We start from the raw sequence: 72089 nt of genomic DNA, 5'->3' as shown, positions 1-72089 counted from the left end.
CCCATTAGAGCTAAATTTAAGTTCCTAGATTCTGTTAGAGTAATAAAATGCATCCACGGTACCCATACTTGACACCTAAAATCGATATGGTCACCAACCTTCCGAATACGCAACATACGATACCTAAATACGGCGTAGTATTTATTTATGTCACTGGGATATGGTACATCTCTGTTTTCGCTGACGTGGCGGGTATTGACCGGTCCAAACTGTGTGATTTTTTTTTGTATAAAAGCACCTTGATAAAAAAAAATGCGGCGGCGCGTTGACCAGTTTCTGCAATGTGGTTTTTGCAAAAACGCCCCGTGGGTCCACTTGACAGTTGACACTGTCACCCACTCCCTTTCTTTCTTTCTTTCTTCCCCTTTCTCTGGCCCTGCCCCACCCGACTCCACCGCGTGCCTCCCCAGGTTGGCGGCCCCTGCCTTCGGCGCCGCCCCATCTTCCCCTGCTCCGGCGCCTCCCTGTCTTACCCTGCTTCGGCCCTCCTCTCCTTCGTCGTTCCCTCCTTCCGCCGCCGGCTCCAAACGAGCCCGACCCACCCGCACTGCGATCGACGCCGGAGGCCAAGACTCGCCGAAGGGAGGGACGACGCAGCTCAGACCATGGCGACGTTGTCGACTGGCTCGCTGGCGCCCACGTGCATCTATGTGCGCGGCACCATTGAGCTGGCCAAACCGGGTGGCACAGCGTTACCGAGGGCGTTGGGTTAGGCTCCACGCCGGCGAGTTGGCTCCGGCTACCAGGACACGCTGCTTCAGCGACGCGGGGGCACGGAGCACCGTCCACGACGTGAAGCGAGGAGCCAGTGGAGGAGGTACCGCCATTGTTTGGTGGTCTCCACCTGGCAGACGATTCCGTCGCCGCTCCTCACTGGAATCCTCCGTCCCTGAAGTTCCCAACAGCCTGCATCTTTGCAAGATGCTTTGCCGCGCATGATTTGCGGAGGCCGGGTGCAGGAGGTGTCCCCGTCGTCTAGTAGTTCGGCCCCAAGCACCATCGGTCCACCGCATCCAAAGGTCACGCAAGCTGGCCCCTGCTTCCCCGGTGCCCTCCTCCTGCCTCGTTAACGTCGCCCTGCCGCAACGAGCTGTGGAGCGAGGAGGATGGGAATGGTGGCGGCGTGCTGGGCAGGACGGCGGTGGCGTGCGGGTGGACTCGGTGGGGAAGAGAGGGAGAGAGAGGAGAGTGGGTGGGTGAGGTTGACCTGTGAGCCCCACTGCTGAGTTTCTAGGCTTTGAAAACGAAATTAGGATTTTGAGGGGCCTTTTTGCAAAAAAATCACACAGTTTGGACCGGTCAACACTCCGAAAGGATCGTATGCCGCCCCTGGGGTGGGGGTGAATATGTGCTACTAAATTTTAATACCTTTTCAATTTAGGCTTGACACGAAGTTAAATTCTCTAGATATGCAACTAAGTGAATTTACATAGATGACAAGCTACACAATTAAGGTGAGGGCAATGTACGTGAGATACGACCAACTGAGAGACAACACATAGTATGCGTTGCTAAATAAGAAGTAAACCATCATATTTAAGAACTTAGAGCATCTCCAGTCGCGTCCCCCAAACCGTCCCCCAAAGCGATTTGGGGCGCGCCGGACAAAAAAAGCGTTCCAGCCGCGTCCCCCAAAGCCCATTTTTGTCCGGTGCGCCCCGATACGGTGTCCGGCGCCCCGAGCCCGTCCCCGTCCCACAGGGGACGCTCCGGGGACGCCGGACACAACGAAAAGCGAGGCGGGCTCCCACATGTCGGCGACTATTTGCATAAACCGTTGGTTCGCGCCTCTTTTCTCGTCGCTCCTTCCTTCCCGCGCCTCCCACCCCACCGCCACCGCTGGATTTCCTGGCCGTTTGGGCGTCTGATCTGTGCTGCGAGTCAGCACCGTTGTCGCGGCTGGGGCTCCCGCCGGTCGTGCCGCCGCCGCCGCGTCGCCGCCGCCTCCCGAACGCGCGCCGTCAAATCCGCCCCACCTCCGCGCACGTAAGGTGCTCGACGACTTGCCGGGTAGGCGCGATTGGTCGCTGTTTGTTGCGTCGTCCGCCTCGGCGCAATTTTAACCATTGATTTTGCTTTAGCCATGGACAGCGACGATGAGATGGTTGCCCTGTCTGCCGGAGGACGAGCAAGCGTTCGACGACGACCTGCGGGAGCATTTGCCGATCATCGCGTCCCTCCGGGACATGCTTGACGCCGAGGCGGAGAAGGGGAAGAGGCCGCGCCGCGGAGGATCAAGGCCGGGAAGAAGGAAGTCGAAGCCCCGGCAGAGGATGGAGGGGCATGCCATGCTGCACAACGACTACTTCGCCGACGGGGCAACACATGCCGACAATTTTCGGCGCCGGTACAGGATGAGCAAGGACCTATTCATGAATATCCTCCACGGCGTTCGAGAGTTCGACCCCTACTTCAAGCTCAAGCTCGACCCTGTAGGCGTTCTCGGGTTCTCATCCATTCAGAAGTGCACCGCCGCCATGAGGATGCTTGCATACGGAGCACCTGCCGATACACAGGACGACTACCTTCGCATGAGTGAGTCTACTGCCATTGAGTGCATGTACAAGTTTTGCCGAGCTGTGGTGGGAAAGTTTGGCAAATACTACTTGAGAGGGCCAACCGAGGAAGAGATCTGCAAGGATCATGGCACAAAATGCTGCCGGAGGATTTCCTGGAATGCTTGGAAGCATCGATTGCATGCACTCGGGCATGGAAGAACTGCCCGTTTGCTTGGCAAGGTATATACAAAGGGCGTCATGGATATTGCGAGTGTGGTGCTTGAAGGCTGTGGCAGATTATGACCTGTGGATTTGGCATTCTTTCTTTGGCATGGCGGGATCACACAATGACATCAACGTGTTGCAGCGGTCTCCGGTGTTCAACAGACTAGTGGAAGGGCATGCTCCACCATGCAACTATGAGATCAATGACAGCAATGTGCATGAGCAACTTCAAGCTGATCTCGTTGAGCATTTGTGGAGGATCAAAGGAAATACCGTGGCACCTTGATGTATCATCTAGCCCTTTTTATTATATTTGATTACTTGTTTTATTGTTTATTGTAATTTAATTTGAAAACAATCCTCGAAAACATTTTTTTCATATGCTACATTTGATATAAATGGTTTATGTGTTAAAAAAATTATTTTAAATGTTTGGGGGCGGCGTTTGGGGGACACGGCTGGGGAGCGACGTCCCCCAAACACGGCACGAACAAAACACGTCCCCCAAACGCTCAATCCGGCGCGGTTTGGGGGACGGTTTGGGGGACGCGACTGGAGATGCTCTTACAGGCTCGAAGCTTTTCTTCCCAACTGGATAGGTGGGGAAGGGGAACCCATCAGGATGATACAGGAAGCGGGCGTCAATTCTGTATTCTGGCAAGTCTACATGCATGGTTGTTTTAGTTACGTACCCAATGATATGTACGGAAGGAATAAGATATCAAAGGTGGGACTGTTAGGGCACGTACAATGGGGTGATGTCAGCCTTCCCTTAGAGACGCCACGTCAGATTTTTGCTTAGTTGGAGGGGAGAGAATGAAGAGAGAGAAGACTGTCTTCCCTTAGCTAAGGGATCATCTCTTACAAAATAAGAGAAGACTATTTTCTCCATTGTATCACATATGTCTTCCCTTAGCAACAAATTTGCTACCAAAATTTAATTATTAATATTAATTGATAGAGATGGCAGTAAGAGATAATGTGTTGTATGACTTATATCTAATGCCTTCTCTAGCTGATGTGGCGGGATAAGGGAAAGCATGCCTTCTCTACCATTGTACATGCCCTTAGGATGGGCGCGGAGTGTATTCTCCAGCGCAGCCTTCGCTTGCTTGGCCTGCCCAACCGCCACTCCTTTGCGATGCAAGCCGACACGGACATACGGAAGGGACGGCAGGTTACCCATGCTGCTTCCTCATTTGTGAGTTGTGACCCGCACACCGGTAAAGAGCACGATTCCACTCGACGACAGGAAATTCCACTCGAATGATGTCAGACAAGGGAACCCACCAGCGACGACAAGTAGCGGCCCGCTCTGGCCGAAGCTACCCAAGAAAAGACTACGAAGTCTCTCAAAAAAAAAAAAGACTACGAAGAGCCAGTAACTTGGAAAGTTTAGACAGATGCGAGGGATTCCTCCTTAGGGCATCTCCAACGCGGTGACCTAAACGGACGTGCTGGGCCGATTTGTTTTCGACCGTTCGGGTTGTCGCGCGGATACACGAACGGAGCCTCGCGTCCGCGTGTCCGTTTAGATCGCGCGCTGCGCCCAACGCGACAGATTCGTGGCGCCATATACTTGCTATTTGCCTCTAAATTCAGTATAAAAGTATAAGAAATCATTAAAAAATATAAATAAGTTTAAATGCTCAAGATTTATTACATAAGTTTATTATCAACGTATTCAATGACAAAGTATTATTCAAATAAAATATAAAAACGATACAAATGATCTAGGCTCGGGATTTCCTTCATCATTGTTGTTTGCAACAGTGTGGCCAACATGCTGCCACATGTTCTCGACCAAATCAGACTGGAGCTGGTTATGTACAGCTAGATGTCCACATGGAGGATATCCTGGAATGATGCCGGACCACCTTGAGAAGTAACCAACTCTCCCTGGCCATCCCACTCATTATCAGACAGTGAATCATCCCGCTCTACCTTAACAATCATGTTATGCACGATTACACAAGCGGTCATCACTTCTCACATAGTTTGCACACTCCATGCTCTGGCAGGGTGTCTGACGATAGCCCAACGAGTTTAGAGGATGCCAAACGCCCGCTCGACATCTTTCCGGGCTGCATCTTGCTCTTTGGCAAACCTTGCCTCCTGTTCTGAGTTGGGTTTTCAGATTGTCTTAACGAGTGTAGTCCAAGGTGGATAGATACCATCAGCAAGGTAGTACCTCTTGTTGTAGTGGTGGGCATTGATCTCAAAATCCACATCAGGGGACTGACCGTACGCTAGCCTATCAAACACCGGAGAGCGCTGCAGCACATTGATGTCATTGTGCGAGCCAGCCATTCCGAAGAATGAGTGTCAAATCCATGTGTCATGTGAAGCAACAGCTTCAAGAATCACTGTGCACCCCTCAGAATGGCCGTTGTACGCCCCTGCCAACCAAAGGGGCAGTTCTTCCACTCCTAGTGCATGCAGTCTATGCTGCCAAGCATCCCATGAACTCCTGGAAGCGTTGATTGACAACAGACGAGTTGTGTCCTCTGCATTAGGTTGCCGGAGATATTGTTCTCCGAACGAACCGATCACTGCTCTTCAGAACCTGTACATCGCTTCCAAGCAGGTCGACTCACTCATGCGCGTGTACTCATCTACGAAAACACCGGCAACACCATATGCGAGCATCCTAATCGCTGCCGTGCATTTCTGGTACGAAGAGAGGCCTACCTTGCCAATTGCGTCCACTTTCGCGCAGAAGTAGTCGTCGTAGACCTTAACGACATCCATTATCCGGCGGAACAACGGTCTGGACATCCGAAATCGACGGCGAAACATGGTCGGCGTGAACAATGCCTTGGGTTGGAAGTAGTCGGTGAAGAGCTGGTCGTGGCCGCGTTCTCTTTTGCGCTCCAAGGCGTCCGCGCGCCCCGGCAAGGACCCCGGTACACGGGGATCTGCGAGACATTGTGCTCGTGGATGATCAGCGCAGCCTCCGTGAAAAAGTCGTCGTCGGACTCCTCGTCTGACGACGTGTCGATGAAGTTCTTGAAGAAGTAGTCGTCGTCACTGTCCACCATGATCTACAGATGAAATGGGACAAATTTTAGATCGCCCATTTCATCGAACACCTCGCAGGCGGAGGCCATCCAATGCGTCCGTAGGGACCTGCAGGCAATGGCCGTCCTGACCGACTTGCGGTCTGGAACACTATGCACGAGAGCTCACCTCTGGCGGCAACGGCGAAGCTGCTGACGGTGGGAGGTCTCGCGACGGTGAGAGGAAAACAGCGTCGGCGACGGCGTCCTCCGACTCTGCTACGACGCCAGACCACCTTGAGGAGTAACCAACTCTCCCTGGCCATCCCACTCATTATCAAACAGTGAATCTTCCCGCTCTACCTCAACAATCATGTTATGCACGATTACACAAGCCGTCATCACTTCCCACATAGTTTGCACACTCCATGCTCTGGCAGGGTGTCTGACGATGGCCCAACGAGCTTAGAGGATGCCAAACGCCCGCTCGACATCTTACCGGGCTGCATCTTGCTCTTTGGCAAACCTTGCCTCCTGTTCTGAGTTGGGTTTTCGGATTGTCTTCACGAGTGTAGCCCAAGGTGGATAGATACCATCAGCAAAGTAGTACCTCTTGTTGTAGTGGTGGGCACTGATCTCAAAATCCACATCAGGGGACTGACCGTACGCTAGCCTATCAAACACCGGAGAGCGCTGCAGCACATTGATGTCATTGTGCGAGCCAGCCATTCCGAAGAATGAGTGTCAAATCCATGTGTCATGTGAAGCAACAGCTTCAAGAATCACTGTGCACCCCTCAGAATGGCCGCTGTACGCCCCTGCCAACCAAAGGGGCAGTTCTTCCACTCCTAGTGCATGCAGTCTATGCTGCCAAACATCCCATGAACCCCTGGAAGCGTTGATTGACAACAGACGAGTTGTGTCCTCTGCATTAGGTTGCCGGAGATATGGTTCTCCGAACGAACCGATCACTGCTCTGGCAGAACCTGTACATCGCTTCCAAGCAGGTCGAATCACTCATGCGCGTGTACTCATCTACGAAATCACCGGCAACACCATATGCGAGCATCCTAATCGCTGCCGTGCATTTCTGGTACGAAGAGAGCCCTACCTTGCCAATTGCATCCACTTTCGCGCAGAAGTAGTCGTCGTAGACCTTAACGCCATCCATTATCTGGCGGAACAACGGTCTGGACATCCGAAAACGACGGCGAAACATGGCCGGCGTGAACAATGCCTTGGGTTGAAAGTAGTCGGTGAAGAGCTGGTCGTGGCCGCGTTCTCTTCTGCGCTCCAAGGCGTCCGCGCACCCCGACAAGGACCCCCGGTACACGGGGATCTGCGAGACATTGTGCTCGTGGATGATCAGCGCAGCCTCCGTGAAAAAGTCGTCATCGGACTCCTCGTCTGACGACGTGTCGATGAAGTTCTTGAAGAAGTAGTCGTCGTCACTGTCCACCATGATCTACAGATGAAATGGGACAAATTTTAGATCGCCCATTTCATCGAACACCTCGCAGGCGGAGGCCATCCAATGCGTCCGTAGGGACCTGCAGGCAATGGCCGTCCCGACCGACTTGCGGTCTGGAACACTATGCACGAGAGCTCACCTCTGGCGGCAACGGCGAAGCTGCTGACGGCGGAGGTCTCGCGACGGTGAGAGGAAAACAGCGTCGGCGACAGCGCCGACTCGGGGCCGCGACCTATGCTTCCGCACCGCTTGCTTGCGTCTCGACGACGGTGGCTGGCGTCGACACCGCTCCCAAATCGCCGGTCCTTGGGTGGCGGCGGAGCGATGGGAGATGTGTGTGAGGGGGCTGTGTTTTGGAACGCAGACAGGCGGGCCAGGGGTGGACAAGGGGAGGACGCGAGCTGCCAGCGATCGGCGTCCGCGGCCACACAAACTCGGCCCAGATTTGGGCCGGCTTTGGGTCGTCCTGGACGCCGCGGCCATCCGTTTTTGGGATGGGTCCGCTGGGCCGCGTTTTTGTCCGGTTGGACCAATCTGGACTCGCGGGCGCGAGATGGGTCGCCGTATTGGAGATGCCCTTATCCACGCAGGCAGTGTAGAGAATTTCATTTTTATTGCGACAAATCCCCGGAGACTTCCAGGAGGCACCAAACTTTCCCCCAAAATATCTGCTGATTCCATGGGCCAAGCATCGCGAGAAATTCCTTAACTTTGGATGTTGGACAGTTTTCCTATTGACTCCACAAGAGCTTCCTCCAACTCCAAGCTCAAATTATCAAACCAGATTCTAAGCTTCCTCAGTCTTTTCATGTTGCCCAACTCTTTCACCGTGCTTATAGAATCACCAGTGATATCTCTCAACACTTCCATTGATGTCAGGTTTCCCATCCTATCTGGAAGCCTCTTGCAGCTATTTTCAATAAGTAGGCACATCAGTCTTCTCAGTTTAATCCCATCCCATCTGGAAGCCTCTTGCAGCTATTTTTAATAAGTAGGCACATCAGTCTTCTCAGTTTAATAACAGCTGATGTCAGCTCTTCTATACGACAATTTCCACTCAAATCAAGCACCTGCAGAAACTGCAACTTTCCAACCTCTTCTGGGAGCTTAGAAATTCCAGTTGGGGCTAGACCTAGGTACCTCAGGTGCAATAAACTCCCCAAATCCCCAAGGTTTAGATGATTATGCTCACTAATATAACACTCATTCGGATCCAACACACATAAAACAACAAAGCTCGAGAATGACGGCATTAGACCAATAACAGGTTCAAATGTGGCAATTGACCTCACTTGCAACGTACTCACAGATTCGAGAGGCGTGGCTTGACATTCTTCTTCTTTTCTAACATTTTGGAGGGACATCCTGCGGATGTTGCTCTGAGAATACATGCTATCACCAGTACCATTCAATACAGTAACAAAGTTGTCCTCCCTTGACAAGGATAAGATTAGATCTAGAACCATGTCGTGTAGTCCGCAAGCATATACAGTGCCATCACCATCATATATCGGCTGGATCATGTTTCTGTTCACGAGCTCATTGAAGTAAATTTCTCCGATCTCAAAGAGACTAGCCTCTGCTTTTTCACTTTGGACAAAACTTTCGGCAATCCACATCCATATCAACCGATCTTTTCCAATCTCGTAATCCTCCGGAAACATGCTTAGGTATAATAAACATTTCTTAAGATGAGAAGGGAGGCCATAATAGCTAAACGATAGTATGCTCAGCATCTCATCTACACTAGGGTCTTCTGTAATTTCATGACCAATAGACTCGAGCAAAACACGCCATTCCTCCTTTGGCTTTACCTGCTGATCACTAGCCAAAAGACTAGCTATAGTAATGATGGCTAATGGGACTCCACCATATTTCTTCAATATATCTATTGACACTTCTTCAAATTCACGGGACATCCACTCTCGTGAGAAAATATCCTCTTATAGAAGAGTCTTTGGGAATCTTCATCACTAAGAGGTTCCAACTGATAAATATCATTAGTAGAGGAGCAGCATAATTTAGACACACTAACTATACGAGTTGTCGTGATTAGCCTACTGCCGAAATTGTTGCTGCTAGAGAATGACCAGTTGATAACTTTCCACAGTTCTTCGTCCCATATATCATCAATAACGACGAGATACCTATATCAATTGTGAAATAATTAATAGATTGCATGTACCCATGGCAAAACTAAAAGGTGCGAGGGAATACCTCTTGATGCCAGGCCTCTTGACGCCTGAAGTGCACCTCCTGTGCATATAGCCTAGTTTAGCTCAGTTTTGCCCTTTTCTTCAGTCCTGTTTTTGTATTCGTTTAGTTTGCTTTCTTTTTTCTTTTCCCGTTGACCATTGTGGGCTGTACTTGCGCCATGTTGGTGCCTTCTTCTAAGGGCATCTCCAGCGGCGCGACCCAAACGTACGTTGAACGACCGTTTGCGTCCGCCGGGCCGAAAAATATGTCTAGTACCACCTCCAGCGGGGCGACGCAAATTGACCGGGCCGTCCGCGGCGACGTAAATCTGGCCCAAATATGCGCCTCGGATGCGTCTCCGCGGACGCGCAAAGTGTCCGCTCGCGTCTGGCGGACGTTTCGTCGGGACCGCCTGGCAGTGACCCTGCGTCGATGCGTCTTCTCAAACGCGCCAGCGACTGGCGCCGCTGCGTTGCTTCGGCAGTCTGCGCCACGTTAATGGCGATGCCTAGGCTGTCGAGCGGCCGCCGTCTACCTCCACCAACCAGTTAATGGCGACGCCACGCGTCCCGCGGCCATCGCCTGCCTCCGGCCTATATAAAAAGGGCGGCGTTCTTCTTCCTCATCCACTCCTCAAACAAACCCTAGCCGCCACAAGCTCCACCGTAGCGCCGCAGCTCTTCCTGCGACGCAGCCAGACCCGCGAGGAAGTCCATGGCGGGTCATGACCGCCGGCGAGGCCACGACCCTGGGCGCCCCCGGGGGCGGGGCAGGGGCCGCCGTGGTGGAGCAGCTACGGCCCCACGCTCGCCGTTGCCTGCGCCCTCTTTGTCTTCGCAGGACGACCACTGCTTCGAGTTCCTCCTCCGCATCGACATTTCTGGTTGTTCTTCCTCGGTAGAACCAACAAGGGCACCGTCCCAAGTTGGATTTTCCAGTTTGGGTGACTGTGTGTGCCCTCGAATGTTCTTTCTTGGCAGCGAACAAACGAAAATCAACACAACTGGTTTCTTTTTTTAAAATGTTTTTATTTGTGTCAACCATGGTTCAAACTATGTATTAGTTTGTGTAAACCATATTCCAAACTATGTATTAGTTTGTGTAAAATAATGTTCCAATATGTAATATTTCGAACTATGTTCAAATGAAAAAGAGAAAAAAAACAAGAAAAAAATGCATCGCCCCGCTGGAGCTACCCCCAGACGCAGACAGACGTGCTAACATAAACGGTCATTTCAGCGTCCACGGCGTGACGCAAACGAACGCGCGCGGACAATAAAATACGTCGCGCCGCTGGAGATGCCCTAATACAAATGTCACACGATTTGGTGCGTTCGAGAAAAAAGAGGGTTCCACTGGTGGAAAAAGGGGCTTTGGTCGCGGTTGGCAACTGCCATTAGTCGCGGTGGCGCAACCGCGACCAAATAGCGCGACTAAAGGCCCCCCCCCTTTAGTCGCGGTTCCTTACGAACCGCGACTAAAGGCCCGTCCACGTGGGCCGCAGGCGAGCGCCGAGGCGGAGGACCTTTAGTCGCGGTTCTTCCGGCCAACCGCGACTAAAGGCCTCCGCGAGGTTTAGGGTTTAGCCCCCTCCCCCTAAATCTGGTTTCTTTTTAATTTGTATTATTTTATTTCTTTTGGGTTTTAATTTTGAAGGAGTTTCACATATTCTACGGTACTTGTATACATACATGCATATGAATGTACAATTTCAAACAAATTTGAAATTAGAACCAAAAAGAATTCAAGAGGAATATACAATATATATTCAATATCGGATGACCATATACAATATATATTCGATATCGGATGACCATATACAATTTTGAACAAGTTAGTTACAAATTCTGGTGCATATAAAGTTCTACGTCATCGTAATAGTGTTCTCCTCTAGGATCGATGACCTCCCTCGCCAACCATCCAGCTAGTTCCTCTTGAAGTGGTCGGAAGCGAGCTTCTGGACTAAGCGTCTTCCGGAGGTTATTCCTCGGGATGTTGTTCTCACGATTCCGGTCCCGCTCATTGCATTATCTCCGGATCCTCTCACAAACATAGTATCCACATAGATTGGTCCCCGGTGGCTGAGTATCCCCGGTCGTCCGCACTTGCCATTTTAAAATGTAGCTCTTTTTTGAATTCACCGACCTTGGTATCTACGAACCGTCTCCAAACCCTACGAGGCAAAGAAAATTAAATAAACAAGAGAGTTATTAATTAGTTACTTGATATTAGGAAATGATGAACGAAATAGGCCGATCGATATAGAGCGCAAATGAATGAAAATAATTACTTTTGCATCATTTTTCTCATGTCGCCCCAAAGCGCCGGATCCATATTCGGAGAGTCGTGGACGAGAACCGAGGAGGTCTGAACTTTAATTACCATAAGAATCCAGTGGAACCTGCGGACACGATACATGCACGATCATGCATAACTCATCGATTAGCCACATACCATGCATGGAGTAAACAAAAGAGAATGTGTTCAAGACGAAACACTCACCCAAAATGGTAAGGAAATAGAATATCACTTTTACTGTTGCTGTTTTCTAATAAACCGCCACAGGTCTTCCTCCACGTCGGCGGGGTGGTGTTCTAACACATATGAATTAACGATGTGTGGGTCAATGAACCCAACATCATGGATGTTCCTTATTCGCATTTCCCGCTTCTTCATTCTGCATAATATATAGCGTACACAACAAGATAGTTAGGACAATATATATATATATAGTGCGGGCAATGAACGAGATGGGGTAGAAATTAATAAATCACTTACGAACGTAGCAACCGATGATAGATTTGTCGAGGTCGCGCAGATTGAACGAGCTGGAACAATTCACTCGGAGGAATTTGTACCCGGTAACGTTTGAAGTGATGCTCATATTTAACTTCCGCATAGATATAGTCTTTGGCGTCATTATGTTTTATGTAACCCTTGTACCAATTTAGCGGACCTTTCATTTGTCGAGGTAGATCCTCTTCCTCGCGCAGGCTCGATGAGAGGGCCATTCTTCACATATGTAAATACTACGTCCTTCATTGGCGCCTCATCAAGGCCTAACGGTGCACGAAGAGTGATACCTAAGTCGGCCGCTTGTTCTCTCGGCACTCGTTACGGTCAATCCATGTGCTGCCGCAGCTGCTATGATATCGGGGGCATCCGGACCGGCGGCTTGCACTATGAGCGGGGCGATCGATTGTTTACTTTGTTCCCCGAGCTGGGCAACTTCTTTCCCCCTTTCTAATTTTGTCTCGGCCTCGTCCTCCAAGGCTTTCTTCTCCGCCTCTTGGTTCCTCTTGAACGCGAGTGCTTGCCTACGAAGTTCACGTAAATAGTCGTCAGGCAGATTCTTCGCGGCTTGGGACGGTGTGTTCAAAAATGACTTAGCCCACTGCTTTTCCTTGTCAGAATATACTGGCTTGGGCTCGCCCTCTATTTTCTTCTTGACGCTCGCCTTCCATTTCTCTAAATCAGCAGCCGCGCCCGCCTCGACTTCCTCGGCACTACTTTCCCAAGGCCTCGTGGGGAGAGGCTTCAGTGATACCTCCGGTACCTTTGTTTTCTTAGGTACGTAAGGGTCCGGGTTAATAACTGTGATGACCCAGCGTACCACTGCATGGTGTAGTACACAAGTGTTGACATAACACAAGTGAAACACCGTTCCACCCATATTACATCTCTCAAAGTGGTACAACAGAAACATATGCGAGTCCAAGGTATGTCTATAGAAGTACACACGAACAGTTTACATAAGATCCACACACCCTCCTACTTTACAGTGAGGTAAAACTTCAAATAAAGCTCCAGAAGAACGACTCGTAATCTATCTTATTGCTAGCTTAAGTTCAAGAGCTACTTGTCTTGCTATAGAAATCTAGCTACTTAGGTGCTAGGAGTAGGGAAAGATTCCCTTCTATTGCTAGTCTAGGTTTCCATTATAACTGATGCAGGAGTTGACTCCATTGACTTCGTTGATTGGATTCTTCATCTTGTTGCGGTTGACTCCTTTGTCTTCGAGTTCCACGGTAGTTTCTCCTTCGGTGCATTGCTCTAAGAAGGGGGTTCAAACGAGATAGAATGAGTACGAGCGTACTCAGCAAGTTCATATTAGGAAATATGTGTATCATGCACTAGCTACAGCCATAGACCAGAAAGTCATAGGCCAATGCAAGTTTTTGTAAACATTTCTTCAAAAGGTTTATTTTATTCTGAAATCTATGCCCGTCAGTCTTCACAGGTTGACCAGAACTTCGTGGAGTTCCTTTCCTGCCGCGTTCGCAGTTCCCTTCCCGGAACAGGGAGTGACGATCACAATTCGGTATCCTCTGCGGAGGTGCGTTACTTTTCCCATAAGAGAACTTATCCTTGATACCAACCGGGTGTACTTTCCCGTCCACACTTCCTTGGTGTGGGGCCGGGTGTAAGATCCAAGCCAATCACTGCCTTCTCCGCGACCCTGCAAACCCACCCTTTTGTCCAACCGTACACCTCCGGTAGACTTCCCCCGATAATACGGCTTTACTCATGGTGTACTCCGGACAATCCCTCATAGATGGTAGAGATTAACATCACTAATGGATGGGGATTTAAAAGGATTTCCCAACCTATTGCGGCAGTGCCTCCAGCACCCCACCGTCTCTCCGATCCGTTGGCGTGCAGAAGGGAAAAGATACAGCTGACTTCCCCAGAGCCATTATAGATCTTATGGTCAACGCGATATGTACGGCGCTAGAATCACTGGACGGCATTGGTAATTAATCCTAAAGTGATATAACCCATTGCAATGGAACCTCCACCATATCAACACATACCATGGTTCCATTGCCCACCACATAGTCATATTCATAATTGGAAAATAATATTTTGCTTTTCGATGCATGAGTGATAAGTATAGTACTTTGCATATAGTTTGATAAAAATAATCAAATGACATGAGCAAGCGATGAACTTGCCTTTCTTGACTGCAAGATTATGCGGGCAAAAGCTTCGATACGTGAGAACTCCAAATGCTGAAATACCATCATCGTCCGGTAAGGACAATGTTTAAAGAAGCTGGCAAAGATGCTATAATGCATAGTATGAGATGCAATCGTCCCGAGCGTAACCTAACCTCGATGATTTAGGATCTATGAGTTGTAAAGATTTCTTTAGGGTTGGTTGCACTTTTAGAATGGTTCTCAAACAAGGTTCTTATTAGGGTTTGGTTATATTAGCATCATAACCAAGTGATATAAGGCATCATAACAATCATATACATAAAGAATAGTGGTGGAATAATATATAAAGAACAGTTGTCAATTTTAAGTTCTACAAAACATGGTTGATGATTACTTGTATTATACTTCAAAAGAATAACTTTTGAAGAACATGTTAATTAAGAAATAATGAGTATTTCAAAGAAGGATTAAACTTCTAAGGTTTGATTGACATTTGTACTTCAAAAGAATAACTTTTGAAGAACAGGTTAAATAAGAACAAGAACTACTATACATAGGAGCTATGGCTTTCTACGGTTTACTATGGAATTCATTTAGTTCTCTAACAAGAACTAGTTAGGTTCTTTAAGTATAATGGTTTTATATATGTAGCAAGTATTGGTAGGGTTATCACCATAGTTTTCCATATACATCATATCAAAGGATGGTTATTAAGATGGTTCCATAGGTTTGCTATTAGGTTTACTATGGCTTCACATTTGCTTTACCAAATAATCTTTAATAGTTTCTAAGCTAAGTGGTTTATCATTTCCTAAGTAAGGTTTAGTTGAATAGGAACATGTGATGTGATTTGCTACACAAAGTTGATACTAGGATTTATCATTATGGTTTAACTAGGGTTTAATGATTGAGGTTGATCTTAATGGTATGGTATATAGGAGTGGTGATCAATGGTACTAATTCAATTAACAAGTTAGGGTTTCTACCTAGGTGATATTAGTGGATCATATAGGTTTTAATTAAGAATAGGAACATGAAATGATAATCTCATGTGACTTGGTTTTATGCTAGTGGATCCTAAGCATGTATTCAATTGTTGCTAATTAGGGTTCTATATGTCAAGTAAATCTCCCATGATCCTATGTGACACATATCTAGGGTTTTAGAGTTGGTTCTAAGGTGGAATGATCACATGAAATAATGGGATCCAGGTCTTACTCAATTTGAAACTAGGGTTTCTAAATTATGGTACAACTCCTAAAATGATGATTGGGAATATAGGTGTGGTAACTAACTACTTTGAAGCATAATTAGTAATGGTTTGACATTTTATTAACTTCCACAAGAATTAATAATTAGGGTAACTCCTAATTAGGTTTAATTCAGAGATAAGGGTTTAACAATTAAAACAAGTACTAATTAGGGTTTAATTGGAAATCAGGGTTTCCTAATTATTATTAGGTTTTAAAATAATAATAACTTGTTAACTAAGAATGCTTAAGTAAATAAGTTTTGATTTACCAAAATAATATTGGCTTATAATATTTTCTTGAGGTTTTACTATTTAAAGAAAATGGTGAATGGTAATTTGCAATTTAGGGTTTATGAATTACCAATAATAATTAAGTAAATGTAAATATGATAAATAAAATTGATCTTAACATTTTACTTAGTTACTGAATAGTCAAAATTTAATTTTGAAACTTCACTAATTATTGAATTAAAATTGTATTGTAAATAAATGAAATGGCATAATTAATAAGGTTAAAAATAAATGGATTTTTATTTTGTCACACATTTTTGTTTTATATTTTATTTGAATAGAGTTTATTTTTGTGAGCATTTTGATATATTATTCATAATTTTCCGAGTTGAAATGGATTTTATACAATTTTGCAAAGTTTCAGTATTTTTCTGGAATTTGTAATAAGTAGAAAATACTAAATGTACCGGGCTAAACCTAGCTACTGCTACTGACTGGTGGGGTCTGGTCCAGGTCAGCTGCCTCGTTGGCAGTTGACTGGGTCAAACAGGTCATCGGCCCCACTGCCACGTCAACATCACCGGCGGCTTGACGCCGGCGAGTCAGAACGTGACGGCGACGCCGATTTCGGGCTCCCCGAGATGGTCTACTACATATTTCTGGACCTCCTCGACCTGCTGAGCACGATGGTGGTGACGATATACCGAAATACTCACCGGAGCATCGCCGGAGAAGACATCTGCGGCGGCGCTGCTCCGGCCAAACGGCTAACCCGAGCTAAGAATGATGTTAGGAAGCGAAAGTTGGCTCTATAGATGCGCAAGCTCACCGTGAAGTTGATGGTGTGGTCGAAGACGACGATTGCCGCCGGAGTTGAGCTCGATCTCATTGTTACCGGCGATGTACTGAGAAAGGGAATCACCAAATTCGTCCTGCACCTTGCTCCCCTTGACGATTGCTTGCACTCAGATGCTTCTCTCGACGTGGCACACCTCCTCGACCATGCGCCGGAGGCTGTGGTGGCCTATACCGCCGGATTCATCATCGACGCCGGCGACAGTGCGTGGAAGAACACGAGAGATAGAGGCTGATTGAGAGAGAATGGATGAGCGGCGAAGAACAAGGAGATCACGGTGATGATATCCACCTATTTATAGGCCAAGAGAACCTTCGAGGCCTCGACACGACGACGGCGACGGTCAAGAGGTGGCGGTCTCTGGATGATCTCGTCTGGCGAAGATCTTTTCTCCCGCGGATAAACTCGGACGCGAGAGAGATTGGGCGTGCTTCTGAGAGGTCTGGCGACGTCCGGGCAAGCTTATCGGCGAGGAGATCGTGGCCTACTGGCGTTGCAGCGCTGTCGTGCACGGAGACGAGGACGACGACGTGTTTTATTCTCGCACGATTTTTAAAGCTGGCGAAACGGTAAGTGGTTTTGGGCTGGGCTGGTGCTGGGCTTCAACGTGGGCTGCTTCGGCTGGTGCGGTGCTGGGCTGCGACGGTCCACCAGGGTAAGTCCTCCTCTCTTCTATTTTCTTTTCATTTTCTGTTTTTATTTTCTGTTTTGAATTTTGTTATTTGAATTCAAATCTGATTTCTATTTTGTTTTGCAGGTTCTAAAATATTTGATTGTCAATATAACTTGATGATAATGCCTACTGGCATAGTCTTGTTGTTTAAACAAATATTTAGTTAGGACTTAATTGATATCTTGTGAGGCTTGAGTAAAGTATTAATGGTTTAGTTATTTATTTCAATTCCCTTTTTAATTTAGGAACCAAATCCATTTAAATGGTTTGAAATTTAGAACATGTGAATGGTAAAAATATTATTAGGTTAAACTAGTGTGCTTAACAATATTGATTGTTCATATCTATTTTCATTATGGTTGAAGTTTCAATTAAATGGTGTTGTGAATAGAATGAGTTTATGATTTCATGTGGGTTCTTAGGGTTTAAGAAGATGGTTTGGATATTGGTTTCACTTTACTCATCAAATGGCATTTAGTTCTAAAGTATGTATGACTTGGCTTATACTTGTGATCTATGATACACAAGTTAGGACTTATGATTTTATGTGGAGTGGATCCCAAATGAAATGGTTTAGGGTTTTGCATGATGCTTCACTAAATTGAAGTATTAAATAGGCATGAGGCATGGCAGGGTTCTAATTATAATCCAAATTAATCCATGGGTTGGAATTCAAATGTAGTTTAGGATTTAAGTGGTGATCACCAATGTGATACACAACTAGGATTAGAATATGAGCATAAGCTTTGGTTATGTTTCACTAATGGTACATGGCTCTCATCTACAAGATTAAAGGTTGGTTTGAACAAGTAGAATTTAATACTACTCTAATATTCTCTAGGATAGACATGGATATGGTTAGCATCTATAACCTCTCTCACTTCTCAATATCTTGGAATATCCTAAGGTTCTACTCAAGAGATGATGATATGATCCTCTAAATAGATGGTTTGCCTAGGAATTCTACCTTGCAATCTTCTGTAGCTTGTTCTTCAAGAAATCTGATAAACTCTGCATCTTGTGGTATGCCTCCACCTCCTAGCTTCTTCATCTTGATCCTAGCTAATGCACATGGAGTGGCTCTATGTGTGTGTTCCTACATGTATCATGGTATTTGATGAGCAAATGGATGAAGGATGTGGCTCTATTTATAGGCTTGGGCAAGCTCTAATATCATGACACATAGGTGGTGACTCTTGATGTTGGGTTTGATGAGTAAGGTGCTTGGTTGTCATGCCCTCATCCATAGCAATCCTTTGAGCATGAGGTGGCAAAGCTTGGAAAGCAAGTCATGTAGATATTTTCATCCCATGTGGCATGATCCTTATCCCCTCATATGATTTATTTTTGGATAGCCAAGTGGCATTTGCTACTAAATATCTTGTGGATGGTTTTATTATTGTTGATGAGTCACTATATCATATTGGATTGGATTTATATTATAATATTGGTGAAAAGGTTAAAGTTGAAGGTTATTCCTCAAATTTGGATAGTTGTTGTTTGATTTCACCAAGGCATGGTCATATGAGTTTCAAAGTACTCATAGTTAATTTTATTCAAATAGTTTGAACTATAATTCGTAATGTAAATGGATTTAGTTTTATGATATTCCATATATTTAATAATTTATGATTTAAATAAGAATGTGTAGCCTTTATGCACTTTAGACCCTGTGATTTACCTTATTTATTAATAAGTTTAGAAGTGAATTAAATTGCACACAAAAGTAGTTGCTAACTATTGAAGTGTTAATAAGTTAGTGTTTGATTCTTAAAGAACGTGTTGTTGTAAGGAATGTCATGTTGAGATCCTTTATAAGATCTTATAGTTGACCCTTACTTAAGGTGTTGTTTGTTGTAAATCTACTTCTATTTGATCTAGCCCATAGATCAAATCATCTCTACCCAAAATAAGGTTTTAGCAAAGATCACGGTGAAGTTTATAGCGCTTGACTTGATGAGCTACTTCAATTCCAGCAAGTCAAGTGAAACTTCAGTTACCGTGGTAAGTTTTATTTGAAGCGCGAAAATTCCCCGGATTTTCTATGCATGAATGCAATGCACACTTTGGTGTTCTCTCATTTTATTGCCTCTAAACCTGGGATATTACAGCCTCTCTCCCTTAAACTGAACTTCGTCCCGAAGTTCGAACGCTCTCATGTTTCGGAATGTTGAAATGTCTTGAACAGATCACCATCCTTCAACTCCATGGTGATCCCACTAGATATAGTGGAATATATCCCTTATCCAGATCCTTCCTGGAGTCTTTCGATGTCCGGCACCGATACTCGCCTGCTATTCTATGATTTCTTCCAACACTCTAAGCTTATAGGCTTACTATCCAAAGATTCTTGGATTAAGACATCTTATGGTGTTAATGGACTTAACTAATGGTTGTGGTGACATCTTCCTATTTGGGTACTCAAAACTTGGTTCTACCAGCTGCGGTAATCCAGCTGCGATGTAATATGGCACTATGGTGTACCAGCTGCGATGTTCAAACCTCGATTCTAAAGGATTCATTTAAAGTAGGGTATTGCTTTCCCTTACTACCATAACGAAAGTAATGGTACTTGGTAAGGTATTTACAATAGGCATGGTCCTGGTTGTTTAGTCCTACGAATGGATTAGACTCATTTAGTCCATCCAATCATGGCCTCTAGTTTATACTAGTTATCTTCCTTTTGGTTTCTTTAGGTTCCATGAAAGGAATCTTTCTAATAATTATTAGTTTTGGTATGGTCAAAGTCCTTTGTATAGTATCTTTTTAGGCTTTGATTGTCCTCCGATAACTTCTTCATCCAACTTCATTATCTTGGACTTACTTGAGTTCTCTTGGTTTCGAGTAATTACAATTACCCACTCAAGTTAAGGTCTAACCCTTACTTTCTCGAGATATGAACCTCGGCTTCTGGTCTGACAACCTCCTGAGAGTACTATTATATGGGTACTTCCCAACAACCTTATAAAAATAAGATCGGACTTCCTCTCGGTTCGGACCTTTTTCTCCGTCTATCATACTCCAAATATCATATTTTAATACTTCTCCTTCAACCTTCCTCTCCCCCTTGGAGTTTACTAATGGTCTTCAAACTTCCTTTGTTCTAATCATTAAACTCCAAGGTTAGAAGTTTAGTCTTGGTCTAACTTGTAGTTTGTACTTTTCTAGAGTCTCACGAAGAATTCTTTGTGGTGTATCCACTCGCTTGTGGGTATCCATTATGAATTCTCCGACTACATATTTACCAACTATGGAATACCAGCTCGTGAAATACTAGCTGCGGAATCCCCTTTTCTTTTAGGGTAAAGAAATGTTCAGAGTGCTATCGGTGCCAGCTGATACCTGGTACCGATGTGGCTATTGGTAGCTATGCTATGGTTCTAGTCAACTTCTACTTACCAGTTGTGGCTACTTACCTAGTTTTAGTTAAGATATACCTCACTTCACATACTTTCTCTTCATGATTATCCTATATCAGTTGCGGTCTTATTATGCCAGCTACGACTTCACTTGTCTATTTTGCTTCTTCCAGGGTTTGTTTTGCAAGTGAACCACTTGTTGACACTATGAAAATAGTATTTTAAGTGACTTCACTTGCATTCCCTTCTTCCATAAGGAATATGGCTCCGCTTCTACTGCTCCATATTCACTATTTTTCTCACTTCCATGATACTTCCATGTTGAAGTATTCCTTGTTTAAGGATAGAAGTGAGTTTTGATTAGTCCTTCCTTTAGAGTATTGTGGTTGCTTCCCACAATTTTACTTCCTTCTTCTAAGTGAACCATCATCTTGACTTCAAAATCTTCGGATTTCGTCACTCCCTCACACGAATACCTTTACCCTCTAGACCTATAACATCAAGTAAGAGCTTGATATTGCAACATGCATTTGCATATCAAAGTCAAACTTCATGTATGGATCTAGTCAATCAATGAAGATTCAAGAAAATCCAAGAAAATCCAGCTTTGTGTTTATAATACACATCCTTATATGCCTGAATATAATAGTTGGGGTAAGACATCCCTAAACATCAGGATTAGATGTGTAGTATATAACACCACATAAGATAGGTTTAGGTTGTGATACTTAGCATGAATACGTGAATTTCTACTATTTGTCTCAACATTTATCTCAATTGCACATTTGCAATGAGACAACTTGAAACAAAATGGCCTGGGATAGTTGAAGTTAACCTAGTTTTCTTTGGAAGTACTAACAAAATAGTATACCCTATATATATGTGCTATTGAAAACTACTTCCTATAATACAATTATTTCTAATATGTCTACTCTAAACACATGATTGTTTAGAATATACCACCTATAACTCTAGGATTTCTCTATGTGATATGCTCTAAATAAGCCTTCTTTAAGTTAAGTACTATGGTTCTGGAATACTTGGCACAGCTTATTAGGATTTTAAGGCCTAAGCTTTCGAACTATTCCCTAAATCCTACTCCTTATCATCCTTTTGTTATCGTACTTATGATGTTCTACTCCATCATACCATGATTCACAAGTGATTCATATATGATTACCAACTCTACCATGGAAAGTAGACTTAAATACTCCTATCACTCTTCCTTACCTCCTATGATTGACTCATCATAGACCTATACTACCTCACATAACTTATCTCCTTTAGTTATCATCGGTATTTGACATTTTAAATGACTCTTACTTAACCATAACTTGCATTGGTATACTTCTTCCAATAGGATATCTTCCTTGTGGTTGTATCCTCTCTTTGGACTACCATGTATTGTATACCAACTGTGGTCTACTACCACCCATTATCTTAAGCTCCAATGGTGTTCTATTTGTTTGGAATGAAGCAAGATAACTAACTAATTTTACTTAAGAAAGATAGATAAGAAAAATTGACTCAAGTGTGTCGGGATTATTCTCAAGTGAATACCCATCTCAAGTCAAAAGAATAGTTGGTTTAGCATAGTTGACTTAACTAATACACTTCCTATAGACACTACCAAACCTATAGGTCTCCTTTAAAGGGTTTTAATCCTAGGGTCAAAGCATTTGCTCTGATACCAGCTCGTGATGACCCGAACGTACCACCGCATGGTGTAGTACACAAGTCGTTGACATAACACAAGTGAAACACCGTTCCACCCATATTACATCTCTCGAGTGGTACAACGAAACATATGCGAGTCCAAGGTATGTCTATAGAAGTACACACGAACAGTTTACATAAGATCCACACACCCTCCTACTTTACAGTGAGGTAAAACTTCAAATAAAGCTCCAGAAGAACGACTCGTAATCTATCTTATTGCTAGCTTAAGTTCAAGAGCTACTTGTCTTGCTATAGAAATCTAGCTACTTAGGTGCTAGGATTAGGGAAAGATTCCCTTCTATTGCTAGTCTAGGTTTCCATTATAACTGATGCAGGAGTTGACTCCATTGACTTCGTTGATTGGATTCTTCATCTTGTTGCGAGTTGACTCCTTTGTCTTCGAGTTCCACGGTAGTTTCTCCTTCGGTGCATTGCTCTAAGAAGGGGGTTCAAACGAGATAGAATGAGTACGAGCGTACTCAGCAAGTTCATATTAGGAAATATGTGTATCATGCACTAGCTACAGCCATAGACCGGAAAGTCATAGGCCAATGCAAGTTTTTGTAAACATTTCTTCAAAAGGTTTATTTTATTCTGAAATCTATGCCCGTCGGTCTTCACAGAGTTGACCAGAACTTCGTGGAGTTCCTTTCCTGCCGCGTTCGCAGTTCCCTTCCCGGAACAGGGAGTGACGAGTCACAATTCAGTATCCTCTCGCAGAGGTGCGTTACTTTTCCCATAAGAGAACTTATCCTTGATACCAACCGGGTGTACTTTCCCGTCCACACTTCCTTGGTGTGGGGCCAGGTGTAAGATCCAAGCCAATCACTCGCCTTCTCCGCGACCCCGCAAACCCACCCTTTTGTCCAACCGTACACCTCCAGTAGACTTCCCCGATAATACGGCTTTACTCATGGTGTACTCCGGACAATCCCTCATAGATGGTAGAGATTAACATCACTAATGGATGGGGATTTAAAAGGATTTCCCAACCTATTGCGGCAGTGCCTCCAGCACCCCACCGTCTCTCCGATCCGTTGGCGTGCGAAGGGAAAAGATACAGCCTGACTTCCCAGCAGCTATTATAGATCTTATGGTCAACGCGATATGTACGGCGCTAGAATCACTGGACGGCATTGGTAATTAATCCTAAAGTGATATAACCCATTGCAATGGAACCTCCACCATATCAACACATACCATGGTTCCATTGCCCACCACATAGTCATATTCATAATTGGAAAATAATATTTTGCTTTTCGATGCATGAGTGATAAGTATAGTACTTTGCATATAGTTTGATAAAAATAATCAAATGACATGAGCAAGCGATGAACTTGCCTTTCTTGATCTGCAAGATTATGCAGGCAAAAGCTTCGATACGTGAGAACTCCAAATGCTGAAATACCATCATCGTCCGGTAAGGACAATGTTTAAAGAACTGGCAAAGATGCTATAATGCATAGTATGAGATGCAATCGTCCCGAGCGTAACCTAACCTCGATGATTTAGGTTTGATAAGTTGTAAATATTTCTTTAGGGTTGGTTGCACTTTTTAGAATGGTTCTCAAACAAGGTTCTTATTAGGGTTGGTTATATTAACATCATAACCAAGTGATATAAGACATCATAACAATCATATACATAAAGAATAGTGGTGGAATAATATATAAAGAACAGTTGTCAATTTTAAGTTCTACAGAACATGGTTGATGATTACTTGTATTATACTTCAAAAGAATAACTTTTGAAGAACATGTTAATTAAGAAATAATGAGTATTTCAAAGAAGGATTAAACTTCTAAGGTTTGATTGACATTTGTACTTCAAAAGAATAACTTTTGAAGAACAGGTTAAATAAGAACAAGAACTACTATACATAGGAGCTATGGCTTTCTAGGGTTTACTATGGAATTCATTTAGTTCTCTAACAAGAACTAGTTAGGTTCTTTAAGTATAATGGTTTTATATATGTAGCAAGTATTGGTAGGGTTATCACCATAGTTTTCCATATACATCATATCAAAGGATGGTTATTAAGATGGTTCCATAGGTTTGCTATTAGGTTTACTATGGCTTCACATTTGCTTTACCAAATAATCTTTAATAGTTTCTAAGCTAAGTGGTTTATCATTTCCTAAGTAAGGTTTAGTTGAATAGGAACATGTGATGTGATTTGCTACACAAAGTTGATACTAGGATTTATCATTATGGTTTAACTAGGGTTTAATGATTGAGGTTGATCTTAATGGTATGGTATATAGGAGTGGTGATCAATGGTACTAATTCAATTAACAAGTTAGGGTTTCTACCTAGGTGATATTAGTGGATCATATAGGTTTTAATTAAGAATAGGAACATGAAATGATAATCTCATGTGACTTGGTTTTATGCTAGTGGATCCTAAGCATGTATTCAATTGTTGCTAATTAGGGTTCTATATGTCAAGTAAATCTCCCATGATCCTATGTGACACATATCTAGGGTTTTAGAGTTGGTTCTAAGGTGGAATGATCACATGAAATAATGGGATCCGGGTCTTACTCAATTTGAAACTAGGGTTTCTAAATTATGGTACAACTCCTAAAATGATGATTGGGAATATAGGTGTGGTAACTAACTACTTTGAAGCATAATTAGTAATGGTTTGACATTTTATTAACTTCCACAAGAATTAATAATTAGGGTAACTCCTAATTAGGTTTAATTCAGAGATAAGGGTTTAACAATTAAAACAAGTACTAATTAGGGTTTAATTGGAAATCGGGGTTTCCTAATTATTATTAGGTTTTAAAATAATAATAACTTGTTAACTAAGAATGCTTAAGTAAATAAGTTTTGATTTACCAAAATAATATTGGCTTATAATATTTTCTTGAGGTTTTACTATTTAAAGAAAATGGTGAATGGTAATTTGCAATTTAGGGTTTATGAATTACCACTAATAATTAAGTAAATGTAAATATGATAAATAAAATTGATCTTAACATTTTACTTAGTTACTGAATAGTCAAAATTTAATTTTGAAACTTCACTAATTATTGAATTAAAATTGTATTGTAAATAAATGAAATGGCATAATTAATAAGGTTAAAAATAAATGGATTTTTATTTTGTCACACATTTTTGTTTTATATTTTATTTGAATAGAGTTTATTTTTGTGAGCATTTTGATATATTATTCATAATTTTCTGAGTTGAAATGGATTTTATACAATTTTGCAAAGTTTCAGTATTTTTCTGGAATTTGTAATAAGTAGAAAATACTAAATGTACCGGGCTAAACCTAGCTACTGCTATCGACCGGTGGGGTCTGGTCCAGGTCAGCTGCCTCGTTGGCAGTTGACTGGGTCAAACAGGTCATCGGCCCCACTGCCACGTCAACATCACCGGCGGCTTGACGCCGGCGAGTCAGAACGCGACGGCGACGCCGATTTCGGGCTCCCCGAGATGGTCTACTACATATTTCTGGACCTCCTCGACCTGCTGAGCACGATGGTGGTGACGATATACCGAAATACTCACCGGAGCATCGCCGGAGAAGACATCTGCGGCGGCGCTGCTCCGACCAAACGGCTAACCCGAGCTAAGAATGATGTTAGGAAGCGAAAGTTGGCTCTATAGATGCGCAAGCTCACCGTGAAGTTGATGGTGTGGTCGAAGACGACGATTGCCGCCGGAGTTGAGCTCGATCTCATTGTTACCGGCGATGTACTGAGAAAGGGAATCACCAAATTCGTCCTGCACCTTGCTCCCCTTGACGATTGCTTGCACTCAGATGCTTCTCTCGACGTGGCACACCTCCTCGACCATGCGCCGGAGGCTGTGGTGGCTCGTACCGCCGGATTCATCATCGACGCCGGCGACAGTGCGTGGAAGAACACGAGAGATAGAGGCTGATTGAGAGAGAATGGATGAGCGGCGAAGAACAAGGAGATCACGGTGATGATATCCACCTATTTATAGGCCAAGAGAACCTTCGAGGCCTCGACACGACGACGGCGACGGTCAAGAGGTGGCGGTCTCTGGATGATCTCGTCTGGCGAAGATCTTTTCTCCCGCGGATAAACTCGGACGCGAGAGAGATTGGGCGTGCTTCTGAGAGGTCTGGCGACGTCCGGGCAAGCTTATCGGCGAGGAGATCGTGGCCTACTGGCGTTGCAGCGCTGTCGTGCACGGAGACGAGGACGACGACGTGTTTTATTCTCGCACGATTTTTAAAGTCGGCGAAACGGTAAGTGGTTTTGGGCCGGGTCGGTGCTGGGCTTCAACGTGGGCTGCTTCGGACTGGTGCGGTGCTTGGGCTGCGACGGTCCACCAGGGTAAGTCTTCCTCTCTTCTATTTTCTTTTCATTTTCTGTTTTTATTTTCTCGTTTTGAATTTTGTTATTTGAATTCAAATCTGATTTCTATTTTGTTTTGCAGTGTTCTAAAATATTTGATTGTCAATATAACTTGATGATAATGCCTACTGCATAGTCTTGTTGTTTAAACAAATATTTAGTTAGGACTTAATTGATATCTTGTGAGGCTTGAGTAAAGTATTAATGGTTTAGTTATTTATTTCAATTCCCTTTTTAATTTAGGAACCAAATCCATTTAAATGGTTTGAAATTTAGAACATGTGAATGGTAAAAATATTATTAGGTTAAACTAGTGTGCTTAACAATATTGATTGTTCATATCTATTTTCATTATGGTTGAAGTTTCAATTAAATGGTGTTGTGAATAGAATGAGTTTATGATTTCATGTGGGTTCTTAGGGTTTAAGAAGATGGTTTGGATATTGGTTTCACTTTACTCATCAAATGGCATTTAGTTCTAAAGTATGTATGACTTGGCTTATACTTGTGATCTATGATACACAAGTTAGGACTTATGATTTTATGTGGAGTGGATCCCAAATGAAATGGTTTAGGGTTTTGGTGATGCTTCACTAATTGAAGTATTAAATAGGCATGAGGCATGGCAGGGTTCTAATTATAATCCAAATTAATCCATGGGTTGGAATTCAAATGTAGTTTAGGATTTAAGTGGTGATCACCAATGTGATACACAACTAGGATTAGAATATGAGCATAAGCTTTGGTTATGTTTCACTAATGGTACATGGCTCTCATCTACAAGATTAAAGGTTGGTTTGAACAAGTAGAATTTAATACTACTCTAATATTCTCTAGGATAGACATGGATATGGTTAGCATCTATAACCTCTCTCACTTCTCAATATCTTGGAATATCCTAAGGTTCTACTCAAGAGATGATGATATGATCCTCTAAATAGATGGTTTGCCTAGGAATTCTACCTTGCAATCTTCTGTAGCTTGTTCTTCAAGAAATCTGATAAACCTGCATCTTGTGGTATGCCTCCACCTCCTAGCTTCTTCATCTTGATCCTAGCTAATGCACATGGAGTGGCTCTATGTGTGTGTTCCCATGTATCATGGTATTTGATGAGCAAATGGATGAAGGGTGTGGCTCTATTTATAGGCTTGGGCAAGCTCTAATATCATGACACATAGGTGGTGACTCTTGTGTTGGCTTTATGAGTAAGGTGCTTGGTTGTCATGCCCTCATCCATAGCAATCCTTTGAGCATGAGGTGGCAAAGCTTGGAAAGCAAGTCATGTAGATATTTTCATCCCATGTGGCATGATCCTTATCCCCTCATATGATTTATTTTTGGATAGCCAAGTGGCATTTGCTACTAAATATCTTGTGGATGGTTTTATTATTGTTGATGAGTCACTATATCATATTGGATTGGATTTATATTATAATATTGGTGAAAAGGTTAAAATTAAAGGTTATTCCTCAAATTTGGATAGTTGTTGTTTGATTTCACCAAGGCATGGTCATATGAGTTTCAAAGTACTCATAGTTAATTTTATTCAAATAGTTTGAACTATAATTCGTAATGTAAATGGATTTAGTTTTATGATATTCCATATATTTAATAATTTATGATTTAAATAAGAATGTGTAGCCTTTATGCACTTTAGACCTCGTGATTTACCTTATTTATTAATAAGTTTATAAGTGAATTAAATTACACACAAAAGTAGTTGCTAACTTTGAAGTGTTAATAAGTTAGTGTTTGATTCTTAAAGAACGTGTTGTTGTAAGGAATGTCATGTTGAGATCCTTTATAAGATCTTATAGTTGACCCTTACTTAAGGTGTTGTTTGTTGTAAATCTACTTCTATTTGATCTAGCCCATAGATCAAATCATCTCTACCCAAAATAAGGTTTTAGCAAAGATCACAGTGAAGTTTATAGCGCTTGACTTGATGATCTACTTCAATTCCAAGCAAGTCAAGTGAAACTTCAGCTATCGTGGTAAGTTTTATTTGAAGCGCGAAAATTCCCGGATTTTCTATGCATGAATGCAATGCACACTTTGGTGTTCTCTCATTTTATTGCCTCTAAACCTCGGGATATTACAATAACCCAGGATCGCTTCTCGCTTCTTCGCCGGAGGTGGATTGGGGGCGGTACCGGTGTACCGATCACCCGCCGGACGAGGACTGGGGGCGGCGTCGGCCGACGTGAATGAGGTGTATTAGGTGAAGCACCACCGCCACCGTCACCGCCACCGCCACCGTCACCGCCACCGCCACCGCCACCGTCACCGCCACCGCCACCACCACTACCGTACGGGGGTGGACTTGTTGGCGCCTCGCCCGGAAACTTGATAAATTTCTTCGCCATAGAATGAACTGGCGCTTGACATCTCCAAGTCTTTTCACCCCTTCAGGTGTAGCAATGTCAATGTCCAGGTCCTCAAACCCTTGGACTATCTCCTCCACCGTGACACGAGCATAGCCATCTTGAATGGGGTTGTTGTGGTGGAGTGCTCCAGTGGTAAAGCACCGCCGATGGCTACCTTCATGGACATGTTCCCGATAGGATAATACAGATGACATGCTTTCATCTCCTTTATATCGTCCACGGGGTAGCGAGGAGGCTCCGGTGCAGTAATTTCGACCACCGAGGCTCCGGTGCAGTAATTTCTATCGTCGGTGCACCAGCCGGTGAGGCCTCCGTGGAAGCCACGCTCGCTTCTTCTCCGCTGCGGCTTCCGAGATCCATTGGATGATCTTCATGCTGCGCCCGAGCTGCTCTCTTTCGGCTACTAGTACACTCACGGTTTTCTTCATCACATCCATTTCCGTTACCAACTCGCGCCACAACATCTTTTTCCCGATCCATCTTTCTCTTACGGCTTCACGTAACCGTACGGGTCATCGTTCGGGGAACCCTATTTTCCACGGAATGGGCCCCATGCCTCGTACACGTCCTCCGTGTTCGGGATTCCCGAGGGCTTTTGTCAAGGCGTCGTTCTCTCTCGTTGAACTTGATCTTCCCCTCTTGAGCATCCCTCATTGCCTCAATAAGCTTTTTGGTGGGTGTAATTATTTTGCCCCGGTAAACACACTCCCCTGTCTCCGGGTTCGCCGATCCCCCATGCCCGTACCACCAGCCTTTTGGCCCTTGGGTCCCATCCCTCCGTACCTAGACGGATTCCTCGCGCCCTCGCCTCGTTCTCCATCTTCTCCCACCTAGGCTGCCAAAAGCGATACCCTCCTCGGCCCCATTTTATGATTGTACTCCTTCTTGGCCGCATTTTCCTTATTTTTTTTCGATAGTTCAAGGAACTGCTCCGATTTCTTTTGCTTCACAAATTCTGGCCAATCATGTTGCAGTTTCTCATATTGTCCTTTGAAATCCGGAGTCTTGCCCTGGTTGACAAAGTCATGGGCTAGATTTTGCTTGTATTTCCGAATGCGTTGGCCATCCTAGAAAGAGCGAACTGTTTGACTAGCTTGCGCCTCTTCTTGTTTTCCGCAATCTTGTTACCCTCCTCATCGTATTTGCGGTATTCCGGAGGTAGAACGAAATGTTCCATAAGCTTGTTGAAGCAATCTTTTTTTCTCTCTTATCGACAAAAGTGAAACCAACACGTGCCTTCTTTGGCTCATTCCACTCCTGGCGGGTGATCGAGACGTTGTCTCTAACAACGGCTCCGCATTGGCCGACAAACTTGGTGGCGTTCTTGCTGGGCTCCGGCGGCCTCGCCGGTTGCTTCGTCGACAACATCGATGGTGCATGTTTCTCCTGCTTTCATCGTCTTGGTTGCGCCACGCTTTGACGACGTACTCGATTTTTTCGACGATCCGGCCGAGGGCTAAAATAAGAAAGAGAGTCGCGCGCGTTAGTACACACACATTTATTCAAATCAGTTAGTTGTATCACCAGACGCTCAATATGTATATATATATACCTGCGCACGGAGGTGGTTGCTACTTCCAATTGAAGATCGTCGTTTATCGACGTTTCTTCGACATCATCTTGCCGACGGCGCCCTTCATCTTCACCCTCAAGGTTCAGATAAGAAGAGATATCATCTTCTTCTTCTCCGGTCGGCACAAATGGAATATCGCCTTTTATGATGCCGAACATATGGTCTTCGGCGTCCGGATCATAGTTGTCCGAGAATCGGGTCAGCTCTATCGTCCGCCATATGTCGGTCCCGAAAACATGTAGTCAAAACAAATTAATTGTGTATATGCCAAGCATTATCATATCTCTTCTACATATAAAGAGAGAGGGCGACGAGGGAGGCGAGGGGGGGACGCAGTGATCGCGTGACCGAGAGAACGGTGGTGGTGGCGAAAGGGCGGTGGCGAAAGGGCGGTGGCGGTGACGAGGACACATAACCCTCGCGGTGGCGGTGGCGCGTTCACGGCGTTGGCGTTGGCGCGTTGAAGTTAAATTTTAGTTCATTTTTATTAAGTCAAAACTTTAGTTCTTTTTAAGTTGGCGACGGTACGGCGGCTTACATTTTTATGAATAGAGGTAGCGTTGACGGCGTTGACGGCGTTGGCGACCGTACGGCGGCGACACCACGGCGACAACGACGAAGGAACGGCGCCGCGCGCGGCGGGGACGAAGAATCGGGCGGGGCGCGCGACGGGACGTACTGGGCAGCGGCGGCGGCGGCGTCACGGCGCGTGTCGAGGCTCGCGGAGAAGACGGGCCAAAACTTAACAAAATTTAAGTTTTTGTTAACTTTTTATATATGAAGTTATAGTTAATTACAAAATTTTAAGTTTTTTTGTTAAGTTGAAGTTATAGTTAATTTCAAAATTTTAAGTTTTTTTGTTAAGTTGAAGTTATAGTTAATTACAAAATTTTAAGTTTTTTTGTTAAGTTGAAGTTAATTATAGTTAATTACAAAATTTTAAGTTTTTTTTGTTAAGTATATAGTTAAAATTAAAAATAACAAACATAACAAAAAAAAGGAAAAAATCCGGACTAATTCTTGCAAATTTTAAAAGCTGTTTTTTTTTGTTAATTTTTTTTCTAAAAATTTCTTTTTTGGTCCTTTGGTGCGGCCGGTACCGGTGCGGCGGCGGCGGTGCGGGCCGGCGGCGCGGTCACGGCCGGTGGCCCAGAGGAGGGCGCGCGCGGCGCGGCGTCGGTCACACGGGAGCGCCGGCGGCGCGCGGCGGCGGTCGGGCGGCCGGGATCGAGAAGAGGGAGGGCGGCGCGCGGGCGCAGCGGGGCGCGCGCGGCGACAGTACTTACGGCCGGGCGCCGGCGACAGATCGAGAAGAGGAGGCGCGGCGGCGGCGGCGGCGGCGGTCACGGGCGGCGCGGCGAGACGTCGAGGGCGCACGCGGGCAGCCTGACGGCGACGAAGTCGATCGGCGAGAGGGCGCGCGCAGACGAAGTGAACGAGGAAGACGAAGTGAACGGCGGCGCGCAGGTATTTATAGGGACCCCCCTTTAGTCGCGGTTGGGGTCGCCAACCGCGACTAAAGTAGCCTTTAGTCGCGGTTGGCGACCCCAACCGCGACTAAAGGTTTTTTCGCCCAGTTTTTAATTTCCCGCGCGCAAGGACCTTTAGTCGCGGTTGGCCAGGCCAACCGCGACTAATGCTCTTTTTTGAAAATACTTTTCTTTTTTGAAAATCATATAATACATATAATATATCAAAAAATTCAGAAAAATAAAACTAATTCAATTCAAAATTTTAAAAATACAAATAATATATCAAAAAAATCAGAAAAAAAAACTAATGCAATTCAAAATCATAAAAATACAAATAATATATCAAAAAATTTCAGAAAAATAAAACTAATGCAATTCAAAATCATAAAAATACAAATAATATATCAAAAAATTTCAGAAAAATAAAACTAATTCAATTCAAAATCTTAAAAATACAAATAATATATCAAAAAATTCATAAAAATATAACTAATTCAAATCAAAATCTTAAAAATACATATAATATATCAAAAAATTCAGAAAAATAAAACTAATTCAATTCAAAATCTTAAAAATACATATAATATATCAAAAAATTCAGAAAAATAAAACTAATTCAATTCAAAATCTTAAAAATACAAATTATCAAAAATTCATAAAAATAAAATTAATTCAATTCAAAAGTTCGTTGGCCCCCTCTTCCCGCCTCTTTCCGCCGACCCCCTCTTCCCTCCTCGTCTTCCCGCCATTTCTTCCCCGTCTTCCCGCCTCTTTCTTCCCGCCAATTGTTTCCCGCCAATTTCTTCCGGCCTCTTTCTTCCCGCCAATTTTTTCCCGCCAATTTCTTCCCGCCACTTTCTCCCCGCCTCTTTCTTCCCGCCTCATGTCTTCCCGCTCCCATTTTTCCCGCCATTTGTCACTACATATAGGTAGCCCGGCTTGGCCAGCATCACATCTCCACAATCTCTCATCACTCTCTCATGGCTTCCGCCGCACCCACTCTAACCTACCAGCAGGTGGAGGAGCTTTGCGCCTCGAACTACCCTTGCCCTCCGGGCTACCGCGTCCCTGCCGGCTGGAGCTTAAGCGCCGGCGGCGTGCCGGTCCCTCCCGTCCCTCAGGGTACTCGCGCGCCGGCGGCCATCACGAACCACTACTACCTCGACCTCACGCCGGAGCAGCGGATGAATCCCGCCGGCATCCCGATAACCAGCATACTTGGGACGCCTTCTTCATCAATCGGCGTGAGAGGGCGCTCGCCGAGTATGAGGAGGACGGTCCGCCTCCCGGAAACTTCCACGAGGCCGGCCGTCGGCTATGGTGGTACGGCCGGACTCGCGGAGCGTCATGGACTACATCACGGCCGGCGATATCCCCCGCCTGCGCTACCCTCGCTCCGAGCCACGAGCGCCGCCCGACGACAGCCGACGACAGACGGCGACGACGACGCCGGCAACTTAGAAGGCGACGACTACCGGTACAACGGCGGCGGCTATGAAGACTACGAGTATGCATATTATACGCCTAGGCGGGAGTATGACTAAATCACTCCAAATTTCATGTATGCAGGAGTATGACTTAGTCACTCCAAATTTCCTATATGCAGGAGTATGACTTAGTCACTCCAAATTTCATGTATGCAGGAGTATGACTTAGTCACTCCAAATTTCATGTATGCAGAAGTATGATTTAGTCACTCCAAATTTCCTATATGCAGGAGTATGACTTAGTCACTCCAAATTTCATGTATGCAGGAGTATGACTTAGTCACTCCAAATTTCATGTATCATCAGTGCTATCTCGAGTCAATTGAATCATTCGAAAATGGACACCAAACACATCACGGGTAATATAATTCACATGATTCATTCAACAAAGTTTGGTACAATTAATAAATTATTACACATCATTTCTTCCCTTGTGTCCCCGCTTGCTTACGATTGTGCCGTATCCATGGAGCATCCTCATCATTTAACTTAATGCTTGGGTCGGTGTTCACTTTGAAGGGCGGAATTTCAGCAAACATATTATAATCTTCTGACATGTCCGTCTTGTCCTCCACTCCCACGATGTTTCTTTTCCCCGAAAGAACAATGTGGCGCTTTGGATCATCGCATGATGTACTCGATCGTTTTCTTATCTTTCCGTTTCCTCGGTTTGCTACTCATGTCCTTCACATAGAAAACCTGAGCGACATCTTTCGCTAGGACGAATGGTTCGTCAAGATAACCAAGATTGTTGAAATCCACCATTGTCATTCCGTATTGCTGGTCCACCTTTACCCCACCTCCTGTTAGCTTGAACCATTTGCACCGGAACAAAGGGACCCTAAAGGAGTGTCCATAGTCAAGTTCCCATATCTCCTCTATGTAACCATAATATGTGACCTTTTGCCCATTCTCGGTTGCTGCATCAAAGCGGACACCACTGTTTTGGTTGGTGCTCTTTTTATCTTGGGCGATCGTGTAAAATGTATTCCCATTTATCTCGTACCCTTGGAAAGTCGTTATAGTCGAAGATGGTGTCTTGGCCAACATGTACAGCTGATCTACAACATCTTCGTCACTCATTAAATGTTTTCTCAACCAACTGCCGAAAGTCTCCATGTGGGCCTTCCTAATCCAGGATTCGAGCTTCCCGAGGTTGTCCGAGCGTAAAATATTCTTGTGTTTCTCAAAGTACGGAGCCACCAAGCTGGAATTGGTCAGAACCGTGTGGTGTTCTTCAGTCGGAGAATGGCCGTCCATACATATCGTTGATTTCCTTCCGATCGTGCCTTTTCCACTTAGTCTCCCTCGTGCCGCGATCGAGGAAGACCAATCGGCTTAAGGTCGGGAACAAAGTCAACACAAAACTCAATTACCTCCTCATTTCCATAGCCCTTGGCGATGCTTCCTTCCGGCCTAGCACGGTTACGAACATATTTCTTTAATATTCCCATGAACCTCTCGAAGGGGAACATATTGTGTAGAAATACGGGACCGAGAATGGAAATCTCATCGACTAGGTGAACCGGGAGGTGCGTCATAATATTGAAGAAGGATGGCGGGAACACCAACTCGAAACCGACAAGACATTGGATCACATCGTTCAGTAACCGTGGTAGAACTTCGGATTGATTACCTTCCGAGAGATTGCATTGAGGAATGCACATAGCTTCACAATGGCTACTCGAACATTTTCCGGCAGAGCCCCTCAAAGCAATCGAAGCAATTGCGTCATAATCACGTGGCGGTCGTGAGACTTCAGGTTTTGGAACTTTTTCTCCGCCATGTTTATTATTCCCTTTATATTGGACGAGAATCTCGACGGGACCTTCATACTGCTCGAGCATTCAAAAAAGATGACCTTCTCTTCTTTGGTCGAGCGTAGGCTGGCACGACCTTGAAACCGTTCCGGATGCGGGTCATCGGGGTCTTTCAAACTTTGCTTGGTCCTGCCGTGCTTCCTTTGTATCATTTGACTTCCCATACACGCCCAAGAAGCTTAGGATGTTCACGCAAATATTCTTCGTAACGTGCATCACGTCGATTGCAGTAGCGGACTTCTAGGACTTTCCAATATTCTAGCTCCCGTAATATAGATTTCTTCTTCCACATGGCTACGTGCCCGTCGGCTCCCTTCGGAACCGATTGTCCGCCAGGACCCTTTCCAAAGATGACTTTCAAACCCTTGACCATATCAAATACCTCGACACCAAGTAGTGTTCCGCAGTGCTTTGGCCGGTGATCTGCCTTGCCGTTGTAATGCTTGCCTTTCTTTCTTACTCGGATGACCTTTCGGAAGAAATCGACGATGCCCAAGGTACACGTTCTTCTTACAATTTGGCAAATGTACACTTTCGGTCTCATGTAAGCAAGTGCGTGCATGCATTGTATCCCTTATTTGACAGGTCCCGAAAGGTTACTAAGAGCAGGCCAATCGTTGATGGTTACGAAAAGCAACGCTCGTAGGTCAAATTCCTCTTCTTTGTGCTCATCCCACACACGGACACCAGGTCTGCCCCACAGCTGTAAAAGCTCATCAACTAATGGCCTTAGGTACACATCGATGTCGTTGCCGGGTTGCTTCGGACCTTGGATGAGCACTGGCATCATAATGAACTTCCGCTTCATGCACAACCAAGGAGGAAGGTTGTAGATGCATAGAGTCACGGGCCAGGTGCTATGGCTGGAGCTCTGCTCGCCAAAAGGATTCATGCCATCCTGTTGACTGCCAAAACCCACCGGCGGGCAGCGGCCTTGTCAACACCGTAGAGCCGGGGGGAGCCTAGAGCTGCGGCTGGCTGAGACCCCTCCGAGCGACGGCCCGCAATGCTCTTCTGGTCACACGCGGCGTTGCGAAGTGCAAGGGCGTGCCACCTGACCTATACCCGGTCAGGAAGGTGATGAGATTGCCTCGCTTAGTTTCCTGCAGGGCATACATGTAAACGTTAAATACGAGCCTCGATCGGCTCTCAGGTTATCCTCGTGAATCGGCTCAAAGAGCCGATCCACCCATGATCCGTACGGGGTGTACGAATACTTGGTGGTCCCGCTTGATCAAGATGAAGCTAATGAGATCTACGACGATTTAGGGTTTTCACCACATAATCGGATCATCCTACTCCAGGTTGGGCCCGATGGCCACGCACGGTGCTCGTAAGCCGATCCTAAACAAGGCCAGAAAACCAACATGAAGTTGATCCTAGGAACATCCCGTTTAGGACTTGCGAACGCCACCCTACGTGCCACGAGATCCTCCCCCCTTTGTAAGGCCAAACTATTGCAGATATTAAACTAATCCTTGTAGAACAAGGAGCAATCGTAACGGATCGGATCTACTAAATAATGATCAAGCGGGTGCCGCCCCCACACCTGAGATAGGCGTGAGGACGGCTAGATATGCAAGGGTTGCACTACGTAAGCATGCTTAAACGAAGAACAATGCTAACCCTAACACATCTAATGATAACTACGTTGCTCGCCATCAAAAACGCTTCAAGACGAGCAACGCATGAACAACGTGAGCTTGTGCTGCCTAGATCGCAAGATGCGATCTAGGCAGCATGTCGCTTACCTGATAAAAACCCTCGAGACGAAGGAGTTGGCGATGCGCCGAGATTGGTTTGTTTTTGGGGTTGAACGTGAGTTGTTGTTTATTCCATAAACCCTAGGTACATATTTATAGTCCAGGGGACTTTCTAATGTGGACGTGCACTAAACCGTGCACGAGATAAACTCTAACTTCTAAATCGATACATAATTTATTCTACTAAGATACACGGGCTAACTAGCCCAACTTCTCCGTGCGAGGCCGCTTCATAGATCTTTCATATGTAACCTTCCAAGCCCATCTTGATCGCGGCCCACCTCTCGACTCGGTCAAATTCCGGTGATAACACATGCTCCCCTGGTTTTGGAAATGACATTTCCAAAATCATTACGCTTTCTTTCGTCGGGTCACGTCGTGGCAGAGCGTAACCGCCGCAGAATCCCCATCATGATGCCTTGCCCCTTCCACTTCTCCACGTGGCCGTAAAATTTTCCAATTGGGCAACACCTCCTCGGAAACCGCCGTGGCATTGAACCTCTCCCATATCCCCTTTATTTAACCGTTCTCAACAGCTTGCGTCTCCTTCGTCCTTCTCGCATTAGCACCAAAAAACCCTCTCGTGCCGCCATGTCTTCCTCCTCCTCCTCCGAGCTTTCCTACGGGTCCGACTCCTCCCGCGAGACGCCGCCGCAGATTCGTGCCCCGGAAGACCGGGACGTGGAGAGCCATGCCTCCTCCATTTGGTCCGAGGACGACAAGTCCTTGACCAGCGGGGATGAAGATCTTCGCTCCTTGCCGATGGGGAACTGGAGCCCAAAAGCGAGGACGACCGGTTCTCCCGGGACGGCTGCCCAACCTCCGAAGAAGAGGGAGAAGAAGACGACGACGACGACTCCCTCGAGGGCTACCCGCCGCCGAAGCGCCTTCGCATGTGGTGGGACGACGACAAGCAGCGACGACGAAGACGGGGACGAAGCCCCCGTGGAGGGCTACGGGAGTAGCGACGAGGAGCCCGTCGGTAGCAGGTGCCGATGAGAGTTCCGAGGATGACGATGAGGGCGATGATGGCCCGTAGACTAGGACCTAATTAGTATAGGCCTAGCAAGTAGTAGATTGGTCAATAGACCCTCCTTTTGTTCTTCCCTCCTTGAGCAATCGGCTCCCCATTGTAAGAAATCCTCATATTAATGAAGAATTCCCTTAGCTTGATTTTGCCGATTTCTTTCATGCTGAATTTGTCGATCGTTGGCCTAATCCATGCTTAGTGACCGATGGTACCGCATCGGCTTCATGATAATCTGCAAGACAGTGCCAATTTAGCCATCCCTTCAAGCTAGCTGGCTTCTGCCGATGACGACGACACATCCGATCCTGGCAAGCTGGCGACTTGATCTTCGAGCAAGCGATTCTAAAAGAGCCCTGGAACTGTCTTGGATGCTCAAGCTGATGACTCTGTAGCCGATTCCAATTAAATCGGCTCCCTAGGGCAATACCTTTAGGGCGAGCTGCCCCCCGAGCCTTAGTGAAGGCGAACCAGACACATGTGCCGATATTAGCCTTAACTCATGATGTAGCCCCAAGCAGAGAACCTTCAGTTCTTGCCGGCCAGATCGGCTCCTTTCCTTTGGTGGCATTGTTCTTGAAGAGAGGATCCGAGCTCTTACACTACCCCATTGCGGAGCTCTTCCATTAGTGCTCCATCAACCCTCTGATCGTAACGGCTATTCCTCTTGAGTCGATGGCCATGCATCGGCTTTCATATCTTTAAGTCGATGCCTGCTGCATCGGCTGTGTTCGAAATTTTTTTTTTTTTTTCGGATTTGCATCCTTTTTTTTTTTACAGCCGACCTGTGCATCGGCCCCCATATTCCACTACCCATCAACAAAAGATGAGATGCTTCTGTTGTATATCCTCGTATTCCCATATACCTGGGTGCCCCCCCAAGCCGATTCTGTCAAGAAAATTGATGGTATCGGCTCTGTTGGATAACATGTTGAACCCAGTGCGAGAGGTAGGTGAGGATAATTTTGGCCGATTGCTGGAATCGGCCTCCACGTTGCTTGTTCGTTGAAGGTTTTGTAAGTTCCCTTCGTAAATTTTTTGGGGCCGATCACAAGGATCAGCCTCTCCTCGGTTTGCACATTGGTTTGATCTTGCTACTTGGTCAGGCTGGATGAAACCAACCCAACCTCCGACTTGATGCGCCCGCCGTCGTCCACCTTGTGTGCTCCGTAGAGTCGTGGAGCGCTACGCTCCGTCGGCAAGACGAGTACCATGTTTGTGCCGACCCGATGTCTCATCATCGGCTTTCCTCTGTTTAGGACGCCACTCCATTTTCCGTGGACGACCCTCTTCATCCAGGGTTCGCTGAACCTTTGCAGCCAGATCAGGCCGTGCCTTTCTTAGCGTATGCAGGTACAACCTTTCGGCTTCCTCCAGGCCGCGCAATCGCTGAACCCTGCGCTTCTGGGAACGGCTGAGTCCGTCAGGGCACCACCTTGGCCGGTGGTACCTGTCTTCTTCCACTTCTCCCTCGTCTTCTGAATCTTCAAGATCTGCCCAACGAGGTGACTCAGCGCATTTGCTTTGTGGTGGGAGAGGCCCTAAGCGCTCGAACACAGTACACGTTGGCTGCCTCCTTCTTTTTCTGATTGCATTCGGGCAATTGCCGATTGTGGGCAATCGGCTCATTCCTCGAATCCCAGCAAGTGTCCGAAGAAGGGGCAGTCCCAATGCCCGGCGTTGTCGTCTTGCTCCCTTGATGCTTCCGTGGCATAGCGCTCATGCTCCTCCTCATCGTGATCCTGCCGACGATATCTTCCGGCTTCTCTAGCCAAACGATCTTCTCTATCACCGTAATAGGGTCGCCGGCGTTGACCATACCGATTAACATATTTGTTGAGGAGGTGATCGCAGAGGGGTCGCCGATATCTTATATTCTTCACCTCTCCCTCTCGTGACGTAGCGCTTGCCATCATGACGGAGCCGATCGCATGGGGCGGCCTCATCCGTATCCTTGCTGTGAGAGCAGCTGCCCTCATCTCTATCTTTGCCGGAGTGGTTTCCGATGCCCTACCATGTTGATGCCGAACGAGGGGCCCGGCTGGCAACCTTCGTGGTAGGTGATTCCTACCATGTTAACGGCGGGGAAGGGTTGGGTGTCGACCTTCATGGCGTACTGGTTGAAAATTAGCCGCCCCTTCTCTATCGCCGCTTGGATGTGCCGACGCCACACCCGGCAGTCGTTGGTGGCATGGGAAAGCGAGTTGTGGAATTTGCGAGTACGGCTTTCCGTTTAGCTCTTTCGCCGTGGGGAACTTGAGACCTTCAGGAACCGTCAACTCGTTTCTCCTTGAGCAGGAGGTCGAAGATTTGTTCAGTCTTGGTTACGTCAAAATCAAATCCCCTCGGCGGCCCCGGTGGCTTTACCCATTTGCAGGCCACGGGGGTTCCTCCCCGAGTCCACTCAGCCCACTGCTATCTCTTGGCCTCCCGCAGGCACTTCATCCTCCTCCGTATCGACCATGACTATCGCACGCTTGAACTTGTCTTGGTACGGGTCGGGGTGGCGCTGTTCATATGCCGATAGTTTCTGAACCATGTGCGCCGGTGAGGGATAATCTGCTTGGGAGGCCATGTCCTTGAGCTGTGTTGCAAGGCCCGCTACCGCCAACTCGATCGCTTCCTTTTCGCTTATACGAACCGAATAACATCGGTTCCTAAGATTCCCGAAGCGCCGGATGTATTCCGTCACCGTTTCCCCGCGCTTCGACGTAGTTGTGCTAGATCGGCAATGCCGTACTCGGAAGCTTCCGTATGGTATTGCATATGGAACTCGTTCTTCCAATTGCTTCCAAGACTGGATGGAGTTCGCTGGTAGAGAGGTGTACCATCCAAAAGCCGATCCCGTGAGGGACTCGTGAAAAGAGCCTCACGCGTAGCTGATCCGACACCGAAGCCGGTCCTAGTTGAGCCAAATATCGGCCGACGTGCTCGATGGAGCCGGAGCCATCTCGATCCACCGAATTTGGAGAAGTCGGGGAGCCGATATTTTGGTGGCAGCGGGATCATCTCGTAATCGTCGTGGTACGGCTTGGAATAGCCGACCGCCCTTCTTTTCGGCATCATGCCGAACTGGTCTCTCGGCATGGTACCGATCTGATCCGCCGTACCGGCCGTAGGAGTTGCACTCGAAGATTCGCCGGGGTGGCGTACTTGGCCTGCCACGTTTGCTTTTCCAGCTCCGAGCCGCTCGCGGGAGCTGGGCTCGGGAGTTTCGTTGGTGTGGCGTATTTAGTTAGCCACGTCCGCTCCGCCGCCGACGTTCCTCCTCGTCTTCGCCGGAGTCCCCGATGTTGTGGCCTGGTTTGTGAGTGCCCGAGTCACCACAATCCGGCACATACATGCATGCGTACCCATGAGGGATCTCCTTAGGCGCCTCCATTAAGAACCGGTAGTCACCGGGGTCGCCACCAATCCTCGTAGACGAGGAATGCCGGTGTAGTCGGCACTTCAGCAGGTGCTGCCAACGCAAATGGCAGCGGTGGACGGGACCGGAATGGCAATTCTCCTTGATGCGTCCCGAGAGCTGGTCCCGACGGCGAGTACCGGTGGCTCATGATCTCTCGGATCACGCGCGAGCGACACGCTCCGAAGCACGTTAACCAAGTTCTCGGAGTGGCGGTGTAGCGAGTGAGCCACCGTGTAGTTGATCTCCCGCCGCGGACCCTCGGTGCGTTCCTCCGACGGGGAAGAAAGGTCTATCCCATCGAGTGCACCTTCCGGTGAGAACCCCTTCCATCCGATGCCACCGTAACGGGTTCTCTCGAAAAGAGCCGATGAGGTCGGCTTCGAGGGTAGCCTTGATCTCATTGTATTGCTTCTTGAGGTCGTCGAGCGGATCCTCGTAGGTGACCGGCGTGCCGTCCCGCCATCTCAGATGTAGATGGCGATGTGGTTGATGTAGACGTTTGTCCCACCGGGCGTGCCGAATGTGTTGATCGCCAAAACCCACCGGCGGGCAGCGGCCTTGTCAACACCGTAGAGCCGGGGGAGCCTAGAGCTGCGGCCGGCCGAGACCCCTCCGAGCGACGGCCCGCAATGCTCTTCTCGGTCACACGCGGCGTTGCGAAGTGCAAGGGCGTGCCACCTGACCTATACCTGGTCGTGAAGGTGATGAGATTGCCTCGCTTAGTTTCCTGCAGGCATACATGTAAACGTTAAATACGAGCCTCGATCGGCTCTCAGGTTATCCCGTGAATCGGCTCAAAGAGCCGATCCACCCATGATCCGTACGGGGTGTACGAATACTTGGTGGTCCTGCTTGATCAAGATGAAGCTAATGAGATCTACGACGATTTAGGGTTTTCACCACATAATCGGATCATCCTACTCCAGGTTGGGCCATATGGCCACGCACGGTGCTCGTAAGCCGATCCTAAACAAGGCCGAAAAACCAACATGAAGTTGATCCTAGGAACATCCCGTTTAGGACTTGCGAACGCCACCCTACGTGCCACAGGATCCTCCCCCTTTGTAAGGCCAAACTATTGCGGATATTAAACTAATCCTTGTAGAACAAGGAGCAATCGTAACGGATCAGATCTACTAAATAATGATCAAGCGGGGTGCCGCCCCCACACCCGAGATAGGCGTGAGGACGGCTAGATATGCAAGGGTTGCACTACGTAAGCATGCTTAAACGAAGAACAATGCTAACCCTAACACATCTAATGATAACTACGTTGCTCGCCATCAAAAGCGCTTCAGTACGAGCAACGCATGAACAACGTGGGCTTGTGCTGCCTAGATCGCAAGATGCGATCTAGGCAAGCATGTCGCTACTCTGATAAAAACCCTCGAGACGAAGGAGTTGGCGATGCGCCGAGATTGGTTTGTTTTTGGGGTTGAACGTGAGTTGTTGTTTATTCCATAAACCCTAGGTACATATTTATAGTCCAGGGGACTTTCTAATGTGGACGTGCACTAAACCGTGCACGAGATAAACTCTAACTTCTAAATCGATACATAATTTATTCTACTAAGATACACGGGCTAACTAGCCCAACTTCTCCGTGCGAGGCCGCTTCATAGATCTTTCATATGTAACCTTCCAAGCCCATCTTGATCGCGGCCCACCTCTGACTCGGTCAAATTCTGGTGATAACACATCCGTACTTAGACCAAATCTTATGTTCCTTGCGTCAGCTGCAAAATCTTTGAACTCTCTGTCGATCTTTCTCCATTGCGTTCCATCTGCGGGGTGTCTCAACTCCCCGTCCGACTTACGGTCCTCTTTGTGCCATCGCAACAACTTGGCATGCTCTTTGTTCCCGAACAGACGTTTCAACCGTGGTATTATAGGAGCATACCACATCACCTTGGCGGGAACCCTCTTCCTGGGTTTCTCGGCCCTCAACATCGTCACCGGGGTCATCGCCTCGATCTTATAACGCAATGCGAGTGCATACCGGGCATTCATTCAAATTCTCGTATTCACCGCGGTAGAGGATGCGATCGTTGATGCATGCATGTATCTTCAGAACCTCTAAACCTAGAGGGCAGACAACCTTCTTTGCTTCGTACGTAGTGGCGGGCAACTCGTTATTCTTTGGAAACATATTCTTCAACATTTTCAGCAAGTTTTCAAATGCCGAGTCAGCTACACCTGCTCGTGCCTTCCATCTCAGCAAATCCGAGTGTGCAGCCCAACTTTTTCAGACCATCATCGCATCCGGGGTACAGCGCCTTCCTGTGATCCTCTAACATGCGATCCAAATTCTCCCTCTCTTTTTCAGTTTCGCAGCGTCTCCGTGCATCAGCAATGGTCCGACCAAGATCATCAACGGGATCATCACGTGCATCTTCTTCACCTTCCCCTTCACCTTCCCCTTCACCTTCAGCATCCTCCATGAAAGTATCACCGAAATGAGCAAGATAGCTTTCATCATTGAAATCATCCCCTTCTTCATCTTCTTCCATTATAACCCCTCTTTCTCCCTGCTTGGTCCAACAATTATAGCTTGGCATGAAACCGTGCTGAAGCAGGTGCATGTGAACATCTATTGAGGAAGAGTAACCATTCTGATTCTTACATTTAACACATGGACAGATAACAAAACCCCCCTGCTTGTTCGCATTGGCCACTACGAGGAAATCTTTCAAACCCGCACTGAACTCGCCGGAGAGTCGGTTACCGTACATCCATTGTCGATTCATCTGCATTATTATAATATAAAATATATAATTAACCATCATGCATTTGTTAAACTAACTAGCTACAAACAATATAAATTAAACAATGAACTACACACACATGCACATTTTATCAACGACACATCAAAGGTTCAAGTTGCTAACCGCGATCGAGGAGGAAAAAATAAATGAGAAAGCTCAAGTGTGGCTCCAACACTTCATATCATGTTTGTTTCATGCTCTTGGGGCATTTCATCAAACACCTTATGTGCATAAGAGGAACCAAAAGCAAACCTAACACCCACTTGTGAAGCTTGTGAAGAGAATGGCACCAAATGGCTAAGTGTTGGCTGCTGGGTGGGTATATATAGGGGAGGGGCTTTAGTCCCGGTTGGCCTGGCCAACCGCGACTAAAGGCCTCCGGGCACCTTTAGTCGCGGTTGGCCTGGCCAACCGCGACTAAAGCCCCCACGTGCACCGGCTGGCCACCGAGCGCCCTGGGCCCAGGCCTTTGGTCGCGGTTCGCCTCCCGAACCGCGACTAAAGGTACCATTAGTCGCGGTTCCTGCAGCATCGCGACTTATGGGGCTCACCCGAAGCCTGTTTTTCCACCAGTGTTCGCATTTTGAGACTTTTAGGATCTGGCAGGAGAGTTGCTGTTACTATTTATTTTTCTAGGCGTTGTTTATGTTATATTTTCAAATGAATTGTAGATTATGTTTGTCTGTTGGGTGTAGATTTCTGGATCTGCTACCAGTATCTACATTCTACACACAATTAATGTGACATTTTTCACTTAGATTGAGCATTAGTTTCTATAAACCACAATGCTTTTTCTAGCTGATTCTTTCCTCGAGTCCTCATGGTACTTTATGACTATTGTTGATACATGGCAGATAAAAGCATCACGAAAGGGAAGCTGGTGGTAGATGTCACATACTTCATCTTCCACGTCCATTCAGAGACTCACGACTTCTGCTCCGGGACTCCTTGTCCCGCATCCGGTGAATTCGTGTTAGCCAGCGAACAGACTCTACCATCTTTCACCCCACCAGTAAGCATACCTGCAGTTCACATTCAGTTTTGGTGCTGAGTTTGTCCAGATATTTTTTTTCCTTGAAGTGTTTGGTAAACGAGACGCTCGATAGGTGGTCTCGTCCCTCCTCGAGACTTGCTGCTTTAAGATCACATCCTGACGTTTTGTGTTGTAATTTGCTGCTTCAGGTTTCTTACAGTCTCCAAATGAAGCTGCTGGGAGAGAATAACGAGGAACTGACCTGCATCTCGTTCGGGTTCAGCATCGGGTTCATTGCCCCTGTGGCCATTATCTGAACCGGAGCCTTAGTTGCAAAAAAAAGCGCACATGGTACACGGGTATATGGTTCGGGTTCAGCATCGGGTTCATTGCCCATGTGGCCATTATCTGAACCGGAGCCTTAGTTGCAAAAAAAAAAAAAAAAACGCACATGGTACACGGGTATTTTTTTTCGATAAAGGGAATATATTAATATCAATAAGATACCAATTACATCCAGCCTCTGCAACAACGCACCACCCTAATAGCACTACGGATGCACACAGCCAAAAACAAGAAAAGAAAACTAAGAAACAAAAGTTCCGCTACAGTATCTCGGACCTAACAACAGCAATACATCCACCGCCAAGACAACACCTGAATTACAGACTAGTCCCCGCTCTCAAAACAAATGCCTCCACCAAGGACATTGCCAGACACAACCAATTAAGGCCAGACCTTGGGTTTTCACCCTGAAAGGTAGGACTCGCACTTCACCCGTGTTGTCACCCCCACTTTCATACCGCTCGCCGTGAAGCCCGAAACACCAAGCAAGTCCCTCAACATCACAAAGACTTGAACCTCCCTTAGCTAGTCCTCCCCTCTGACCTTCATGAAATTCTCTTCTTCCGACTTTCATCATGGATCCATAGTCACTTGATGTCAATCAAAGAAAAAGAGCTTCGCGCCGCTCCCTCCAGAACCAATCGGTCGGAATAAAAACATGGGTGCGCACGACCGAATACCTCCGATCCAACAAACTCCAGGCAAAAGCACTGTTACATTCATCGGCGGAGCCTTCCGGAACTCAACACTCCAGCCAGATCACGACTCCAGGCCTCCGGTGGGTTCTCCTCTTCACGCAAGAGAGGCCCTAGGACCGTCGCCTTTATTCAGGTTGGACCCCCACGTCGGCGACCATCCCGGGCTGGCCACTCCAACCCACCACCGGTGACACCGACGCCGGCTTCCAAGCTCCTCCATCACGCCGCCGGAATGCGGTGATAGATCGATAGATCCACCACCACCAACCGCAGGCCGACCCTCTCCGACGAAGAAGATGGCCACCTCCACCGTCGTACCCAAAGCTGCTGCCCCGGGCGACCTCGTGACGCGAGAGAAACCCGAGATCGCCTCCACACACGGCCTAGAGGCGCGGGGGAAGTGGCGCGCCCATCTCCAATTCCGTCCGGCCGCAGCGAGCGTAGAGGGCTCCCGGTCGCCGTCCCAGCGCAGCAGCAAGGAGAGGCCACCGCCGCCGCCACGCCCCGCGGCCTTTGCCCGGTGGCGCTACCGGCGGCGGCGGCGGCGGAGGGGTGCGTTTAGGGTTGGGAGGGGTGCGGGTTGGGAGGGGTCAGGTGGTACACGGGTATATGTGTATAACTATGTATGTATCTCTTTTTTTTCCAACTGGGACTTTATTTCCCTTTTCCATTATAACCATAATGGAAATACAGATGTTCACAACCCACAGGAAAATCTAAACAAAAGGAGAAACAAAATGGGATAGGGGATATGCCCAGACAAAGGAAAACTAAATGGTAGGAAAACCCGCCGCTCGATCTCGGCATCGAAAATCAAGCTACGGGGCAAAAAACCTACCCTACAACTACACAGTTCAGATGGTGCCACACTACAGCCAAATTCAACAGCAAGCAACAACAAGAGGTAATCACTCTCCACCAGTTGAAGTCCCGGGAGCCATCACGGGAAGTTCATTGGAGTAAAGCGCGAACGCCCGCTGGAGCATTTGATCCGCTCCCAGCTTGATTCTTCCTCCGTCTTCGCGCCCAAACAGACCTGCCCAGTAATGTAACAAGGAACAGATCATAGCAATAGTAACAAGGGGGAACGGACAATAGCTTTCTCAAAGGTTATTTTATTTCTAACATTCCAAATCCCCCAGCAAATGGCAGCAAGAAGCAACATATGAAACCTTCTCCCTTGAGGATAAAAATATAAAACCAAGCCACACTCTGCCATAAAGAAGAGGGACATAAAGATGTTCCCAAAATCTCACCCAGGTTGCCCCAGATCACTTTAGCATTGGAGCATTCAAAAAAGAGATGAGTCATAGTCTCTTCCTATTGACAAAAGGAACAGAGAGAAGAACCACCCCATTTTCGCTTTTAAGGTTATCTCTAGTTAAAATAGCATTTTGAAAGATTTGCCACAAGAATATCTTGATTTTCAATGGGATTTTTGCTTTCCAAATCCACTTATTATGGGATCCAGCCAAGTTTTTTTCCAAATGTTGATACATCGACTTGGTGGAGAAACAACCGTTAGCACTCAAACTCCACGAAACAGTATCCGAATCCAAGGAACTAGGATAACTAAGAGCACGGCTTTTAATATGCTCCCACTGAGGCATCATGTTAGGTAGCATTCTTCTCCGGAAGGGAACAACCAAATTACTATGTACTCCCTCCGTTCTTTTTTAATTGACTCAGATTTAGTACAAGTTTGTACTAAATCCGAGTCAATTAAAAAGGAACGGAGGGAGTATGTATCTGCAGAACAAACTCTGAATCCCACTTAGCACTCCTGAATCGCCTGCAGTCACCCAGGAGGCATGCTTGTCCTGGGGTCTCCAGATCCCATTCACTTGACTTTGACAATGGTTTAGAGATGTGATCATGCTATACTGCATCGGCCATGTCCGCGGGATTGTTGAGCCGGAGCATGCAGAAGCTAAGAGCATCTCCAGTCGCGTCCCCCAAACCGTCCCCCAAAGCGCGCCGGATTGAGCGTTTGGGGGACGTGTTTTGTTCGTGCCGCGTTTGGGGGACGTCGCTCCCCAGCCGCGTCCCCCAAACGCCGCCCCCAAACATTTAAAATAATTTTTTTAACACATAAACCATTTATATCAAATGTAGCATATGAAAAAAAATGTTTTCGAGGATTGTTTTCAAATTAAATTACAACAAACAATAAAACAAGTAATCAAATATAATAAAAAGGGCTAGATGATACATCAAGGTGCCACGGTATTTCCTTTGATCCTCCACAAATGCTCAACGAGATCAGCTTGAAGTTGCTCATGCACATTGCTGTCACGGATCTCTGCGTGCATGACCACAAAATCAGCAAAATCTGCGAGGCACCTCATGATCAACCTCCGCGAGAGGTCCTTGACACTCATAGGGACCAACATGTGACCTAACATGATTCTTGCGGTCATCCTCGATGATCATGTTGTGCATGATCACACAAGCCTGCATCACCTCCCACATTTGGTCGTGAGACCAGCTTAGAGCAGGGTACCGGACAATGGCAAATTGTGCTTGAAGCACACCAAATGCCCGCTCGACATCCTTCCTGCAAGCCTCTCGTCGTGTAGCAAAGTGAGAATTCTTCAGACCTGATGGATTCGAGATTGTTTTGACAAAAGTAGCCCATTTTGGATATATACCATCGGCTAGATAATAGCCTTTGGTATATTGGTGGCCATTGATCTCATAGTTGCATGGTGGAGCATGCCCTTCCACTAGTCTGCTGAACACCGGAGACCGCTGCAACACGTTGATGTCATTGTGTGATCCCGCCATGCCAAAGAAAGAATGCCAAATCCACAGGTCATAATCTGCCACAGCTTCAAGCACCACACTTGCAATATCCATGACGCCCTTTGTATATACCTTGCCAAGCAAACGGGCAGTTCTTCCATGCCCGGTGCATGCAATCGATGCTTCCAAGCATTCCGGGAAATCCTCCGGCAGCATTTTGTGCCATGATCCTTGCAGTCTCTTCCTCGGTTGGCCCTCTCAAGTAGTATTTGCCAAACTTTCCCACCACAGCTCGGCAAAACTTGTACATGCACTCAATGGCAGTAGACTCACTCATGCGAAGGTAGTCGTCCTGTGTATCGGCGGGTGCTCCGTATGCAAGCATCCTCATGGCGGCGGTGCACTTCTGAATGGATGAGAACCCGAGAACGCCTACAGCGTCGAGCTTGAGCTTGAAGTAGGGGTCGAACTCTCGAACGCCGTGGAGGATATTCATGAACAGGCCCTTGCTCATCCTGTACCGGCGCCGAAAATTGTCGGCATGTGTTGCCCCGTCGGCGAAGTAGTCGTTGTGCAGCATGGCATGCCCCTCCATCCTCTGCCGGGGCTTCGACTTCCTTCTTCCCGGCCTTGATCCTCCGCGGCGCGGCCTCTTCCTCTTCTCCGCCTCGGCGTCAAGCATGTCCTGGAGGGAGGCGATGATCAGCAAATGCTCCCGCAGGTCGTCGTCGAACGCTTGCTCGTCCTCCAGCAGCAGGGCAACCATCTCATCGTCGCTGTCCATGGCTAAAGCAAAATCAATGGTTAAAATTGCGCCGAGGCAGACGACGCAACAAACAGCGACCAATCGCGCCTACCTGGCAAGTCGTCGAGCACCTTCTGTGCGCGGAGGTGGGGCGGATTTGACGGCGCGTTCTGGGAGGCGCTGGCGACGCGGCGGCGGCGGCACGACCGGCGGGAGCCCCAGCCGCGACAACGGTGCTGACTCGCAGCACAGATCAGACGCCCAAACGGCCGGGAAATCCAGCGGCGGCGGTGGGGTGGGAGGCGCGGGAAGGAAGGAGCGACGAGAAAAGAGGCGCGAACCAACGGTTTATGCAAATAGTCGCCGACATGTGGGAGCCCGCCTCGCTTTTCGTTGTGTCCGGCGTCCCCGGTGCGTCCCCTGTGGGACGGGGACGGGCTCGGGGCGCCGGACACCGTATCGGGGCGCGCCGGACAAAAAAGGGCTTCGGGGGACGCGGCTGGAACGCTTTTTTTGTCCGGCGCGCCCCAAATCGCTTTGGGGAACGGTTTGGGGGATGCGACTGGAGATGCTCTAAAGCGGCCATCATCCTTACCCGAGCTGAGAACTTTGCAGATATTAGGTAGGCATCCGATTGTTTGTCTGTCGTCCACAGGCTGCGGCGGACTCAAATGGACAGGTCTTCTCTTAGTTCCATGGACATGGTGACCGTTGATATCAAGTCATTGGCGGTACTCTTCTTTTTCCGCTGTTTCTACCATATTACTCATGTGCTGAGCGATTCACCCCGTGTGGTGTTGCTCCTGAGAGTATCCTCAAACACTTTTCAAAGATGCTATGAATTAATAAAGTGTTTGACGTTGTCACAAACAGAAGAGGCATTTGAAGAGTCTGAGCAGCCAAACTGGTCTTTAGCCGTGGAGTTCGAACTCCAAAGTCTGCCGACTATATTTCCGGATGTCAACTTTGCTACGTATTACCTACCGACCATATTTTACGCCTGATTATGAGCAAGCAGAACCTTTGTTTCGAAGTTGATCAGGTGATTACATCAGAAAACTTAATACTAATTCTATCCGACTTGGTACCATTAGTTGTTTACTCATTGCGGACCAGATCAGACCAAGTTGCTTCTTCCTTGACACAAAACGCCTGGTGCTTTCTATGGACGTTGATCTAGTCCTTCGTTCTCACGTGCGTCTTTCACCTAACAACACGCTTGCACCCTATGGTATTGTTGTTCCTGGCTGCTACTAGAGCTGCTACTATATATACATACAAACCGTGCATGCAAACTACAGAACACAAGAACATAACACTCTTCACGAAATCAGACATGGGTTTGAGAACAGGATTCTGCTGTGCTCTGCTACTGGTGACGCTGCTGCCTCTTTCAGCTAATGCGTCGAGCAAAGTAAGATATGCTCCCTCTTTGTTCAGAAGACTTAACTTTGTATTGTTTCTGCATTAAGTGGGCTTGTTCTGATACCGTTTCTTGGCGACTTATTGCACCATAATCTCAGCTCTACATAGTGTATATGGGGGATAAGAAACATGACGATCCATCTGTGGTCACCGCGTCACACCATGACGTACTGACCTCTGTTCTTGGGAGGTACCAGCCTGTACTAGTTCATGTTAATTACGAATTGTTACCACGCAACATAAGCAAGTGCTAACATATTGCTTTTGTCTGCAACAGCAAGGATGAAGCCTTGAAGTCGATAGTTTACAGTTACAAGCACGGGTTTTCTGGGTTCGCTGCAATGCTGACTGAATCTCAAGCCGAGACACTAGCAAGTAAGTAGCAGTTGTCATTTGTCAATCCTGAGATGGCATATCTTCTTATCTTGCTTGGATGATCGACGTAAACTAATTCAGCACATTCCGAATGCAGAATTCCCTGAAGTCGTCACCGTGAAGCCAAACACTTTTCATGAAGAGCACACAACTCGGAGCTGGGACTTCCTTGGCGTTGACAACTACCAATCACCTCAGCAATCGGGACTCCTCCAAAAAGCAAAGTACGGTGAAGATGTAATCGTCGGTGTCATCGATTCAGGTTTGCATTCCCATCTCAAGCTTAAATCCATATAACATGAGAAAACCCAAGGATTGTGCAGCAACTGAACCCATGTGTATGCATGATTCTGTTAAAACAGGCATATGGCCTGAATCACGAAGCTTTGACGATAATGGGTATGGCCCTGTGCCGGCACGGTGGAAAGGGAAGTGCCAGACCGGCCAAGCGTTCAACGCCACGAGTTGCAACAGAAAGATCATCGGCGCGCGGTGGTACGGCCGTGGCATCGATGCTGAGGTGCTCAAGAAGAACTATAACTCGCCGAGGGACCTCAGCGGCCATGGCACGCATGTCGCCTCGACTATCGCCGGCGTGGAGGTGGGAGGCGTGAGCTACGGGGGCCTAGGCACCGGCGTGGCACGTGGTGGGGCACCGCGTGCGCGACTGGGTATCTACAAGGTGTGTTGGGTGGGCGGGGGTTGCCCTGACGCAGCGATCCTCGCCGCCATCGACGATGCTATACACGACGGCGTGGACGTCTTGTCGCTCTCGGTGGGAGCGGCCAGTCATGAGATACCCGGGACGTTACATGCTGTGCAGAGAGGGATCTCGGTCGTGTTCGCCGGTGGTAACGATGGCCCTGTGCCGCAGACGGTGACGAATGCTGTGCCGTGGGTCACGACGGTGGCTGCTAGCACGATTGACCGGGCTTTCCCCACTCTGATATCACTCGGGAACAAAGAAAAGTTGGTGGTAAGTACAACAAACAATATTTTTTCTATTATTATTACTTAATGTCTGCGACTGATAGTCCCAGGGACGATCAAGTGGCATGGCTATGATGCACTCTAGCGTGTACAACTAATTCATCATATAGTTTTGACAACTTAACTGAGGTCGTTGAAACTAAACAAACATATTTATCTTTAAAAAGACAAATATCTTTTGCTCGTCCTTGAAGCTTCCCTTAATCTTTTATTGACTCATTAACGTGTGCTTGCTTTTCAAACACAGGGGCAATCTCTTCAGTATAATGCATCTGTGATCAGCAGCGACTTTAAGGACCTTGTTTATGCGGGGAGGTAAATGAGACAAGGCAGTCACTTGGCCACGCTCATTTTGTAGTTAATCACCACTTTGACATCCTGAACTATTATATTCAATTTGAAAATTTTGTGCAGCTGCGACGCGGAGTCAGTGGCGTCGAGCAACGTCACCGGCAAAATCGTCCTGTGCTATGCACCAGCGAATGCGAAATCCACGCCGCCCCGGGTAGCACTTCCGAATGCCATCAATCTTACAGCCACTGCCGGTGCAAAGGGCCTCATCTTTGCACAGTACACTTCCAACCTCCTCGATATCCTGGCTAGATGCGAAGGCATTATGCCATGCGTTCTGGTGGATTTTGAGATCGCACAAAGACTTTGGTCGTATTGGGACATCACAGGGTGAGAGCTTAGCTATCACGTGTTCTTACGCAGGATGAACGTTTTCTCTTCTTTCTCCAAGTATTCATGTATATCATGTATCATGCTAGGAATCCGGTGGTGAAGGTCTCGCCCACCGTAACCGTTGTTGGAAATGGGGTGCTGTCGCCGAGGGTTGCCTCATTCTCGTCGAGAGGGCCAAGCCCCCTCTTCCCCGGCATACTTAAGGTATATATCAACATCCCAACAGCTTGTGAAATAATTATCTGGCCTCTAAGACTTGATTGTATATCTTTATGTTTGGACAGCCCGATGTGACTGCACCTGGAGTCAGTATCTTGGCAGCCGACCGTGGCTCCTATGTGTTCAAATCCGGCACATCCATGGCGTGTCCACATGTCTCGGCGATCACTGCGCTGCTCAAGTCGGTTCATCCTGATTGGTCGCCTGCCATGATCAAGTCTGCCATTGTCACCACAGGTACGCACTAAGAGCATACCGAAAGTTCTACCAAATAACTTGTCGTAATTTATGACTAACTCACATCTTTTCTTGGGATCCCTTTGCAGCCTCAGTGACCGATAGTTTTGGTATGCCTATCCAAGCAGATAGTGTTCCGAGGAAGTTGGCCGACCCCTTCGACTTTGGCGGTGGCCACATGAACCCGGACAAGGCTGTTGACCCTGGCTTGGTTTACGACGTGGATGTAAAGGAGTACAACAAATTTTTTAATTGCACCACTGGATTGTTGGATGGTTGCGAGTCCCACCAACTCAACCTTAACATGCCATCAATCGCCGTGCCGGACCTCAAGAACCAGGTCACCGTGTGGCGCACTGTCACAAATGTCGGTCCAGTGGAAGCAACTTACCGAGCAGTTGTTGAAGCTCCGGCGGGGGTAGACATGTCCGTGGAGCCATCCGTGATCAGTTTCAGCGCAGGTGGTAGTAGAAGCGTGACATTTAGCCTAACGTTTACGGCTAAGCAAAGAGTGCAAGGTGGGTACACATTTGGGAGTCTGACGTGGGCTGACCAAAGCGGGTACTCGGTGAGAGTTCCTATTGCTGTACGAACTGTGGTACAAGACTTCGTCGCAGATACATCTTAAATTCATCGGTTCTCTTCCCTCATTTGCATATTTGTCTAAGATAAGACTTGGCGAACAACTGAAATTGTATTTATTTGTTAGTATTGTTATTAGGAAATGTTCTAGATAATACAGTTCACGAGTATATATTTTTCTCAAGAGATTGTTTCTTTAATTCCCGAGTGTTCTTTTACATGTATATCCTATCGTTTTGTCTTCTCGATCGCCCCCCTATGTTCAACTCCTAGTTCCGCTACTGCCTCTATTTCCACAAGCTCCACAGTCTCCTTGGAAGTACGACGGAGCTCCACATGCTCCTTGAAATCTCATGAGTTTCTCACGGGTAAAAAAAATGACGGAAACTTTCAGATGGCATGAGATTTAAAAGAAAATATTTATGATGGAAATATATTTCACGATCACTCTAGTATTATTAATTTTGGTGTTATTCATCTTGGTAATTATTCTCTAATGATGGAACATAGATGTTTGTTGGGCATGAATTATAAAACTACTTAATTATATTATGGACTAAAGGGAGTAATATAAAACTATATAATATATAGAGAAATCAAATAGGAATAAAATCATGTACTCATTGTTCCCTAGAGCTACATGATGATTTGACGGTAATTCTGATGGCATGCACTTGCATCTCTTTGCCAAATTCAACGCAGAAATAGCATAATTAAAGTATAATCTACCACTACATCATAGCATAAATTGCATCTCTCTGCCAAATTCAGGGCATGCCATCCAATTAAATTTCAGATAGGAATCAAGCACCATAAGTCCATAACAAAGATGTTAAAACTAATCTCGTATGAATATTGAATCCCAAATTTTAGAAAGATGGTAACTGAGAAAATCTTATTCGTTGGTATTTACAAATATAAATTTAAAACTGCAATAAGAGTATGAATATATTGAAGAGATGAGAAAGAATAGTATTTTGAGCTCATGTTGCAAACTGAATAAATCCACCCCCCCCCCCCATAACCACTTTTTTTTGAGTGATGTTGGCTCAATTTGGGATCTTTTTGGGCAGTTGACGACTTGAGTGATGTTGAATTGGCTTTGTTTGGTTGGCTCATAACGGTGCCATTACAACATGGTTTGGTTCATACATGGTTGAATTCATAACTACGCCGTGCCACTAGCTAGCCCCTTTGTCTTCCCTTTTTTTCCCACTAAGATACCACGATGCCACTCCGCCGCGCCACTTCTCTCCACCTCGCGAGGCTCGGCATGGACATCTCCATAGGGACGAAATGGGATGCGCTGTCACACTTGACGCCATGATCGTGGCGGTCGTGGTTCGTTGTTGCCTCCACCTTTTTCTCTCATCCTTCCCACAAGGTCCCGGCCAAGCTACCGCCTTCTATCGCCTTCTTCGGGTGATCATCTTGAGCGCCTCCCGCTGCAGCTTCCCCATCATCTTTGACATGGCTCCTACGAGTAGTAATCACAGTAAGTTCTTTTCGGCCGCTATTTGGTTCATTTCGTCAAATAAAAGGTGGGCTTTTAGGGCATCTCTTAAGATAAAGTCTTCGATGCAAGTGTCATTTTTTGTGATGGAAGTGGGGATTCTTTTGTTTGACAGTAGTATGTAATGAATTAGGTATACATGTGCTGAAATTTACAGAAAATTTTAAATATTTATTTTCTGCAGATCTATTTGTCGACGTCCCTATCTGATACCACATATTGGGTACGTTTGTTAGGGAGAATGGTGTACTTCAATATGTGGGTGATATTGAGATGGAAGTTAGTATCAATAGGGATGATCCTTGTTTCAATGAAGTTATGGAATTCGCTAAGGATTTGTATGATATGGTAAGGGAAATATTGTGAGTTAAGAGCAAGTCCTGCAGCTCCCCAAGTTTTTCCCCTTTGGATTTTTTTAACAATCAATACCATATATATTTATAGTAATAAATAGTACATGGTAATGGTTTCAAAAAAAAATAGTACATGGTAATGAAACATCAGCTGACTTTCATTATTACAAAATAAAGTATGAAATAAACCAACAAATTTTCGAGGCCTTTAAACACTTTCTTCTTCCATGCCACAATCTTGTACTTTTCTTGAGGCAGCCAAAGATAGAAACCAAACCACAGACCTGAAAATACCAACAAAAGTTCTCTCATAATTTTAATTTAAGCCGCAATGCCAAGGTTATGTGTACGCGTGTAGTTAGTGAAGTAGTCAATCACCATCGATAAGAATACAAATACCAGCATGCCAGAAAAAGTAACCGAACAACTTGGTTGACGTCACCGGCAACCCGAGAGTACGAATCAGCATTATCGAGAACGTAGCAGGTGGAACAAAAATTACGAGGACAAATATCCTCGCGGCAACCACGAGAAAAAATTCTAAAATCGATCCGGTGAAGCAAGATCCCGAAAAATGTAGAAAACTTTAATTTTTAAACACCATCATTGATGTTGGAGGAACATCTTGTCGTCTAAGAGAGTGGGCAGAAGAGAAGATCACCCCTATGTTTTCTTGTAGACTACCCATTTGGGTTTGCTGTTGCTCCACTTGTGGCGCAAAGCATGCCTCCGGCTTCCCGCCTCCTGGCCATCCTCTCCTCCCGGCCGCCTCCGCCGCCGTGCCGCCTCCTGCAGCTACACGCGCACCTCCTCACCGCCGGTCTCATCTCCTCCCCATCTCCATTCCCCTTCGCCGCCCGCCTCGTCGCGGCGTTCGCCCACTCCGACGACCCGCGCCACCTCCTCCACGCTCTCGCCCTGCTCGCCTCACTACCCTCCCCGCCGGACTCCTCCTCCCCCTACAACGCCGCACTCCGCGCCCTTTCCCTCTGCACGCACCGCGGCCTCATCGCGCGCTGCCTCCCGCTCTACCGCTCCCTCCTCCTCTCCGCCGCCCGGCCGGACCACCTCACTTTCCCCTTCCTGCTCAAGGCGTGCGCGCGCCTGCAGGACAGGAGCTGCGGCAACGCTGTTCTTGGGCATGTCTTCAGGCTCGGCTTCCACGCCGACGTCTTCGTTCTGAACGCAGCGATGCACTTCCTGGCGGTCTGCGCCTCCATGGCGGAAGCACGCAGGCTGTTCGACCAGAGTCACGTGAGGGATCTGGTGTCGTGGAACACGCTAATCGGTGGCTATGTGCGGAGGGGCGTACCCGCGGAGGCCCTGGAGCTGTTCTGGAGGATGGCGGCAGAGGACGGGGAAGTGAGGCCCGATGAGGTAACGATGATCGGGGTTGTGTCAGGGTGCGGGCAGCTGCGGGACCTGGAGCTCGGGAGAAGGCTCCATGGATATGTGGACAGTCACGGGGTCAGACGCACCGTGAGGATGATGAATGTGCTAATGGATATGTATGTCAAGTGCGGCGACCTTGAGTGCGCCAAGGCTGTGTTTGAGAGGATCGGCAGCAAAACAGTTGTTTCGTGGACGACAATGATTGTTGGCTACGCAAAGTTCGGGATGATGGAAGATGCGCGGAGGGTGTTTGATGAGATGCCTGAAAGGGACGCTTTCCCGTGGAATGCGCTGATGGCCGGCTATGTGCAGTGTAAGCAGGGGAAGGACGCTCTCAGATTGTTTCACGAGATGCAGGAAGCAAAGGTGGATCCTGATGAGATCACTATGGTCAATCTCTTGTCAGCTTGCTCGCAGCTTGGAGCATTGGAGACGGGTATGTGGGTTCACCATTTCGTCGACCGGAACCGGCTCTCGCTTAGTGTTGCACTAGGCACGAGTCTAGTTGATATGTATGCCAAGTGTGGGAATATCGACAAGGCGATCCACGTCTTCAAAGAAATACCGCAGAAAAATGCGCTCACATGGACAGCAATGATATGCGGTCTCGCGAATCACGGACATGCTCGTGAGGCCATAGAGTACTTCCGGAGAATGATAGAGCTTGGGTTGCAGCCTGATGAGATTACATTTATAGGGGTTCTGTCTGCATGCTGTCATGCTGGTCTGGTTAAAGAAGGCCGGCATTTCTTCTCCCTGCTAGTCTCAAAGTATCACCTCGAGAGGAAAATGAAGCATTATTCATGTATGATAGATTTGCTAGGTAGAGCAGGTCATTTAGACGAAGCAGAAAATCTAGTAAATACCATGCCGATGGAGCCTGACGCAGTAGTTTGGGGTGCTATCTTCTTTGCTTGCAGGATGCATGGTAATATTAGTCTGGGTGAAAGGGCAGCTATGAAATTAGTAGAGCTTGACCCGAGTGATAGTGGAATTTATGTGCTACTGGCTAACATGTACGCAGAGGCAAACATGAGGAAGAAGGCTGATAAAGTGAGGGCGATGATGAGGCACTTGGGAGTGGAAAAAGTTCCTGGCTGTAGTTGCATCGAGCTAAATGGCGTGGTTCATGAATTTATGGTGAAGGACAAGTCACATACAGATACTAATGCTATCTATGACTGCTTGCATGAAATCGCACTACAAATAAGGCATACTGCAACCATGATTGACATTTATGCAACTGGCTGAGCACTGCAGATGTGATACGTTTGATTATTTTGCACAACTCAATCATGTGGTGTTATGCCGGGCAATGCCCTATGAAGGAGTTCCTGATGTTGTCAAACATCTGGCCATTACCTCAACATTTTGGTCCTTTTCTTAAGTCGATGAAAATAACAATGCTGCATCAGATGCTCATGGGAGTATCTGAAATCAGAAGCACTGCGCCGTTCAAGCAGAAAAAAAAAACTTGTCACATTTTGAATTGGTGCTCAGTTACCTTCGTTCTTATTTCTGTACCAGTCCTGTATATTCTAGAAGGCTGATAAGGAGACCAGCAAGAAGACCCGTCTGTAAAGTCTTCAACTGCGTAAGTTAACCTTAATTTTTTTTTCTACTCATAGTTGTATCTCGTACTGATTAAAGTTCATATGATAGGCTCACAATTTCAGTTTGTGATTTTTTTAAATAAATGACAATGTAAATACATTACCAAATGAACTCCCTAAAAGTGGAACTTTCAAAAGATGACTATCTAGTAAACCTGCAAGAGTTTAGTCATTTGCAGCAACATAAAACTTCTTTGGTGAAAATTAGTGGTATCGACAAAATAAAATCATTTATGTACATGTCAAAGTATAAACAAGAACATGGGCTAACTAATATTTGAATATCTGATTACCAGTCTATAAATTCACCAAAAGGGGTAAAACAGAAAATAATATGTCATTGAATTTTCCCAGCAAATTTGAGTCTGAAAAAATAATCTCCTGCCGTTAAGCAGAATTTTAATCTCCCAAGGGAAAGCTTACTTTGTGGGCACACAAAACAATCTCGTAATGTGAACACTACATTAAGATATGTATATAATATAGGATTCCATTCATACTATTCCATCATATGCTGAAAGAATCAGCAAAATCATGTTATGCCAATTGGCATCAAGTTTCTTTATCTGTTATGGTCCACAACAAAAAGCATGTGATGCCATATGCCAATGTTATGATCCTGATCTAGTGAAGCAGCTAAAGTTTTTTTGCATCTGATTTTTCTTTCTTGTACTATCAGAAGTTCGAATCTGCATAGACTTTGCTAGTTGATAAGTAGCAGAAACACACAATAGACATCTTATCTCCAATTCCGCTGAGGGTGTCAAGTTATCAATTGGGGCAATCCAATACTTCCATCAAGGCGAATGTATTGGTCACTATTTTCTTAGTTCCTCTTCAGCTCTAGTCTTCAACATAAGTTCTTGTGCATAATGATAGAATCAACACTCTTACTTTTCCCTGGTAGTCTATCTGACTTTGAGGGAGCTGTCATCCCAAATAAGTTTCTGGTATTTGTAAGCCCTTCAGAAAACTGTGTAGTTACCCCAGTAAATTGCAGTGTTGTCATTACTTGTCATCCGAGCTATTATAGACTGCACATCCTTTTTGGGGTAACATCTTCTTACATTCTCATAGATTCAGAAGTAAGCCGAATTCATGAAAAGTTAAAATTAAACATTAGTATTTCATAAGTACCACTGATCGGTTTTGCCAGGAAAGAAGGTGTTCTTTTTTTAAGCTGTTAAATAGCAAGTCTGGCATAAGACATGTATGTGGTGTTAACTGTTAAGTACATGCCATAACTGTGTTATCTGTGAGTTCCAGGTTTCCACTATCTCTTACGGGACTTCACTTTTTTTTATAACTGGCCCTAACTTCACATGATAGCTTCAAATGAATGTATAATTATCTGAAAATGTGCGATAGAATATGCACCAATAGAAGTACTGGGTTTCATAACGGTTCTTTGAATTTCTCTATTTTGCAAGTAATATTTAAATCATTAATGGCACCATTTATCGTTTGTTTTCAGCCGTTGCACATGGAAGTGTATTTAGATTTGAGCAATACTATACACATTAGGCTGCAGGCAGAGCTGCCTGGTCGGCCACCACCACCACCCTATCCCACTCAAGTGGGGTGCGTTCAAATTTCTAGAACAAAATAAATAATTTGTGACACAATATTTTTCTTTGCAGTTATGCAAAATGGTTTGAGTATTTTCTCTAATGTTAAAATGCAAAGAACTCATGCAACAGAATTGTTGCTACATCTGCAATAAATCCTTGCCCAATGTAACAAGTCATAGAAAACTGCAAAGGGATGGGCCAAATGCCCCTCCTCAGTTTTTCACTCTTGAATAAAATATCTGATATTAGCTCCAAGTGCTAGAGCTACTTAAACATCACAGTGACCATCTTTCTCTCATTTCTCATGCGATTTTTCCACCTTTGATGGCCCCTGCTTAATAATACACTTATGGTACATGCAAAAACAACCTACACCAGATTGAAATCCGCAAATCAATAATTTCTCAGGTCAAGATGTGAAGCACCAGGCCCGTCGCCTATGGTTATGCCAGTACCATTCCAGTCGGCCCAAGCGTGTTCACCACAGGTTCTTTGAGCTTGGTGGCGTGGTAAATGGACGATTTTTTCATTTGGTTGGCGACAGCAAGAGTTTCCTTTATTTTTGTCTGTAAGCATCATCCTGAAGACTGAAATGTAGCTACTCAAGTGATCAGCACATCTTGATCAATTCAGCATTACATTTTATTAGGCATCTCCAAGGTCATATTATGTACATTCCTGAATGCATCATTACTAATCGGTAAAACATTTGTCTTCTACATTGCCATTTGTCCTTCGTACTCATGTTACTGTAACTAGATGGCATTTGCTTAACTATTGTGATCAACATAGGAAGTGTATATAATGTCAGTCAGAATCTTTTGCAGGTTCCAGTTGGACAGCGACTTCATTGATTTCCTTAAGTAGCCCTTGACCTCCTTTCGGCTTGACTGCCTGAAAATGTTTCCCTGAAGCTATCAACTGCATCGTCATCCTGCATATGATGTAGAACGTCAAGGAAATGAAGGCAGCGGACATACAAGAGATGGAAGTGTAAACAAAGGAAGAACATAAAATGCGCGCAAGTGCATACCAATGCTTTGAACAAAGGCACAGGTTTCCCTATCCTGTGGTTTGATGGTATGAGATCCCAAGGCGTTTTTGCCTTGTTACTATCCCCTCTTTCATCAGAGAATGAAATATGCTCTTCCGGACAGAGATTCAGCTGTCGCAAGACCTGAGTCAGAGAACAAGCCATTTTTTAGATACAATGAAACATGCCTGAATGCAAGTAATTCAAAGGTTGATAACAAACATCTTTTGAGAAGGACGGCATGAAAGGCTCTAGCAAACAAGCAAGAAGGTAGACAAGTCCAATGGAAGTTTTCATCACAATCGCGCAACTAGCTGGATCTTGTTTGTAAAGCTTCCAAAACTGACTTTCCTGTGTATCCATGCAGAAAACCAGAGACAATTCTCGTGTAAGGAAAATGATGCAGAATAAGAATAAAATCACTAAAATGATACCAGAGCTTACTTGTAGGTAAGCATTTCCCTCACTGGAGATGGCCATTGCAATCTTCAGCCCTTGTTTTAGTTTTACCTGTTAATGGCAGCGTTGATACCACATAAATGCTTCAGATCTATAGCAGTTCATATTCAGATATATTTACTAGTACAATTAAGAGTTGATATATTTCAAATCAATGCAGTACCTTGTCCATTGCATCAATATACTGCTCAACCAATTTACCAATGGTTTCTGCTAATGACTTACTCAATGAATGCTTATCCGCATTAGGTGCTTCAGGTACTATGGAACCATATCCAGTCCCTGCAGGAACAGTTGGCAGCTTTATCACCATGACCATTGACAAAAAATGGACTATCTGATGAACATGCACGTCACAAAAGAATTCTGAAAGTAATAAAGATATCGTGCTGAAGGTAGTAAGGAGAGTCCTAGTCAACTAACCCTCTGGTTTTGCAATAAAGCTTAGGACTCGATTGATGAAGTTACCCAAATTGTTTATCAGCTCATTATTATACTTAGTCTGCAAACCTAGCCATGTGAACAATGCATCTGATGCCTGAAAGTTAAAGAAATAGATCAAAACCAACAATCTTATAGGCATAGAGATTTAATAATTTAGACAATTCGATTCATCTGAAAACCAACCTCAGGACGGTTACTAAGCAAGTAGTATCGCCACACATCAGCAGGAATATTTGTGGCTTTTGCATCATTGCCAAAGACTCCAATTCCCCTAGTTTTGGAGAACTTTCCTGTTCATTAATACAAGGTTGATATAAAAGGATGTCCACGTGGCTAATAGGAAAATAAAAGGCATTCAAATCCAAATCCTTAGGATTCAGTTCAAATTTGAACCCTAACATCCATGCATATCCTAACAAGTCAGGCACTCCAGGCAAGGAAATAATGGCCTGAAACGGGAAAACACAAAACTCGAGCAGTACCTGTTTCATAGTTGAGATACTCAGTCACACTAATAGTTTTCATCAGAGTCCAATTTTCGCCAGTTCCAAGTAGCGCAGAGGGAAACATGACCTGCAAAATTTGTACATGCAGCACAGTTTATTTGAAAATATAAGGCAAGAATCGTAGGTGTCAAACTGTATGCACTTGCACGCAGAATATATTCAACCCTCATTGCAGGCGGAATATTGTATGTTGGACACCCCTACTCCGAGTTGGCAAAAGAATCTCACCGTATGGAATGGTACGTTATCTTTGCCCATGAACTGGTATAACTCGACATTCTCTGGGTTCTTCCACCACTTCTCCCACTCAGGTGTGTAGCATGCCGTGATGGAAATATACCCTATTGGTGCATCAAACCAGACATAGAACACCTAGACACATTCACCAGAGTAACAAACATTAACTCAAAATCTGGAACTCTACAGGTTTTCCCAGTGAAACACTTGGTCATCAAGTTGCAAACCTTATCCTTGTACTTGTCATGCGGGACAGGGACGCCCCATTTCAAATCCCTGGTTATGCAGCGAGGTTTCAACCCTTCCTTCAACCAAGCATCTGTGATACGAATTGCGTTCTGGCTCCATGCTCCAGCTACAGAGGTCTCACCGATGTACTTCTCCAGTTTCTCCCTCAGCAAGGGAAGCTCCAAGAACAGGTGATCCGTATCACGGACACACGGTGTACCATCACAAACCTGAAGAATGGTCCAAATCGATCACCCAAAAGAAATGAAATATCAGTATACCTGGTAAGAACAGTTGAATATGTAGAACTAGAGAAGCTCCTGCATGCCTTGCACTTCGGATCGAGCAGCTCAGTTGAGTTGAGCAATCTGCCACATTTGTCGCACTGATCGCCCCTTGCAGAGTCGTTGTCGCATCCCTCTACGGGGCAAGAGCCCACCACGAACCTATCTGCTAAGAATCTTTGGCACGATTCGCAGTAGAGCTGCAACAGGTAAACATAATGTTTTGTTGTTGTTGTGAGGAACAGTTAGCTGCAACATGTCTTATGAGCGGCAAACAAGTACAGGAGGTGAACTTGTGACAACAGAAAGAAAGAAAGAAAGAAACTGCGGCTTGTTGCACCGAGTGGAACCGACCTGCTGCATTGTGTTCTCGGAGAGCCAATTGTTGTCGAACAGTTTTTGGAAAATCTCTTGGCAGATCTCTGTCTGCTGAGGGGAAGACGTGCGGCCAAAGTGATCGAAGCTGATGCCGAACCACTCATACACCTCCTTGTGGATTGCATGATACCTATAACAGTACGGCGGTGGATTTTTAAAAGATGTGCAACACAGAGAATGTTCCAGCTCATAAACTAGCTAAACTTAGTGGGTTTTCTGTTTGTTCAGTGTGGCGCGGGTGTACTCCAGATGATATCCGTCAGGATATTTGTAATAACATTTTGGTTATGTGATCAGAAAAGCCCACGTTTCCCTCAAAAAGATGTGCTCTCCGTGATTTATTCTCAGAGGCAATTTGGTAGAGTCTAATATATAATCCAGATGGTGGTACTTGGAAGCTAGTTAATACCAAATACACACCTCAATTTGCATGAAGAAAAAGGTCTAGATTCTGGAAGATACTATAACCCCTACTAAATCACATACCGTACAACCCCGATCGCCAAAATTGGGGCTCCAGTTTGAACAACTTTTGCCCAAATGCTACTACTAAAATCAAGTACAGGCGCTAATCAAGTCACAATATATAGGATGTTTCCCTAAAAAGAAAGTCATAGTATATTGGTTTAAAATAAAAGGAATAATAACCGAGTAGAGTGGATTGGTGCGCTATCTCACTTGTCGCAAATCTCCCTTGGGGAGCAGCCCTCCTCGAGGGCCTTGGTCTCGGTGGCGGTGCCGTACTCGTCGGTGCCGCAGACGTAGAGCACGTTGTGGCCCCGCAAGCGGCAGTAGCGCGCGAAGACGTCGGCGCTGAGCACGCAGCCGATGATGTTGCCGAGGTGCGGCACGTTGTTGACGTACGGCAGCGCGCTCGTCACCAGCACGTTCCGCCGCCCCTCCACCGGCAGCAGCACCGCCGCCGCCCCCTTCTTCCCCGGCGCCGTCGACATCACCACACCGGCCGGCCGATCGAACACAGAGAGAGGTGGTGTCTCTGTGTGCGTGTTTCTTTCTAAGCTTGCATCGGTGAGCCGGATTGGTCGCGGCTGCGAATATATATTGTCTGGTGGACGCGAGCTGACGCGTTCTCTTCCTCCGGTCCGACGGCGACGGCTTCTTGGCAGGCAAGGAAGCTTTACATTTCTTTCTATTTTTTTTTAGCATCAACCTCTGTCTTGCGCTTTTATTGGGCCCATACTTGTAAGGCCGGCCCTAGGGGCGGCGGCCGCCCTTGGCCCCCGGGATCAAGGGTAAAACCTATGGGCGATTAGGGCCACGGCCCTTTTAGCGGCTTTAGCGTTCGAGGATTTGGTTCTGTGTCCGGTTTTGGGAACTTTCTAGAAAGTTGAAAGTTCCACGCGGGTTTTTTTTCCGGTTATTTGGCTATGTTGGTTTCTTTCTGATTTTCTTTCGGTTTTTGGTTTTTTTTTTGTCTTTTCCGTTTTCTATTGCTATTTTTATTGAAAATATAAACATTTTTAAAATTTGTTTTTTTATTTTGCTTAAATTCAAAAATTATTTAAATTGAAAATTTGTTTGAATTCAAATTTACTCAAAATCAAATTTCTTCAGGCTAATGTTTTTTGTTTAGATTCGAAATTTGCTCAAATTTAAATTATGTTCAGTTTTAGATTTTATTTAAATTCAAATTTGATTCAGATTTGAAAAACATGGCTGCGAACCGTGAACGTTGGGGTTAGAACTTGGGTCTCCGTCGTCGTCAACGGGAGTTGTAACCACTAGGCTAGAGCTCGGATGATGTTGATGCATGTAAATACATACATGAACTTTGTCATTTATTACAATAAATTTTCACTATTTGCAATATATATGATGATATTTCAATGTTTTATGATGTTTTAGGAGATTTTCTAAATAATCTCCGCGCCTCCAGTTTTAATTATTTTTGGTAGAAAACGCTTCTATTAGTGTTTTTGACTTTACATGATCTACGAGACTCCAAAAAAGAGCAAGGTTAGGGCCACGCTTCAGAAATTTCGAGACGGATAAAATGAGCTGAAGTGGGCCACCAAGTGGCCAACAGGCTGCAAATGGGGCCCATTGGTGCGTCCCCCTATGGGTGCGCCACCTACCTCTGTTTCACCATCGTCCGTCATCTAACGCCCAACGACGGATTTCTTCCAGGATACGGAGGCGGAGATCGAAAACACATAAACAAAGAGTTTGTTGGCTGCCGCCGGAGGAAGATTGGAGGGGGGACCGCTACCAGAATTGCCTCCGGTGGCCCCATTCACCAATGCCTCCTCATCAACCTCCATAATGAGAGAGGAGTAGTCCACCCCCGGCCCGGTTAGACGCTAGACTTTGCATTTTTATGTTTCTTTGTTTTTACGTTGATTCTTTTCTGCATCAACCCCTCTCCTTTCTTCTTTTAAGATTCAAACAATGTTAAGATTTAAAAAATGTGTATATTTTTAAATCGTTTAAATTTAAACGTATTTAATTTTTTTAAAAAATTAACTTAAAAAAATTTCAGATTCAAAAATTATTTAAACTCAAAAATTGTTGAAATTTAAAAATGTTCAATTTTAGAAGTTGTTTAAAGTTAAAATATAAAAATATTCATTTTTAAAATTGTTCAAAGTAATGTTTAGATTTTTAAAAAAATCAAATTCAGAAATGAACTCATGATTTGTTTTTGTGAAAAAATGTTAGTTTTTGAAAAATGGAAAATATTAGCAGAAAAAACAGAAAAAAGAAAAGAATAATACCTGATCAATGGGTCGTGGCCCAACCAACCCGACCTGGTCCTCGGGGGTGTGTAGTGCCCTGCAAGCGTCGGACAGATCGGTGTAAAGCGGCTCGCCGGGGGCGGGGTGCTGTACGCCGACCTGGTCAGCGCAGACCAGACGCAGCACACCCCCGAGGCGGGTTGTTGGGCCAGCCCAACATTCCCACTCCTTTTATTTTTGTTTTTTTGCTTTTTCATTTTTTCTGTTCTATTTTTCTGTTTACATTTTTCAAAAACTGATTCTTTTTAGAACCGATTTTTCAAAATTATTTTTGTTTTTCTGAAATTTAAATATTTTAAAATGTAAACATTTTTTAGATTGGAACAATTTTCAAATTGGAACAAATTTTAAATTAAAACAAATATTTTCAAAATTTACTATTTTTTATATATGAATAATTTCGAATTTGAACAATTTTTATATATGAACAATTTTTATACTTGAACAATTTTCGAACTTAAATTTTTCTCGAATATTTGAGATAGAACATTTTACATTTAAAAATATATTTAAATTTAAAAATTAAATCTTAAGAAGAAAAAAGAAATAGAAACAAAAAAGAAACAGAAAAGAAAAAAAATAGAAATGAAAAAGAAACAGAAACAGAAATGAAAAAAAACTTATCAGAAAAATATACTAAAAAAAAAGAACAGCCAACCGGCCCATCACCCGAACTGGGCCAGCCGTACGCGCTAACCTGGTCGGTGTATTGAAAATCCGGCTCGCCGGCTCCCATCTAGAAGCGTCATGCTAGCGTGCGTTCTATTGGACTGGAAATTGGGCTTCTCAACTAGAATTTCTACCGGTTGTAGCTGGATTGCTGGACCACTAACAGTACCACGAATCAGTCAACGATACATACACTTGAAAACTGATGAAACAGCAGAAAGTCATCTACATTCTAATGATAAATCGTAACCAGCGAATTCAGTTTTTCCACGCTATACCTATCGCAGACAATAATCCTGCCGATGCCTGAATCTTGCTACAACAGTACTACCTCTCTATCACCCCCATGTTTCATCTATGCATCCGAAACCAGCTAACTCTTGTGAAATTTTGTCATACTGGAGCAGAGTGAAATGCCAAAAAAGACCACCAGTAAGTGCAAATGCTAAACCTACCGTGGCGGCACGCTGGCAAGGTGACACATCGTACATGCTGCCGCTGACTGTGGTGGCAGGTTCCTGCCGCCAGCGCGTACGATGAGACGTTGGGCTGCTCGGTCGGCCGTTAGCATCGACGTTCGTCTCTGGGGCTGCCCCCATTGGCTCCGGCGGCATGTCTACGTGGCTGTGGCGGCATGCTCTGATGAGTGACATTGGCCTGCGTGCCCGGCACTAACTACGACTGTCTTAGATTCCAGAGTGATGGGTGTGACTGCCTTGTCTCTAATTCTGAGACTATTTAGCACCAAATGTATTCGGTTTCACTTTATTTGGTACTAGTTTTTCCACTTTCGGCCTTGCTAGATAATGTGATTGTACAGAAATCTGATTGTATGATTTTCAGACATGAAATAACGTCCGCCGCTGATACAGGAACGTGACCACCTAGCTTCGCATGCTTTAAAAGGAGCAGCTGCCCAGGCCATTGTTCTCATACGTCCGCGCCTACTCTCCTCCTCTTTCTTCTCGTACGAGAGCTCACAGAACACAACCGTAGTTAGTGATTGAGTCGCTGATTGAGTTCATGAAGTAGTAGAAGGAAAACAAATTAAGGTGAGTTTTTTTTAGATCATTAATTTTATTTGTACATGCAGAATTTTGTTGGTGCCATTTGTGGTGTAGTGTAGTGTATCTCTACTAATTACGCATGCAATATTGCATTAGCATACCATGTAGAGCGAGTGAGATTTTCTGAAGGGTACAATTATACTTGGAAATAGAAAAACGCGTAGTGTAGTGTAATATTATTGCATGTATGAGTGAACAATAAAGAGATGGGCATATGTTAGGAACATGTTGTAACAATATTTTTGAATGTGTAATTTAGGTGGATTCAAGCATACGCGTGCTCTCTGACTGCTATTACTTGGAATATTGTGGCGCGTAAATTATTTTTGGAAGAACATCTATCTATAAATTGAGGTATACTAGTAGGCTTTGGCGCGGCGGCACGCCGCGCCCGTGGCGGCATTTTATTTGTTTTTTGTTTGAAAATTCACTAAATATTCGTCGTTTGGCCGTTTTCTCTAAATAACCTGAATATTCGGTAAATATATTAAATTGTCAAAGTTTTTTTGCGGGAAGTTGCGTCGAAGAATTACCGCGAGAGGAGGAAAAAAGCGCGGCAGCACGCCGCACCTGTGGCGGCATTTTATTCACTTTTTTTGAAAATTCACTAAATATTCGCCGTTTGGCCATTTGCTCTAAATGACTCGAATATTGGATAAATTTATTAAATTATCCAAGTATTCTTTTGCGGGAAGTTGCGTGGAAGAATTACCGCGAGAGCAAGAAAATCGCCCGTGGCGGCAGTTTATTCGATTTTTTGAAAATTCACTAAATATTCGTCATTTATCCATTTGCTCTAAATGATCATAATATTCGGCAAATATATTAAATTTTCCAAAAAAAAAATTTGCGGAAAGGTGCGTCGAAAAATTACCGCGAAAAAAGTCGGCACGGCACTGTTCATCAGCAGAACTGTAGCGTTTTTGGCGAGCTACTGTTCACGGTCACCTGCACTGTGCACAGAACACTGTACATCCACCGGAACTGTTCATCGCACTGTTCATCAGGGAGAGCACTGTTCAGCCATGTTCCTGTAGCAGACTGTCTACGTGTCACCTTGTGTTTGGCAAAAAATAGCACATGAACAGTGCCGTGTGTGAAAGAACATCTCTTGCATTTTGTTTTGTGTGTTTGATGTCAATATATGTGATACACTAATGTTTGATTAAGTGGTACAGGGATTACATAGTTTCATATTTGCGTGTGTTGGATTTGGTCGGTCTGTCAAAAGATAACAGGAAAAGTTTGGCCGAGCCGGATAATCCGGGCCGGATATTCTTGAAATATCCGGCCCCCGATTTTGGCTAAGTCTTCGAGGAAAAGCAGCTCAGTAGGGGGGCCGGACATTTGGCCGGATAATGTCCCGGTATTGTACCGGGGCCGGATTATCCGGGCCGGATATTTTGGAAATATCCGGCCCCCTCGATTTTGGCTAAGGACTGGAGGAAATGTGAATCAGTACATGGGCCGGATAATTGGCCGGACAATGTCACACTTTTGTTCTGTAGGCCGGATTATCCGAGGGGGCGGATTATCCGGCCCTACTTACACCGGATTATCCGGCCCCCGGAAGCAACAACGGCTCAATTTCGAGAGGGGTATAAATACCCCCTTCTTCTACCTTGGTTGCTTGCTCAATCATTACACAAGAAATCTGTCAAGCCACCTCCATTAGAGCCACCTCAAGAAAGTCAAGATTTGCAAGATCTCCTTCCTCCCCCAACCAAAGCTCTTGATCTTTGGGGATTCGAAGGAGAAGACACCGATCTACATCCTCACCGAAGCGTTCTTCATTTCCCCTCTCTTGTTTGAGGGATCTCATGCTAGTGTTCCTATTTGGTTCCCTAGTTGATTTGTTGTTGATGTATTGTTGTTGATTGTTGTATTGTTACAGATTTGGGAGCCTCCAATTTGGTTGTGGATGTGTGCCCCAAGAACTTTGTAAAGGTCCGGTTTCCGCCTCGAGGAAATCCCTTAGTGGAAGTGGGCTAGGCCTTCGTGGCGTTGCTCACGGGAGATCCGAGTGAAGCCTTCGTGGCTGTTGGTTTGGCTTGCGTAGCAACCACACTCCTCCAAACGTAGACGTACCTTCTTGCAAAGGAAGGGAACTACGGGAATCATCTCCGTGTCATCGCGTGCTACACTCTCGGCTACCTCTATCCCACTCTATCTCCTATTGCGTAGCTATACCTTGCTTAGTTGATATCCTTGTCATATAGGTAAATTCACATAGTTGCATATCTAGAGAATTTACCTTTCGTGTCAAGCCTAAATTGAAAAAGAACTAAAAATTGGTTAGCACCTATTCACCCCCCCCTCTAGGTGCGGCATACGATCCTTTCAATTGGTATCAGAGCCTCGGCTCTTATTTCGGGCTTAACCGCCTAAGAGTATGCCGAACGAGGAGCCCTCGGAAGGGGCCGCCACGACGGTCTCCATGGAAGACTTCAATTCGTTGAAGTCCTCCATGGAAGCCCAAATGGAAAGCATGAAAAAGATGATAGCCGAGCTTTTGGCTCCGGTCCTTCCCAAGGCTCCTAGTCTAGAGGTAAAAGACACGGGTGCGTTAAATGAGGGAGAGGCTTCGGACTTACCCTCATCTACCAAACCCGTAGAAGGTGACAACTTAAACACTATCAAAGCTACAAGTGCATCTCCCAAGGGAACTAGTGAAAGTGAGAGCTACAATCGAGTACCTCCACCTTTCCTATCACCCGATATACCGGTTCCCATGCCTCATTTGAACATTCGGGGTGACCCACCTAAGTTTTCCGTTGATAATTTCGATACTTGGAAATTTGAGTTCCGCTCTCATGTTTGTAGTGCCTCCAATGAACTATGGAGAATCATCTTGGAGGGCTTCAAGCCATACAACCCCGACAAGTTGACTAGAAGAGAAGCAATTGATAGTCAACTCAACAGCACCGCCCTACACATGATTCAAACTAGTGTGGGGACACCGGAATTGCATCGAGTCCGGAACTACACCACCGCCAAGGAAGCTTGGGACGGCTTGATCGCTAGTTGTATTGGAAGTGAGAGCACTAGAAGGAACAAGTATAATGCTCTTAAGAATAAAGCCGAAGGGTTCATGAGGCTACC

At 45.8% G+C, this 72089-nt stretch overlaps 3 protein-coding genes and 1 pseudogene across 3 annotated transcripts; 2 read left to right on the top strand and 2 right to left on the bottom strand.

The window, feature by feature from the left end:
• Positions 1 to 7898: 7898 nt before the first annotated feature.
• On the bottom strand, positions 7899 to 9457 carry LOC124697626 (annotated as a pseudogene).
• A 41453-nt stretch (positions 9458 to 50910) lies between these two features.
• On the top strand, positions 50911 to 54645 carry LOC124704485 (subtilisin-like protease SBT3.9). Its single transcript, XM_047236744.1, has 10 exons — positions 50911 to 51386; positions 51496 to 51587; positions 51675 to 51772; positions 51870 to 52034; positions 52135 to 52748; positions 53010 to 53077; positions 53177 to 53443; positions 53533 to 53650; positions 53731 to 53902; positions 53992 to 54645. The coding sequence occupies exons 1-10, from the start codon at positions 51201 to 51203 to the stop codon at positions 54528 to 54530; spliced, it is 2319 nt and encodes a 772-aa protein (XP_047092700.1). The 5' UTR covers positions 50911 to 51200; the 3' UTR covers positions 54531 to 54645.
• Positions 54646 to 57073: 2428 nt separating this feature from the next.
• LOC124697625 (pentatricopeptide repeat-containing protein At2g22410, mitochondrial) lies at positions 57074 to 64421 on the top strand. Its single transcript, XM_047230188.1, has 3 exons — positions 57074 to 59336; positions 61754 to 62229; positions 62327 to 64421. The coding sequence occupies exon 1, from the start codon at positions 57074 to 57076 to the stop codon at positions 58991 to 58993; it is 1920 nt and encodes a 639-aa protein (XP_047086144.1). The 3' UTR covers positions 58994 to 59336; positions 61754 to 62229; positions 62327 to 64421.
• Positions 61553 to 65448, bottom strand: LOC124697624 (probable methionine--tRNA ligase). Its single transcript, XM_047230187.1, has 13 exons — positions 65174 to 65448; positions 64472 to 64625; positions 64162 to 64317; positions 63833 to 64063; positions 63597 to 63740; positions 63345 to 63435; positions 63046 to 63152; positions 62842 to 62956; positions 62582 to 62700; positions 62404 to 62469; positions 62182 to 62310; positions 61960 to 62103; positions 61553 to 61860 (listed from the first exon to the last, which is right to left on the bottom strand). Exons 1-13 carry the CDS (start codon positions 65446 to 65448, stop codon positions 61786 to 61788), a joined length of 1806 nt encoding a protein of 601 aa, XP_047086143.1. The 3' UTR covers positions 61553 to 61785.
• Positions 65449 to 72089: the final 6641 nt, after the last annotated feature.

The sequence above is a fragment of the Lolium rigidum genome, chromosome 3 (genome assembly GCF_022539505.1).
Source record: "Lolium rigidum isolate FL_2022 chromosome 3, APGP_CSIRO_Lrig_0.1, whole genome shotgun sequence".
Taxonomy (NCBI): Eukaryota; Viridiplantae; Streptophyta; class Magnoliopsida; order Poales; family Poaceae; genus Lolium; species Lolium rigidum.
The sequence above is the reverse complement of the archived record's forward strand: the minus strand, read 5'-3'. Positions and strand labels throughout refer to the sequence as shown.

Excerpts from the sequence above, each read along its gene's own strand:
- LOC124704485 (XM_047236744.1), top strand. The coding sequence starts at position 51,201 with ATGGTATTGTTGTTCCTGGCTGCTACTAGAGCTGCTACTATATATACA. Across the intron at positions 51,387-51,495 it reads CAGCTAATGCGTCGAGCAAA|CTCTACATAGTGTATATGGG; the intron begins GTAAGATATGCT and ends CCATAATCTCAG. Across the intron at positions 52,035-52,134 it reads CGTCGGTGTCATCGATTCAG|GCATATGGCCTGAATCACGA; the intron begins GTTTGCATTCCC and ends CTGTTAAAACAG.
- LOC124697625 (XM_047230188.1), top strand. The coding sequence starts at position 57,074 with ATGCCTCCGGCTTCCCGCCTCCTGGCCATCCTCTCCTCCCGGCCGCCT.
- LOC124697624 (XM_047230187.1), bottom strand. The coding sequence starts at position 65,448 with ATGTCGACGGCGCCGGGGAAGAAGGGGGCGGCGGCGGTGCTGCTGCCG. Across the intron at positions 62,957-63,045 it reads TGCTTAGTAACCGTCCTGAG|GCATCAGATGCATTGTTCAC; the intron begins GTTGGTTTTCAG and ends TTTAACTTTCAG. Across the intron at positions 61,861-61,959 it reads TGCCTTTGTTCAAAGCATTG|GATGACGATGCAGTTGATAG; the intron begins GTATGCACTTGC and ends CATCATATGCAG.